The sequence below is a fragment of the Zingiber officinale genome, chromosome 6A, assembly GCF_018446385.1.
Source record: "Zingiber officinale cultivar Zhangliang chromosome 6A, Zo_v1.1, whole genome shotgun sequence".
NCBI lineage: Eukaryota > Viridiplantae > Streptophyta > Magnoliopsida > Zingiberales > Zingiberaceae > Zingiber > Zingiber officinale.
The window spans coordinates 71,118,416-71,190,504 of record NC_055997.1 but is presented as its reverse complement, the minus strand read 5'-3'; the positions used below and the strand labels follow the sequence as shown (position 1 = coordinate 71,190,504).

The window sequence follows — 72,089 nt, the reverse complement described above, 5'->3', positions numbered from 1 at the left end:
GTTGCCAATTTTTGTGTAAAAACGTTGAAAATAGGAAACGACGTCAAGTCGATCCCAATCCGGCTAGACTCCTATCAACCGACCTCAGATTCCCAACTGACCAACTTAGGGCTACATTTGCTAACTTCAAATTTAACCTTATCAAACCTAGATACGTAAATAGGCCCTTTTTTAATCAGTACTGTCACCCATCGGTCCAGATGATAGAATACTATCAGCTGGACAAATTGGTTTACTGTAGTAATGCAGTAAATCATGATTTATGTGCATAGTTCTATCACAACCTTGAAAGGGTTGATGATCGCACATACTCCTCTAGAGTCGGTAGCACTGACATCCAGCTTACCCCCACTTTGTTACCTACCGCCTTAGGGCTTAGAGCGTCAGAGTGTACTTTCCTGTGCTACCCCGGTAGGGATCTGCCATTTGGCGATCCCTACTCTCATATTACGGTAGACACTATCTATACGTACTTTTGGGGGGGGGGGGGAGAGACCACTCGGCTTGACTGAGTTCAGGTCAGTTTTTCTTAGAGTCCAGGACTATGTTATGTATAGGGTCCTGACAGCCTGCATACTGTCGATCTCATCTCGGGATGTCCCGAAGATGCGATCCTCACATTCATTCTTTCTATATGCCCTGAGTCACCGTTTGGACATTGATATAGTCTTACACATGTTCCAGAACATTATCTCAGCATCTAGTACAGTCACATCTCGTATAGTACATATGCCCTACTGCCATATTTTGACTTCCATCTTTTCGACCATCGAGGGCATAGATGTGACCAGAAGGACAGTTATCCCCTTAACCATATACGACGAACTAGGGTCACGCAGTTGTAGACTAGCCCATGCTGAGGTCAACGCTGATGGAGTTCTAGCCTGGACAGGTCGACCACAGCCAGCCGCTGCCCCTATCGCTCCAGAGGCCGAGGACATACCAGGCGAGGGAGAGGAGTGGGACGACTTCTTAGCCGAGGATTTTTTCACAGATCCTTCTTCCTCTGCCGGGCCCTCCACATCAGCCTGGCTTTCATCTTCGGCATCACTTTCTGTAGAGGATAGATTCACTCGGCTCGAGATCGAGTCCTCTCAGACGCGACGAGCTGTGCTAGATAGTCATCGCTTCCTTCGATCTATGCGATCCGAGATAGCTACTGGGTTCGAGTCTCTCCGAGGCGAGATACGGCGTCAGGGACAGCCTCAGCCGGCCCCCGAGCAGCCTCTAGCTGATCCTCCAGCTAACGATCCACCTGCTTGACTCTATCTTTTTAGATTGTCTGGATATGTCACTTACTTTTTGGACCTGGATATCTTACTCATCTTTGGTTGTATCATGAAGTTGGTCATCTTATGTTTAGATGACTTATGTTTTAATTCAGTACTTATTTGTTCCTTTTTTTTTCAAAATTGTGAGTATAATTTCAAAACCACTGTTAAATTGTTCTTAAAAAACTCTAGGAAAAATAATGATTTCAAATCCCCTTTTCTTAGAATTTTCAAAAATTGGACTTAGTTTAGGCTTTACCCTAGAAATCATGTTCCCCTAAATTTAAGCCAGAGCATCTCACAAACACCTAGGTATACCTTGCTTGTGCTTGAAAAACATAGAATGGTGTGAAATGCATAGGGTATAGCCTGGACTCAAGAATGCTTATTTCTGTGCATCAATATGAGTCTGGGCGTTAAATACTTTATTAATGGCAATCAAGTCAAGTCTTCCAGACTTAGTCAAATCTAACTGGACTAAATGACTTTACTTGACTAACCAAGTGAAAGCTGCTGCCCTCTAGGCAATCAGCAAGTAGCTAAAGGTTAGATAGTTGGTGAAGGAAATAGAAATATTAAGCTTAAGCATGCTTGTAATTTAAGGCTCTGATCAAGACAAGTTAAATAAGTTAACTCATGCTTGGACTTAAGGACCAACTGAATAAATAACTTAAATTTTTAGCTACTCTCTCTTCATCCTAAAAATTAACAAGTTCTTACTCCTAATTGTTCAAAAAATAAGTATTATTCAAAATTAAGATAAGACCCTTTTTCCACTTAAGCTATATTTTCAAAATTCAATGCTTGCAAAAGGCTTAGCTAAGTGATTCATAGAGCAAATTTCAAACTTTTTCAAACTTAGCCAACCTTGAAACCTAACTTTAAAAATTCTTGCTAAGATATTTTTCTAAGTCACCTTTCAGATAGTTTTGCAAAATTTTAACCTAGTTCTTTCAAAATTTTAGGTGAAAATTTATTTTTCAACTTAGCACTTATCCTGTTTTCTTTTCATAGCCTAATTTACTTTTCAAAAAGAAAAATTGAAAATTGTTTAAAACTGGCTTATTTTTGATAAATGGCAAAGGGGGAGAGTAGGAAATTCAAAATTAAAAATTCAAAAAGGAAGCCTTGTATTAAGGGGGAGCTTCACAAAAGTTTAAGTGTTAGCTTAAGTTATGCTTTTATTTGAATTTATATACTTAAGCTTGCTCACTTAAAACCTTTTAATATACTTATGCATTTGTTTTACTTAACTTTGAATTTGGGTTGCCATAATCAAAAAGGGGGAGATTGTTGGTGCGGGAAGCATCCGACGATCGAACCTAAGTTTTGATAATGGCAAAGGATTCAAAGTTAAGATGTGTGGTGATCTAACGGTCTGAATGAGATTGCAGGAAAGTCCTAAGTGTACTTAGGCAAAAGCCCTAGCTGCGGTTAGGCAAGGTGAAACCCCTAGGGGGTGGTAACACTAGGTCATAGGGGTGGTAACCCTAGGTCATAGGGGGTGGTAACCCTATGCGGAAAGTCTTGGTGGGTCGAGTGCTTCAGGCAAAAGTCCTAGGGGGAGGTAACACTAGGTCATAGGGGTGGTAACCCTAGGTCATAGGGGGTGGTAACCCTATGCGGAAAGTCTTGGTGGGTCGAGTGCTTCAGGCAAAAGTCCTAGGGGGAGGTAACCCTAGGTGGAAAGTCCTGGTGTCGTGAACCAGGTGAAAGACTGGACCAGCCGGGAAGCAGAAGTCTAGCAGAAAGTTCGGAAGCATCGAGCACTGAGCAAAAGTCCAGTCGATCTGGAGGATCGCACTGGCATCAGGTAAATCTCCTGAGTGAAGTAGGTGAGGACGCGTTCCCCGTAAAGGGAACAGTAGGCGTCGGGTCGACCTAGGATTTCCGGTTGAAAACTGAAGTCAGACCCGGACAGTCCAGAGACTGCCATTATATTCTGTTATCATATTTACTGTTGTTTTGTGCTAACTTTGTGTTGAAGGGTATGTGTTTAGGACTAACACTTTTGCAGGAGCAAAGGAGCACAAGTTTACCTCGGATGAACAGTGTCCGAGGCGCCTCCATGGAGCTTGGAGGCGCCTCGAGTGCAAAAGATGAGCTAGCTGCGAAGCAGGCTTGGAGGCGCCTTAAAGGAGGCTCAAGGCGCCTTGGACTGGAGGATGAAGGCGCCTTGAACTTGATAAGGTTCGACCAGTTCAGCCCGTATATCAGTGTATGACTCGGCTAGCATAGAGGCGCCTTGGATGGCTTTCAAGGCGCCTTGAACACCCTTTATAAGAGGGTTTCGACCAGCAGCTCAGAACAACTCATTCCAAGTGATCCTCTTACTGTGTGCTGCTAAATCAACGACCCGGAAGTGCTGCGACTCGACACCGATGACCCGGAGCTTCGCTTTTTCATCCATTGTTGTCGGTATAAGATTTCTGGTTTAAATTCAGCTGTAAATTGTTATACTTGTAAACCTTATCGAGCTTATAGTTGTTGCCCACGGAAAGTGATCAAGGATCGTGGGCCTTCGAGTAGGAGTCGATCTAGACTCCGAACGAAGTAAATTCTTGTGTTCTTTCTGTTTGCTTTTATTTATTCCGCTGCGTGTTTTAACTCCGATAGTTTTATGATTCCGAACTGAGTGAAAGTCACGAGCGCTATTCACCCCCCCCCCCTCTAGAATGTCTCGATCCAACATAGAGGAGCCATGGAGTGTTCTAAATAGTTTGGAGACGGACTTGAGTCTCAAACCTAGGGATTTGGCTCACATGAAATATGTTTCATGCAAGGAAATATGACATTAGGGTCATATTCCATGATAATTAGTTTTGGATGTATAGATGTCGTATAAACCAATGCTAGGGATGCATTGTGGGTTGATATCGACAAATACATCAAGAGGAAGTCAAAACTAAGACTGTAGGTCAAGTGTCACCGGAGGTGCACCAATGTAGCCTAGCAATTGTGGATGAGTCATATAGGGAGGTGGCTAAGACTAAGAGCTCTAGGGGGAGCTCAAAGATTCAATTTAGGACCCATGACAAATGGATCTCAAGTGGATTTTACTTGGGAGTCTAGAGGAGCCATGGAGTGTGCCAAATGGTTTGGAGACGGACTTGAGTCTCAAACCTAGGGATTTGGCTCACATGAAATATGTTTCATGCAAGGAAATATGACATTAGGGTCATATTGCATGATAATTAGTTTTGGATGTATAGATGTCGTATAAACCAATGCTAGGGATGCATTGTGGGTTAGTATGAGCAAATACATCAAGAGGAAGCCAAAACTAGGACTTTAGGTTAAGGTTCAATTGAACCATTTAGCTAGTTTTGGATTTTGTGTCAATCTTGGAATTGGTGATAGATACATTTTGTAATGTATTTTTTTCAAGTAGACAAGGGTAAAATAGACCTCTCTACAAAATTTGGAAATTTTTGAAGGCTATGAAATTTCTGGTGCATTTCTGAAGTTAGCTAGAAAAGGTTGATTTATATAGAAATAGGGTACCAGTCGACTGGTGCAGATATCAGTCGATTGGTAACAGTGTTTTTGAGTACAAAATGTGTCTGTAAGCTCATTTTGATGAGGACAGTCGACTAGTGCCAATACCAGTCGACTGGTAACAGTATTTTTCAACCACGGAATGCTTCTGTAAGTTTATGTCAAGGGGATCAATCGACTAGTACCAAGGGACAGTCGACTGATACCAGCCTGAAAATGTTTTTCACTGCTGATTATGACCGTCTCAACTCGTTTAGTCCTATGAAGTCCATGGGGGATAAATACATGAGTTTAAGGTTAGTTTGGATGACAAGTTTTCAACAATTGGAATATTATTGGAGAACATTTTGGATGTTAGGCAAATGGGGAGAAGTAAGGTTTAGTTGGAAAAACCTTAAGTGTCTTTGCTTAGAGGGAGTCTTGTGATAGGTTCTTAAAAAATCCCTGTGGGGAAATCCTAGCTCATTGGGGAGCTTAGGTGTAGGGGGAGCCTTGTGATAGGTTTCAGTACATGTTTGCATTTTGCATTCGGCGGTGTAAGTCCAAGTGTGTAGCCTTGGCAACATAAATCTATTCAGCGGTGTAAGTCCAAGTGTGTAACATTGGCAATGTAAGGTCATTCGGCGGTGTAAGTCTAAGTGTGTAGCCTTGGCAACATAAGTCTATTTGTTATCAACATTGTTATTTGCTATTTGTTTTTCCTAATTTAAATGTATTGCCAAACATCAAAAAGGGGGAGATTGTTGGAGCAATCTCAATGGTCCGTGTGATCATATGTTTTGGTGTTTGGGCAAAGGGTTTAAGTTAGGATTACCCTCGTTATTTGATATGTGTATGTGAGTGTGCAGGTTTGCAGGATACACATATGACTCAGCTTGATGATTTTGGGTCCGGTGAAGGATGGAGCATCCGAGGGACCATGGACAAGACAGCAAGGACAAGGGTCGAGGGAATCGACTTCGAGGCATACGCGAAGGATGGCATTGAGGGCGAGCCGCGGGCTTGGATGCATTCGAGGGACGAGAACCAAAGGAAGTAGGCTTGAAGGCAAGAGGTTAGCCTGCAAAGAAGAGTCAAGTGGGTCATGAGGGTATGAGTGCATGGGAGATTGTACTCAAGGAAAAATCCGGGGGGGGGGGGGGTTACTGTAGCAGTCAACGAGTAGTGTAGCAGTTAATGACACTGTAGCAGTTACTGTAGCATTCGACTAGTGCACTGTAGCAGTCAACTGATAGAGAGTCATTGAGAGAGCTGTTGGGTTGACACCAATCTACTGGTAATGGTAAAATAGCAGGGTTGTTTTCTTCCAAACTCTATAAGAAGGAGCTTGGAATGGCCAGCCAAGGTGTCGAAATTAGACTTGGTTAAAGCCTAATTAGCAGTCACTAAGTGCTCAAGGTTTCCCTTGTGTCCAAGTGTTTTTTGGTGAGTGTTGTGGTGAGGTTTCTCCACCACCCACAAGGAGGTTTGAGCTAGCCAGAGTTTCCGGGGACTAATCCACCAACGGATTGAGGAATCATCCACCTTACGGACAACCGTGGAGTAGGAGCAAGTTATCTCCGAGCCACGTTATATCGACGTGTATTGGTTTGCATTCCTTTCTTAGTCTTTGTCATTAGCATTCGTATTTGTGTTTGTATTATTATATTTTTGCTTGCGCACTAACAAATACGTAGGAAGCTATCGAATTAGGGGTGTCGTCCATTCAACCCCCTTCTAGCCAGCCGCAAGATCCCCATCAATTAGTATCAGAGCGAGGCCGCTCTCCGTCGGACTAACCGTCGAGGAAGCTAAGAAGATGACCGACTTGATAGAATCGTCGAAGTTCAAAGGAGGAGACTTATGGGACATCACCTTTTGGATGGTGAAGATGCAGAACTTCTTCGAGACTGATTGGGACACAATGATGGTGGTAGAAGAGCCATTTGAAGTCTCGAAGGATAAGAAAGGGAAGAAGCTCTGACCACGACATTTGATCGAAGAGCAACCCACATGGTCAAAGGCAAACGATAAGGTAATATCAATTTTGGTAGATATTTTGCCTTCTAACATATTAAGTGATGTAGATGAATACGAGAATGCCCACGAATTGTGGAGCAAAGTGAAAAAAGTTCTAGGGAAAGAACTCATACCTACACAAGAGGAGAAAAGATTCGCAGAAAATGATGAAGTGGTCCAAGTGGAGAAGAAGGACCAATCAGATGAGGAGTCATCATCAACATTCTCAAGGGTTGAAGAAGAGTCCAAGCTATATATGTGGAGTACCATCGGGTATCAACCGGCAATAAATGGATATATGTAGGAAACAATGCAAGAATTGAAGTCAAAGGAATTGACACTTGTAAGCTCAACCTACGTGGTGGGCATACCTTGTTTCAATATAATGTCCTGTATGCTCCTAAGATTCAACGGAATCTAGTTTTTGTCACTTGTCTTCTTAATTTAGATTATTGTGTAAATTTTTATAGCCGTTGTGTAGAACTTCGAATTAACTCTGTGTTAATTGGGTATGGTTATATAACAAATGATTTTATGGTTCTTGATGTAAAACCAAATAATAATGATGGTTATTTTTCAAACATTGCTCTTACTAGTAATACTGATGTTAATGATGAAATTTGGCATGCTAGACTAGGACATATAGGACAAGAACGAATGAATAGATTAGCTAAGGAGGGTCTTTTAGGCACTTATGCTAAAATTAACTTGTCTATATGTGAGCATTGTCTTGCTGGAAAGGCAACTAGGAAACCATTTGATAAAGCTATTAGGGCTGAATCACCATTGCAATTAATTCATTCGAATATTTGTGATCCAACGAATGTGAAGGCTAGAAATGGAAGTTCTTATTTCATTACATTTATTGATGACTTCACACGTTTTGATCATGTGTATTTGATTTCTCACAAATCTAATGCATTAGATTGCTTCATTCGTTACTTGTAAGGATGACAATGGGGCGGGGCGGGGGCGGGTTTGTCATCCCCATCCCCGCCCCATTCTCAATTTTTCGGGTTCAAGGATTCTCCGAACCTGAACCCACGGGGATCAAATCTCCATCCCTCCTCATTCCCAAATTTTATTATTATTATTATTATTATTATTATTATTTAATAATTATTATGATTTAATAATTTTTATTAATTATAATATTAATATCAATATTATTATTATTATTATTATTATTTTTAAAGATTTTAATATTAATATTAACACTATTATTAATATTTTTTTAAATCATATTATTATTTATTAATAATAATAATATTCGACGCGGGTTCAGGGATGGGGATAGTATTGGCCCATCCCCGAAAAAATCGGGGATCCCCATCCCCATTTCGGATTTTTCCCGCGGTGCCCCGAACCCACAAAGAAAATTGTCATCCCTAGTTACTTGAACGAAGTTGAGAATCAATTGGAACGTAAGATTAAAACCTTACGCACTGACCGTGAATGTGAATATTTGTCTGATTAGTTCAAGACAATGTGTAATGAGAAAGAAATTATTAGACATCTAACTATCCCTAGAACTCCACAGCAAAATGGGGTTGTTGAAAGAAGAAATATGACTCTTCTTGAAATGGTTAGGTCTATGATGGCACGGCCTAATTTGTCAATCTCCTATTGGGGAGATGCATTATTAGTTGCGGCCTATATACTTAACAAAGTGTCTTCAAAGTCAGTTCCATCTACCTCACATGAATGTTAAACAGGCAGAAAACCAGATTTGAATAATCTGAAACCTTGGGGGTCAGCTGCCTACGTTCATGATAAAACTTACGAACATGGAAAATTAGGACCTAGAGGTAAGAAGTGTATCTTTATAAGGTATTCTAAGACTTCTAAGGGTTATGTTTTTATTGATGAGCGACAAGATGGAACCATCTCTAAAATAGAGTCGAGATGCTACTTTTCTTAAAACTGAGTTCCCAACACGAGGTGAAGTTGATAAAACAATTCCTCTATATAAGATAGAGGAAGAGGATAATGTTCCTTTATCAACAAATCAGGAGATGTCAGAATCTAGTCAACCTAATAGGAGTAATTTGTCACTGAATGAGTCAGTTTCTCAACAGTCTAACTTACGAAGAAGTAGTCGTTAGATTATTCCTTAGAGAAGGTCTGATATTGAGATTGAGGCATTGATGATTCTCCCAGTTGAAGATAATGAACCTCGAATAGTTGAGGAAGTTTTAAGATGCTTAGTTAGAAAAGAATGGAAAGTCGCAATGGATGAAGAAATGGAGTCAATGAGAAAAGAATCAAGTTTAGAATTTAGTTGATCTTCCTCCGGGCCGAAGGGCTTTTGGTAATAAGTGGATTCTCAAAATAAAGAGGAAAGCAGATGGATCAATTAATCAATACAAAGCTCGATTAGTTGCAAAAGGATATACCCAAATGGAGGGAATTGACTTTGAAGAGGCATTCTCCCCAGTTGTGAAGTTGTGTCAATACGTATCATCCTAGCTATAGTAGCACAATTTGACATGGAATTACATCAAATAGATGTAAAAATAACTTTCCTTAATGGTAATTTTGACGAAGAAATCTATATGGTACAACCAGAAGGTTACGTTGCTGAAGGCCAAGAGAATAAAGTATGTAGACTTAAGAAGTCTATATATGGGCTAAAGCAAGCGTCAAGATAATGGAACATAAGATTTAATGAAGTCATTTTGTCTTATAGTTTCGAAATGATCAATGAGGATCATTGTATTTACCTTAGAAAGGAAAAAAGAAAAGTTTGTCATTTTATCATTATATGTTGATGATATGCTAGTAGTTAGAAGTGATATAAAGTGTGTGATAGAAGTCAAATCTTAACTTTTATCACAATTTGACATAATAGATATGGGAGAAGCAGTATACATCTTAGGAGTGAAGATCATTAAAGATTGATCAAAAAGGCTTTTGGGTTTGTCTCAAGAAGCTTATATCACTAAGATGTTATAACACTTCAATATGTCAGATTACAACATTGAATAGACGTCTATAGCGAGATCGTACTATCTTGAGCAAAAGTATGTATCCCAAGACTCCTGAGGAAATAACCGATATGAAGAAAAAAGCATATGTCAGTGTTATTGGTAGTTTGATGTACACTATGCTGTGTACTCATCCTGATATAAGCTATATTGTTGGCTTAGTTAGTCGTTTCCAGTCAAACCCAGGATCGAGACACTGGAAAGCGGTGAAAAGGATATTCAGATATCTCAAAAGAACAGCAGATTATTACCTCTGTTTCTAAGGATCGGATATGAGCCAAAGTGACTACACAGATACATATTGGATAGGGGACCTTGATGACAGAAAATCCACATCTGCATTAGTTGCAACGTTAGGAATACAAAGGGGTGTCCATTCACCTTCATCTTCCTCAATTGAATGCTAACAAAGCATCGGTTTGTAACCGATGCTTGCTTCCTATTTATACTAGCGTCCAAGAGCAATCGGAAAAAAGGGTGAGTGCGATGGTGATAAGTGCGACGATGGGCAAAAGAGAACGTCCTGTGGTCGGGATTTGGTTCGTTAAAAATTTGAGGAGGTTCCAAAACGGTGATCTTCTTGGCGACAGCAGCAGCGTCTTCGTCGGCTTCAATTTCTTCTCGGGAGATCACTGTGAGTGTTTATAGTTTTATTTCTTATTTATTTCATGCATATAATAGGCTACAATGCCTATTATTAAAACAAATTTTAACAAACAAATCAAGAGACCTATTAATACAAACAAGGAGTCTATGACTACTCAGGATTTAGATTGATCTACATATGATCATCTTAGTGATGTTGATTTCTTTGTAACGAAACTTTAAACATAGACACTTAAATAATATCTGGGTCTTGTCCTATATAATTATATTATATAAAATGCTTCTACATAGTGTCACTACATTAACTATCCGAATAAGACTATCACATTCATTGATCCTGTCGGGAATCTGAGAAGATGGAACTGTCGGAACGACGTGTCTAGAATGTTGACCGCATCTCCATGACCCGGATGGTGAGCTGTCTTCTGTGTTGACCAAGTCATTGGAAGACCTCCGGTCAACTCTACCTGCAACCTGTGACCGGGTTGCTCCGGCCTTTGGTACCCCGATGCTCGAGGCGGGTCCCACGAACATATAAGCAGCCGAATAATGGTAAAACAACTAAATAAATACAAGATGAGTATCGGGACGTACCCTAGCCCCGGGGGCGCCCTCGAATGGATCGGTGAGCTGGTCGCGATGCGGATCGAGTCATCGCGACCTTGAAGAGTAGATGGATGTGAGGCAGCTGAGGAGCCGGATCTGGGGGTGACGACATGGAATCAGGTGCAGCATGGATCCATGAGGCGGCATGTCACCCATGTTGGTTAGTCCTAGGAAGATCGTACTGATTCCACTGTACAAAAATTTTGTACAAGTGTCGAACCTTTCCTAAATAACCTATTGTGTTCTTTAAAAATTAAATTAGGAATCGCAAACGGAACTTAACATTATTGATTCCAAATTTAACTTATCTGTTCTTAATGGTTTAGACTTGGATCGCAAGCAGAACTTAACACTATTGATCCAAATCCACCTATGTTATAAATTCAATTAAATATTAATTTCCAAAATTAGCTTCCAGGACTACATGGCGAGGCACATGACCTTCTTGGGTATGGGAGCATCCACCACTGCCTAGACAAAGCCTTTTAAGGAAAGCTAATATTTAATTTCCTTATATAACTCTAGGTTTAACCAAAAAGAACAATCGAATCACAAATTTGAAAAACAAAGAAAAACACAAACACGAATTACTAATTCATAAAACTAGATCTAATGCCTCTTGTGTTTGGAATTCTAACAAAGAAAAATAACTAGCATGATGCAGAAGAAAATTACTAGTTATACATTTTCTTTGCAAGCTAATGACCTCAAGATCTTCTGTCGTATTCCTCGTCTCGCCTTGGACGTCGTGTGGGCGATGATCCTCCAAGATGAACACCACCCAAAACTCCTCCTCCTTTTCAAACTTTCGGCCACCACCACCACAAAAAAAAAAGATAGCAAAGGGAGAAGAGAGGGAGAGAGAGCCGACCACCAAGAGAGTCTCCACCAAGAGAATAAGAGTTGTATTCTCATGAGGCCTCCTCACCACTTCTTTTATATTACTTGCCCAAGGCAAATAAGGGAAGAATTTTTACAAAAATTAAAATCTTCCTCTTATTTTTCCTTTTCCCTTTTTATTTTTCCTTTTCTTTCCTCTTGATTGAATCAATCACCAAATCAATGATTGGCTTGATTTAATCTTAGCCAGCCCCTTGCTTGGGCACCAAGCAAGGGTGGCCGACCACTATAAGGAAAGAAAAAATAATTTTTTTGTAAAAATTTTACAAGTCTTTATAAAATTTTACAAGCTCTCTTTTAATTTCTTAAAGTGGATGTTAAAAAAGGAAAGTTTTAAAAATTAAAACTTCTCTTCAACAAATTTCCTTTTTTAACCATGGTTACAAAATTAAAAGATTTAAAATTTAAAACTTCTCTTCCTTTTTCTAAAACCATGAGGATGGTTAAAAAAAAGAAAGTTTTAAAACTTTTAAACTTTCAATTAAACCATGTGGCATAATTCAAATAAGGAAAGTTTTATATTTTAAAAACTCTCTTTTAAAACTTGTAGTTTTCTACAAAGAGAAGATTTTAAAAATTCAAAACACCCCTCCTATTTGAACTAATCATGGTCGGCCCCTACTTGCTTGGTCACCAAGCAATAGGGTCGGCCCCCATAGAGGAGGATGTGGCCGGCCCTTGCTTGGTCACCAAGCATTGGACCGGCCCCCTTCTTGGACACCAAGATAGGCTTATATTTGGATGGACTTGAGGCTTTAATGAAGCTACGACAGGGACCTAGAGGAGAAATTGGTTTTGGCCTTCCGATGAGCTTGAGTATCCCGTGTTCACCCCGAACACACAACTCAGGTTTATCAACAATAACTCATTCCACTAGAGAGTTATTGTTGCACTACCATACCAATCCCAAATTACATTTATGGGCTCCTTCTTATCATGAGTGTGTTAGTCTCCCTATGTTTAAGATAATGAATGCCTACTAATTAAGTAAGTTACTGACAACTCACTTAATTAATATCTAAGTCCAAGAGTAGTACCACTCAACCTCATTGTCATGTCGGACTAAGTCCACCTGCAGGGTTTAACATGACAATCCATATGAGCTCCTCTTGGGGACATTCTCAACCTAGATTACTAGGACATAGTTTTCTTCTATAATCAACAACACACAATACAAGTAATATCATTTCCCAACTTATCGGGCCTATTGATTTATCAAGCTAAATCTCACCCTTTGATAAGTTAAAGAAATAGATACTAAATATATATGATTGTTATTATATTAGGATTAAGAGTACATACTTCCATAATAACTAAGGTCTAATTCTTTTATTAAGTCAGTATAAAAATAATTTACCTAAAATGGTCCTACTCAATACACTTAGAGTGTACTAGTGTAATTTATTAGTCAAGATAAACTAATACCAAATTATACTACGACTATACCAATGGTTTGTTCCTTTCCATCTTAGTCGTGAGCAACTGTTTATAATTTATAAAGAGATGATAACATGATCTTCTGTGTGACACCACACACCATGTTATCTATTTTATAAATTAATTAAACAACTATATTTAACAAATAAATATAGATATTTGACCAATGTGATTCTTTTATTTCAAAAATAAATGTTTACAAAAGCTAGGCTTTTAGTATACACTCTAACAATCTCCCACTTATACTAAAAGACTAAGCTGTCATATCTGTTGCCATACATATATCTGATTCTCATCCCCTCCATATGCCGATCAAAAGCATTCACTGGAAGGGCCTTAGTGAAAGAATCTGCCAGGTTATCTGCTGATGCAATCTTGGCGACGACAACTTCTCCTCGCTTGACGATGTCTCGTATCAGGTGGTACTTGCGCTCTATATGTTTACTCGCCTTATGGGCTCATGGTTCCTTCAAGTTTGTAACTGCACCATTATTATCACAATAAATTGTGATGATTTTGAGCAAACCAGGAATCACATCTAAGTCCATTAGAAAGTTCCTGAGTCATACAACTTCTTTGGCTGCCTCAGAGGCGACCACATACTCAGCTTCCATGGTTGAGTTTGAAACGCATCTCTGCTTAACACTCCTCCATGCAATGACTCCACCTCCTAAAGTAAACACATAGCCTGATGTAGACTTACTGTTGTCCCTATCTGATTGGAAATCCGAATCCGTGTAACCCACAGGGAGCAAATCGTCTGCTTGGTAAACTAGCATATAATCTCTAGTCCTTCTCAGGTACTTCAATATATGTTTTACAGCAGTCCAATGTCCTTGTCTAGGGTTACTCTGATATCTGCTAACCATGCCCACGGCAAAATAGATATCAGGTCTCGTACACAGCATTGCATACATAAGGCTTCCTACAGCCGAAGCATAAGGAACTGCCTTCATATCCTCTATCTCCTTTGATGTCTTCGGAGACATCTCTTTGGATAAGGCTACTCCATGCCTAAAAGGTAAGAAACTTTTCTTGGAGTTTTGCATGCTAAAACGAGCAAGGATTGTATCTATATATGAAGCTTGAGATAGGCACAACATTCTTTTCTTGCGATCCCTTATAACTTTGATCCCAAGAATGTGTACACATTCTCCTAAGTCCTTCATATCAAATTGTTTGGACAACCATACCCTTACGTCCGATAATACCTTGACATTGTTGCCAATTAACAAAATATCATCTACGTATAGTACAAGAAATACCACCACGTTTCTATTACACTTCTTGTATACATAAGACTCATATGAACATTGAATAAATACATATGACTGGATTACTTTATTAAACCGGATGTTCCAAGATCTTGAAGCTTGCTTCAGTCCATAAATGGATCGATTCAGCTTGCATACTAGATGTTCTTTGCCCTTTTCAATGAACCCCTCTGGTTGCTTCATATTGATGTTTTCTTCAAGACTTCCATTAAGGAAAGATGTCTAGACATCCATTTGCTAAATCTCATAATCCATATGAGCAGCAATGGATAAGAGTATCCGGATAGACTTTAGCATAGCTACCAGCGAAAAAGTTTCCTCATAATCGATTCTCTCTTTCTGAGTTTACTCTTTCGCAACAAGCCTTACCTTGAAGGTTTCTACCTTCCCGTCTGTCCCTCTTTTCTTTTTGTAGATCCACTTGCATCCAACGGCTTTTACACCATCAGGTGGTTCTACAAGTTGCTAGACCTTATTAGAATACATAGATTCTATTTCAGAATTCATTGTCTTTTGCCAAGATACTACATCTTTATCTTGGAGTGCTTCGTCATATGACCGGGGATCAGGTTCATGTTTACCCGGGATCAAATCCGAAGATTCTCCCAAAAAAATGAATCTCTCAGGTTGTCTCACAACCCTCCCACTACGACGAGGCACTATCTGTGGTTGTGTATCATGTGTGACACGTGTTGTAGTCTCTTGTGGTACTTCATCTTGTACTGTTAGTACTGAAGTAGATGTGTCCTCTCTCATTTCTTCTAGAACAATTTTACTTTTGGGCTTGTGGTCCATTATATAGTCTTCTTCTAAAAACTAGGCATTAGTGCTAACAATGACCTTCTGGTTTTTAGGATTATAAAATAAACCACCTTTCGTTCCTCTAGGATAACCCACAAACACGTGAACTTCTGTACGAGATTCTAACTTATCAACATCAACTTTCAGCACATGTGTTGGACTACTCCAAATCCGAATATGTCTTAGACTGGGTTTTCACCCATTCCACAATGGGAGTAGAAGGTACTGATTTAGAAGGTACTAAGTTCAGAATGTGCATTGATGTTTCCAGAGCGTATCCCCAAAACGAATTTGGTAATTCTAAATAACTCATCATCGATCTAACCATCTCCATAAGAGCCATATTCCTTCGTTCTGCCACACCATTCTGTTGGGGTGTACCAGGTGCAGACAACTAGGATTGAATCTCGGCCTCTGATAAGTAATTCCTAAACTCTCCCAAGAGGTATTCGCCACCATGATCAGACCGTAGTGTTTTGATACTTTTACTAAGACGTTTCTGTTGGTTGCTACTCGGAAAACCTATAGGTTCCACTGTACAAAATTTTTGTACAAAGGTCTGAACCTTTTCCTAGCTACCATGTGTTCTTTTAAATTAAATTTTGGATCGCCTGCGGAACTTTACACGTTTGATCCAAAACTTAATCTATTTGTTCTTTTAGGTTTTGACTTGGATCTCCTGCGGAACTTAACACGTTTGACCCAAGTCTCCTTAAGTTATTAATTCCATTAAATATTAATTTCCATAAAAGGTTCCCAGTACTGACGTGGCGAGGCACATGGCCTTCTTGGATATGGGAGCAACCACCACCGACTAGACAAAACCTTTAATAGAAAGCTAATATTTAATTTCCTAAAATAACTTTAGGTTAACCAAAGAGAACAATCAAATCACAAGGAAAAGAAAGAAACAAAAGAACACAACTTCGAAAAACCATATTCGAAACACTAGAACGTAAGCCTCTTGTATTTAGTATTATTTCCAAAAATAACTAGTATGATGCGGAAAGAAAAATTACTAGTTATACCTTTTAGAAAAACCTCTTGATCTTCTACCGTATTCCTCTTCTTATTCCGGACGTCGTGTGGGCGACGATCTTCCGAGACGAGAACCACCACGCACCTTCTTCTTCTCCAAGCAAGGTTCGGCCACAAGAAGAACCACCTCCAAGGAAGAAGAACTTGATCACCACCAATACTCCAAGGGATCTTCAAGATGAGGCTTCCTCCTCTTCTTCTTCTCCTTCCTAGGTCCGGCCACCAACAAGAGCTCCAAGAGATGTATGGTTCGGCCACCAAAAGAGAAGAAAGGAGAAAGGCTAGGGCCGGCCACAAGAAGAAGAAAAGAGGGAGAGAAAAATAGAATAGATTCGTTAGCCATGAAGCCTCCTCTACCCCCTCTTTTATAATCCTTGATCTTGGCAAATAAGGAAATTTTAATAAAAACTTCCTTAATTCTTTTGCCATTGAAAAGGAAAATTTATTTAATTAAAAATAATTTCCTTTCTCAATTTTATAATGGTCGGCCACAAGAAAAAAACTCCAAGCAAATAAAATTTTAAACACCAATTAAAACTTCCTTATTTGCTTCCGGAATTTTATAAAAATTTCTCAATAATTTTATCCCTTCATGATTGGTTTATAAAAGGAAATTTAATAAATTAAAATCTTTCTTTTAAACATGTGAATAAAAAGAAAGTTATCTCTAAAAATTAAAATCTCTTTTAATCTACAAATAAGGAAAGATATCAAATCTTTTCTTAATCTCTTGTAGAAACTTATAAAGGAGAATATTTAATTTTTAAACTTTCTTTTAAATCATGAATATGTTTAAAAAGGAAAGTTTTCTTAAAATTTAAAATCCTCCTTTAATCAACAAATAAGGAAAGATTTCAAATTTTAAACTCTCTTTAAACATATAGATGATTTACAAATAAGGAAAGTTTTTACCAAAATTAAAACCATCCTTTTAAACTACAAATAAGGAAAGAGATTAATCTCTTCTCTTAATCTTTGTAGAAAGCTATAAAAGGAAATTTTAATTTTTAAACTCTCTTTAAAACATGATATCCACATGAGAAATAATTTTAATAAAATCCTTTTAATATTCTAGTGGTCGGCCACCTAAGCTTGGGACCCAAGCTTTGGCGGCCACCAACTTAACTCATCCACTTGGTCTTGGCAGCTAGCTTGGGTTCCAAGCTAGCTTGGCCGGCCCCATTAGATGGGTAAGAAGGTGGTATCGGTGGGTATAAATCTCTATATACTAGAGGCTACGATAGGGACCGAGAGGAGGAATTGGTTTTGGTCTCCGATAAAATTAAGCATCCCTGTTCGCCTGAACACACAACTTAATTTTATCAATAATAATTCATTCCACTAGAGAACTATTATTGAACTACCGCACCAATCCCAAATTACATTTTGGGCTCCTTCTTATTATGAGTGTGTTAGTCTCCTGTGTTTAAGATAACAATGTCCACTAATTAAGTAAGTTATTGACAACTCACTTAATTAATATCTAGCTCCAAGAGTAGTACCACTCAACTTCATCGTCATGTCGGACTAAGTCCACCTGCAGGGTTTAACATGACAATCCTTATGAGCTCCTCTTGGGGACATTCTCAACCTAGATTACTAGGACACGGTTTCCTTCTATAATCAACAACACACACTATAAGTGATATCATTTCCCAACTTATCGGGCTTATTGATTCATCGAACTAAATCTCACCCATTGATAAATTAAAGAAATAAATATCAAATATATGTGCTTGTTATTATATTAGGATTAAGAGCACACACTTCCATAATAACTGAGGTCTTTGTTCCTTTATAAAGTCAGTATAAAAGGAACGACCTCAAATGGTCCTACTCAATACACTCTAAGTGTACTAGTGTAATTATATAGTTAAGATATACTAATACCTAATTACACTACGACCTTCCAATGGTTTGTTCCTTTCCATCTTGGTCGTGAGCTACTGTTTATAATTTATAAGGAACCAATAACATGATCTTCTGTGTGTGACACCACACACCATGTTATCTACAATATAAATTAATTGAGCAACTACATTTATCATAAATGTAGACTTTTGACCAATGTGATTCTTATTTCTAGATAAATATTTATACCAAAAGCTAGGCTTTTAGTATACACTCTAACAGTTTCTCCACATCAGCCTTGTACTCTTTGAACTTATCAAAGCACTCAGACTTGCGGCACATCAAGTAAATGTATCCATATCTCGAATAATCGTCTATAAAAGAGACAAAGTATTCGAAATCACCTCTTGCCTAGATAGACATAGGACCACACAAATCAGAATGAACCAGTTCTAACACATCTTTGGCTCTATACCCCTTGGCCTTAAAAGGTCTCTTGGTCATTTTACCTTCCAAGCAAGATTCACAGGTTGGAAAATTTTCCAACTCTAATGTACCCAAGAGTCCATCGGCTATAAGCATTTGAATCATACTTAAGTTAATATGACCAAGCCTTAGATGCCAAAGATATGTTTGGTTCATCTCCAAGGTTCTTTTCTCTTATTAGAGTTAGAAGATGTGTTATTAATTTCCATTTGTTGCTTTATGGAAGAAATTTGATTTAATGTATATAAATTGTCAACCAATGCACCAGAACAGATAATAACTCTATTTCTCTTTATAACTACATTGTTACTGAAAGAAATAGAATATCCATCCAAATACAGTTTAGAAACTGAAATTAAATTCTTTCTAAAATTGGGTACATAAAGATAATTTCTTAAAATCAAATTTCTATTCATATCAAAAGATAAATAGGCGTCTCCCATTGTAACAGCCGTCACCTTAGTAGCATTGCCCATGTAGACGGTTATCTCTCCTTCAAATAGTCGTCGGGTTTCCTGGAACCCCTGCAAAGAATTACAGACATGATCAGTGGCTCCCGTATCTACACACCAAGCGCTGGTAGATAACACCGCTAAACATGTTTCAACTACTAGAGCATGAGATATACCTTTATTGTTCTGATTCCTACAAGAACAGTCCGCCTTCTAATGTCCTGACTGCTTGCAGATGAAGCACTTGCCCTTCGGCTTCTTCATTCCAGCTTTTTGTCCTATACCCTGAGGTTTATTCATCTTATTTGCTGAAAAGACATGTTTCTTCTTCTTCTTGCCTTTCGACTTAGAAGTAGAACCATTTTCAGCATAGTGAATATGAGAATTGTGATGAAATATTCCTTCTGCTGCCTGTAGTTCTGTCAAAAGTTCCGCCAACATATACTCTCTTTTGTTAATGTTATAGTTCAGGTGGAACTGCTCAAAACTTTTGGGTAGCGTTTGGAGAATTATATCGACCTGGGTTTCCCCATCGATTTCTCTTCCAAGGACTTGTATTTCATTCAGATAAGCCATCATTTTGAGGATATGATCCTTATGGGTGTCCCCTCAGATATGGTGGCTGTCATTAACTTTCTTATTGCCTCTTGCCTAGCAGTCCGACTCTAGTGCACAAAGAGTTCTTTGAGATTGTTCATTATATCATAAGCAGTTGGTAAATCTTGATGCTGATGTTGCAATACATTTGACATTGAAGCCAAAATGTAACACCGCGCCATCTCATCTGCTTTTACCCATTTATTATGATACTCAATCTCCTCTGGGGTAGAGTCACCATTAGGTGTATCTGGGCATACCTCTGACAGTACAAACTTATAGCTTTCGGTAGTTAAGACAATATCCAGGTTTCTTTTCCAATCTATATAGTTGGGACCAGTAAGTTTATTCTCTTTCAGAATAATGGCCAGTGGGTTGAAAGTTATCCTAAGAATCACAAAAATAAACTTTGGTCAAGACTCTAAATTTAGAATAATATTGATTCCTCAAACAATACTATTTAAATTTACCAACACCTCAAAACACCGTGAATATTGCATGTCATGTTAGTGTGGACGTATACAAATTCAACATTTGTAAGAGGAGGGTGTAACCCATTAATTTTATTATCTTATCATCCTAACTTTATGACAAATAAAATTAATAGTTGGTTTTCCTTTGGTCACACAAAACAATAGCAGTGATTCCATTGGGGAGGATACTATTGAATGCGTCTAAGTGTATACCATTACTTGATACTTAGTCCATTAAATAGGATTGTGCTCCTTCAGTTGGAGAAGATCACACGCTCCTAAATAATTTCCTATAACCATCTATAAAGGAAGTTTGATCTAGTGATCCGCAACAAACCCATCCGTTGTGGAGGGAGGCACTCAGAGCCAACACGCAAGCTTGTTGCATCACTTACAAACCAGTAATGGAGACCGAGAATTTATTAAAATCCCTCTCCCACTTAGTTATTTAAAAATGAGGATTTTAACCTATGCTAGCATACATCACATGCACATATACATCACAGTAAATAAAAGCAATAAATTTGAAAATTAATTTTCCAGCTATTATGGCTTTTTTCATCACTGTCTTCAGTATGCTCCAACCTAGCTGCTGCCATCTTTAGCCACCGCCATCGGGTCGAGTTGTTGCATCTATCTTGCTTCTTATTCCGCTGCGTCTCTGGTCCTCCAATAGCACCACGCCTCGCAAAGATACGATCCGCGACAAATATAGAATTTTACATATATCGATCCTATATTCCATAAAGGAATGTACATGTATTCTAAATCGAACAAAAATAAAATTCTAAAAATAATACAGCTCCTGCTATATTTGATACATACAATCATGCACACAAAATAATGCCCTTGACATGTCCAAGGGTCCAATCACACACAATATCTATATGTCATAATAGTTGGAGCCTACAACCACAAAGTTAGCATATCCTACTATTATCCTGCCTAAATTATGTATGACATGTGCGTAATTAATTTGAAAACCAAAACACACAGAGGCAAACCCTAGCTCTGATACCAATTGTTGGTTAGTCCTAGGAAGATCGTACCGGTTTCACTGTACAAAAATTTTGTACAAGTGTCGAACCTTTCCTAAATAACCTATTGTGTTCTTTAGAAATTAAATTAGGAATCGCAAACGGAACTTAACATTATTGATTCTAAATTTAACTTATCTGTTCTTAATGGTTTAGACTTGGATTGCAAGCGGAACTTAACACTATTGATCTAAATCCACCTATGTTATAAATACAATTAAATATTAATTTCCAAAATTAGCTTCCAGGACTGCATGGCGAGGTACATGGCCTTCTTGGGTATGGGAGCATCCACCACCGCCTAGACAAAGCCTTTTAAGAAAAGCTAATATTTAATTTTCTTATATAACTCAAGGTTTAACCAAAAAGAACAATCGAATCACAAATTCGAAAAATAAAGAAAAACACAAACACGAATTACTAATTCGTAAAACTAGATCTAATGCCTCTTGTGTTTGAAATTCTAACAAAGAAAAATAACTAGCATGATGCGGAAGAAAATTACTGGTTATACATTTTCTTTGCAAGCTAATGACCTCAAGATCTTCTGCCGTATTCCTCGCCTCGCCTTGGACGTCGTGTGGGCGACGATCCTCCAAGATGAACAGCACCCAAAAACTTCTCCTCCTTCTCAAACTTTCGGCCACCACCACCACAAAAGAAAAAGAGAGCAAAGGGAGAAGAGAGGGAGAGAGAGCCGACCACCAAGAGAGTCTCCACCAAGAGAATAAAAGTTGTATTTGTTGGTTAATCCTAGGAAAATGTACCGGTTCCACTATACAAAAATTTTTATACAAGTGTCGAACCTTTCCTTAAATAACCTATTGTGTTTTTTAGAAGTTAAATTAGGAATTACAGACGGAACTTAACATCATTGATTCCAAATTTACTTATCTGTTCTTAATGGTTTAGATTTGAATCACAAGCGGAACTTAAACTATTGATTCAAATCCACCTATGTTATTAATTCCATTAAATATTAATTTCCAAAATTAACTTCCAGGACTACATGGTGAGGCATATGGTCTTCTTGGATATGGGAGCAACCACCACCGCTTAGTCAAAGCCTTTTAAGGAAAGCTAATATTTAATTTCCTTAAATAACTCTAGGTTAACCAAAAAGAACAGTCGAATCACAAATTCGAAAAAGAAGAAACACAAACTCGAAAAACTTATTCGAAAAACTAGATCTAATTGCCTCTTGTATTTAGAATTTTTACAAAGAAAATAACTAGTATGATGCGGAAGAAAATTACTAGTTATACCTTCTCTTTGTAATCTAATGATCTCGAGATCTTCTGTCGTATTCCTCGTCTCGCCTTGTACGTCGTGTGGACGACGATCCTCCAAGATGAACACCACCCAAAAGAGCTTCTCCTCCTTGTAATATTCGGCCACCACCACCACAATAGAAAAGAGAGCAAAGGGAGAAGAGAGGGAGAGAGGGGTCGGCCATCAAGAGAGTCTCCAAGCCAAAGAATAAGAGTTGTGTCTCATGAAGCCCCCTCACCCCTTCTTTTATATTATTTGCCCAAGGCAAATAAGGAAAAACTTTTTACAAAAAATAAAATCATCCAAGAGTTTTTCCTTTTCCCTTTTTATTTTTCCTTTTCTTTCCTCTTGATTGAATCAATCACCAATTTTAATTTTGTGATGATTTTAATTAATTTAATATGGCCGGCCACTTGCTTGGGCACCAAGCAAGGGGGTCGGCCACCTCATCAAGGGGAAAAATAAAATATATTTTTATAAAATTTTACAAGAAAAACTCTTATAAAATTTTACAAACTCTCTTTCCTAAAGTAGGAGTTAAAAAAGGAAAGTTCTAAAAATTAAAACCATATTTTAAAATTTAAACCTTCTCTTATAAAATTTCCTTTTTTAATATGATGATAGAAAATTTTAATTTTAAAACTTATCTTCCTTTTTTTCTTAAACCATGAGGATGATTAAAAAGGGAAAGTTTTAAAACATTTAAAACTCTCTATTAAAACATGTGGCCAAATTCAAATAAGGAAAGTTTTTAAAATTAAAATCTCTCTTTTAAAACTTATAGTTTTCTACAAAGAGAAGATTTTAAAAATTCAAAAACAACCCTCCTTGTTTGAATATTGTGGTCAGTCCCTTCATGCTTGGTCGCCAAGCAAAGGGTCGGCCCCTATAAAGAGGATGTGGCCAACCCTTGCTTGGTCATCAAGCATTGGACCGACCCACTTCTTGGACACCAAGAAGAGCCTTACATTTGAATAAACTTGAGGCTATAATGAGGCTACGACAGGGACCTAGAGGAGAAATTGGTTTTGACCTTCCAATGAGCTTGAGTATCCCGTGCTCGCCCCGAACACACAAAGCAAGTTCATTGATAATAACTCATTCCACTAGAGAATTATTACCGCATTACCGCACCAATCCCAAATTACATTATGGGCTCCTTCTTATTATGAGTGTGTTAGTCTCCCTGTGTTTAAGATTACGAATGTCCACTAATTAAGTAAGTTACTGACAACTCACTTAATTAATATCTAGCTCCAAGAGTAGTACCACTCAACTTCATTGTCATGTCGGACTAAGTCCACCTGCAGGGTTTAACATGACAATCCTTATGAGCTCCTCTTGGGGACATTCTCAACCTAGATAACTAGGTCACAGATTCCTTCTATAATCAACAACACACACTATAAGTAATATCATTTCCCAACTTATCGGGCATTTTGATTTATCGAGCTAAACCTCACCCTTTGATAAGTCAAAAAAATAAATATTAAATATATGTGCTTGTTATTATATTAGGATTAAGAGCACACACTTCCATAATAACTAAGGTCTAGTTCTTTTACTAAGTCAGTACAAAAAGAACTTACCTAAATGGTCCTACTCAATATACTTAAATTGTATCAGTGTAATTTATTAGTTAAGATAAACTAATACTTAATTATAGTACGACTATTCTGATGGTTTGTTCCTTTCCATCTTAGTCGTGAGCAACTGTTTATAATTTATAGAGAACCGACAATATGATCTTCTGAGTGTGACACCACACTCCATGTTATCTACTATATAAATTAATTGAACAATTACATTTAACAAATAAATGCTGATATTGACCAATGTGATTCTTTTATTTCAAAAATAAATGTTTACAAAAACTAGGCTTTTAGTATACACTCCAACAATCTCCCACTTATACTAAAAGACTAAGCTGTCATATCTATTGCCATACATCTGATTCTTATCCCCTCCACATGCCGATCAAAAGCTTTCACCGGAAGGGCCTTAATGAAAGGATCTGCCAGGTTATCCACTGATGCAATCTTGGCGACGACAACTTCTCCTCGCTTGATGATGTCTCGTATCAGGTGGTACTTGCGCTCTATATGCTTACTTACCTTATGGGCTCGTGGTTCCTTCGAGTTTGCAACTGTACCGCTATTATCACAATAAATTGTGATGATCTTGGGCAAACCAGGAATCACATCTAAGTCCATTAGAAAGTTCCTGAGTCATACAGCTTCTTTGGCTGCCTCAGAAGCTGTCACATACTCAGCTTCCATGGTTGAGTCCGAGACGCATTTCTGCTTAACACTCCTCCATGCAATGGCTCCATCTCCTAGAGTAAACACATAGCCTGATGTAGACTTACTGTTGTCCCTATCTGATTGGAAGTCCGAATCCGTGTAAACCACAGGGAGCAAATCATCTGCTTGGTAAACTAGCATATAGTCTCTAGTCCTTCTCAGGTACTTTAATATATGATTTACCGCAGTCCAATATCCTTGTCCAGGGTTACTCTGATATCTGCTAACCATACCCACGGGAAAACAGATATCATGTCTCGTACACAGCATTGCATACATAAGGCTTCCTTCAGCCGAAGCATAAGGAACTGCCTTCATGTCCTTTATCTACTTTGATGTCTTCGAAGACATCTCTTTAGATAAAGCTACTCCATGCCTAAAAGGTAAGAAACCTTTCTTGGAGTTTTGCATGCTAAAACGAGCAAGGATTGTATCTATATATAAAGCTTGGGATAGGCACAACAGTCTTTTCTTGCGATTCCTTATAACTTTGATCCCAAGAATGTGTGCACATTCTCCTAAGTCCTTCATATCAAATTGTTTGGACAACCATATCCTTACGTCCGATAAGACCTTTACATTGTTGCCAATTAACAAAATATTATCTACGTATAATACAAGAAATACCATCACGTTTCCGTTACACTTCTTGTATACATAAGACTCATCCGGACACTGAATAAAATCATATGACTGGATTACTTCATTAAACCGGATGTTCCAAGATCTTGAAGGTTGCTTCAATCCATAAATGGACCGATTAAACTTACACACTAGATGTTCTTTGCCCTTTTCAATGAACCCTTCTAGTTGCTTCATATGGATGTTTTCTTCAAGACTTCCATTAAGGAAAGCTGTCTTGACATCCATTTGCCAAATCTCATAATCCATATGAGCGATAATGGATAAGAGTATCCGGATAGACTTAAGCATGGCTACCGGTGAAAAAGTCTCCTCATAATCGATTCCCTCTTTTTGAGTATACCCTTTCGCAATAAGCCTTGCTTTGAAGGTTTCTACCTTCCCATCTATCCCTCTTTTCCTTTTGTAGATCCACTTGCATCCAATGGCTTTTACACCATCAGGTGGTTCTACAAGCTCCCAGACCTTATTAGAATACATAGATTCTATTTTGGAATTCATTGCCTTTTGCCAAGATACTACATCTATATCTTGGAGTGTTTCATCATATGTTCGGGGATCAGGTTCATGTTTACCTGGGATCAAGTCCGAAGACTCTCCCAAAAACATGAATCTCTCAGGTTGCCTCACAACCCTCCCACTACGATGAGGCACTGTCTGTGGTTGTGTATCACGTGTTGCAATTTCTTGTGGTACTTCGTCTTGTACTGTTGGTATTAAAGTAGACGTGTCCTCTCTTATTTCTTCTAAAACTATTTCACTCATGGGTTTATGGTTCATTACATAATCTTCTTCTAAAAATCGAGCATTAGTGCTAACAATGATCTTCTGATTTTTAGGATTATAAAATAAACCACCTTTCGTTCCTTTAAGACATCCCACAAACAGACAAACTTCTGTACGTGATTCCAACTTGTTAGTATCTCCCTTCAGCATATGTGCTGAGCTACCCCATATCCGGATATGATTCAGACTAGGCTTACGCTCATTCCATAATTCCATGGGAGTAGAAGGAACTGTTTTAGAAGGTACCATATTCAGAATGTACACTGCTGTTTCCAGAGCATATCCCCAAAACGAATTTGGTAATTCTGAATAACTCATCATCGATCTAACCATTTCCATAAGAGTCATATTCCTTCATTCTGTCACACCATTCTATTGGGGTGTACCAGGTGCAGACAATTATGATTGAATCCCGACTTCTGATAAGTAATTCCTAAACTCTCCAAAGAGGTATTCGCCACCACGGTCAGACCGTAGTGTCTTGATACTTTTACCAAGACGTTTCTCCACATCAGCCCTATATTTTTTGAACTTGTCAAAGTATTCAGACTGCGGCGCATCAGGTAAATGTATCAGTATCTTGAATAATCGTCTATAAAGGAGACGAAGTATTCATAACCACTTCTTGCCTAGATAGACATAGGATCACACAAATCAGAATGAACCAATTCTAACGTATCTTTGGCTCTATACCCCTTGGCCTTAAAAGGTCTCTTGGTCATTTTACCTTCCAAGTAGGATTCACATGTTGGAAAGTTTTCCAACTCTAATGAACCCAAGAATCTATCGGCTACAAGCCTTTGAATCCTATTTAAGTTAATTTATTTTTATTTTTTATTTTAAATTCCTTTAACTTAGAATATTATAATAATCCCAAAGACTAAACTCTAAATTTTAAACCTAAGCTCTAAAAAAAATATAAAGAAATTTTCTTTGCTTACGGTGCACACAAGATGATAAGTATGAAACATTTCACTTATTTTGAAATACGTAATGCTCAAATCTGTATATTTATTTTTGAAAGAGAAGCTCAATTTGGTGGGATTAAAATATCCTGCTTTACTACATAAATAACAATATATTTTTGAATTATTATTCTTAAAATTATTTCCCTTTGAATTATTACTCTTTATGTAACTCATTAGATAATCAATTGTTTCCTTATAAAAAGATTTTCAAACTCCAAACTCAAACTATAAACTCGTATATAGGGGCGTAATCGAGTCGAACTGAGTTGAACTCTTGAATATTTGAGTTTGACTTGTTTATAATCGAACTGAGCTCGAGCTTTATTTAACGAATATATTCATGGCTCACGAGGTTATTCGAGCTTTTATCGAACCTAAACGAGCTTAATAAATATAAATCATAAATTTAAATATTCATTAAAAACTAAATTATATATTTAAAGAAAATTATAATATTATTATTAAAATTTATAATTTTATTCTAATAAATAAATTTAATATATTTGTGTATATTTTTCATAAGTAGAGTGTAAAATCTATAAATTCAATATCAAATTTTTTTTTTATTTAAAAGTTACTTAATGAGCTTAACGAACATGTTCACGAGATAACGAGCCGAATATTGCGAAGCTTGAGCTTGGTTTGTTTATCTCAACGATGCTCATTAAACGATCTCAAACGAGTTTTTATCGAATCGAGATTTGAATAGCTCGCGAACGACTTAGTTCATTTACATCCCTACTACACTCTAACACAATTTACTTTAGAAATGTTTCTTATTATTATTATCAAGTTTAACACTAATAATAAATACACCAATCTAATCTAGGGGTGAGCATTCGGTTAATTCGGTTCATAAATTAATCGAATTAACCGAAAACTGATTTAGTATTAGCTAACCGAATCAGATCAAAATTTTATTAAAATTGAATTGATCGAATTAGTTATTTCAATTAACACCGAATTAACTAAATTTGTTTAAAATAATAATAAAAAAAATTTATATAAAATTAATATCAAATTAACTGAATAAATCAAATTAACCGAATGTTCCCCCAAATTAACGATACTCGTTGTCCCCATCGTAATGGCGGTGGTGGCCTTCAAGGTCAGTAACGCATATAGCAAATATTGGGAATGATTTAATTGAAGAACCAATGAGAGTTAGGCACGCAGTCCAACATTTAAGAATAATTTAATAGGATAGAGATGGGTCAATTATTCGATGAAAAGGGTCAAAACGTGCGGTAAATCGATTATAATTCTATTGGCCAAAGTCTAAAAACGTGCAACCATTGCACACGGCAATTGACTTATTATTTCATCAATCCATCCAACATTTAGACAAGTGGAACGATATTTATTTAGTTTCCACCTTTATTATTTCGAAAATATAATTAAAGTAAATATTTGCTTTCTGGCCCCTGCGGAGTCAGTTCTGCCACGCATTCCAGGCTGCAATTAATAAAGAAAAAAAACAGTAAGGAAATACTAAAATAATTGGAGTTTTTTTAAAATAAATAAATATATATATTCTTTTTCAAAATTTATTACTTGATAATTCTTTAATCGACTAGTCCAGTACCTGCAGTGGTTACGGTCCACGCGGCGTCATCTTGGCCGATAGACCAGAAGAAGTAGCCGCCGATCCCCGCCCCGCGCGCGTACTCCACCTTCCTCTCCGCCGTCCACGCGTCGTCGTAACCCACCCAGCTCGTGCCGGCGTAAGAGTACGCCTCTCCCCAGTTCACGTCGTGTATCACCGTCGCCCCGTTGTCCCGGTTGAACTGCACCACCTCCGAGTACCTCAGCACCCCGTCCGTTCCCGGCCCCGTTCCCGCCGCCGGCGCTCCCACACCATTCTGGTTCGAGTCCGTCAACCGCCACGTACGGCCGTAGAGCGGCATCCCCAGCACCACCTTGGCTGCAGGCATCCCGGCGTTGACCCACGCAGTCACCCCGTCGCTCCCGCTGACTCCTGCCCCGGTGGGATCGTACAGCGCCGCGTGGAGCCCGGTGGTGTTTGGTTCCCACGGACCGTGGAGGTCGTAGGCCATCGAGTTGATCCAGTCCAACGCGGACGCCATCTCCGCCACCGGGTATGACCGCGGCACCTCCCACTGGAAGCTCGGCTCGAACCGGACCGCGGCTGTGAGGAGGAGCCGCGGCTGGCCGGAGTCCGCCTCCACGGCAGCTCGCCACTCGGTGACGAGCCGTCCGAAGTTGGCCATCTCATCCGTGTCAATGGGATGCTCCCAGTCTAGGTCGAGTCCGTCAAGGTCGTACTGTCGAGCCACCGCGATAGTTGACTGGATGAAGGCGGCGCGTGAGGCGGGGTCAGCGGCGAGCGCAGCGAAGGCGGACGTGCTGTCGCCTCCGCCTATGGAGAGGAAGGCCTGAACGCGGGGAGAGTGTCCATGGGCAGCTTCCGAGAAGGCGCGCAGCATGCGATCGTCGTCGTCGGTGACGATAAGCTGGAAAGTGGAGGGGTCGACTTGGAGGAAGGCATAAAAGAGGTGGGTGAAGAGGGCGAGGTTGATGGAGGAGGGAGGGAGTTCGGAATTTATCCATGTCGGCCAGTAGCCTCCTCGAATCGATGAGGACGCCATCGATAACGAGCAATCGAGGAGCTGATGAATTGGGGATGAAGAACTGCGACTTCTTTATAGAAGAAATATTAAGTTTTCTTGCCCCGGGCCTACGGCAATGGTAAGGCGGCGCAATGATACGGTGTTTCCACGGTTAATCAAACCTTGGTCGACTCTCAATTCAATTACGACATATTAGGACATCTCGGGATTAAATTGTTGGATTTAAAAAATAAACCTTTATTTTTAAACCTAGGGTCACTTGTGTGTTTTTTATTTAAATAAAAAACTTAGTTCGAGAATTAAGAACTAGATTTTTACAAAAATTTTATGGCCTATATTTATATTATATAGGCTAAAATAGTGGAGCTAATAAACTTACTTTTTAGGTTCATCATTGAAGAAGTTGGGAAGGAAGAGTGTTGGAATTAGATTTAGATGAGTTCAATTTCAAATGATTGAATTATCACCCAAGTGAGCACAAGGAAAAGAATAGTCAATATTGTAATTGACCATTTAGATGAACAGTACTTGAAACACCTCAAATAACTTTGGAGGCACCTCAAGCACTGACAACGAGTCTACCAAATTCAGGACTCGAGGTGCCTCCGATGGACCTGAGGCGCCTCCAATGAACAGTGTCCGAGACGCCTCAGTTGTCTAGAGACGTCTCGTATGAATAGTAGTCGAGGCACCTCCAATGAATCGAGGCGTCTTCATTCACGCAAAGCCATTTTCTACAATTGAACATTGGATAAAATCTTATCTATTGGTGCAATCAACCTCTAAGATTTTAATATCCGACAAATATGTTTAATGGAGCTTGACCAAGGGAAGTTCTCGTCGGAGTTAGGTAAGGGTGAGAAGTCAACCGAGTGACTTGTCCTAATTGTGATTAGGCAAGGGAAGTCCTAATTGCGACTAGGCAAGGAAAATCTCAGTAGATCGTGGAAGCCAGGTAGAAGGATTTGATAGCTCTGGAGGACCCGATATCGAATTTCTGGTGGGTCGATCAAATGCTAAGTCTTGGTGAGTGAAGCTAGGTGGAGAAACCCCCAGAGGGAGGTAACCTTAGTTCTGGTAAATGAAGTCATATGGAGGTAATCTTAGGTAACAGAAAGTCTTGAAGGAGTAAACTCCAAGCAAAGTTGTTTGGATGATTTCCGGTCGACCACGCGCGATCGACCGGAAGTGCGGTCGATAGGACCACTGGATCTTGGTAATTTAAATTTAATTTTATCATAGTGTTATGCGTTACTATTATTATTGTTAGCTAATGTAGTATTGCAGGAAAAGCCTTTGTGGATCAGGGATCAGACACTGAGCAGAGAAAGTCCAAACAGGTCTAAAGGACCATGCTTGGCAGGTAGCTTGAGGTAAGCAACTGGAGAAGAGCAACGGTGAGATCATGTTCCAGAAAGGAGCAAACCCTAAGTCGCTGATCCAACTAAAGAAACCGAGAAGGTTTTCAAGTTGAGATTAAGACAGTTCTATTGTCAAATACTACTCGTGCATCTTACTATTCATAGATTATATTGTGCTAACTTTATTTTACAGGGATATTCTGTTTAATATTATTTTGCAGGAACTGGACTTATCAGTCGATCGAATCAGCAGATCGGTCAACCGAACCTAGATGACATGGCAGAGATCCGATCGAGCCAAAGTAAAGATGGAAGTATAGCTAATCGGTCGACCGAACTTAGGGATCGGTCGACCAAACGATCACCTCATTAATGATGAATTAAGTGCGAATCTCGGTGAACAGGGAAAGTTCACTATTCGGTAGACCGAATAAGGTGATCGGTCGGCCGAATCATTAAAGCTCATAAATGCACATGGATTGGATCTCAACAAAGAAGGAAAGCACATGGTTCAATCGGCCAATAGGAGGTTTGGTCGACCGATGGATTTATCAGTCAATCGAACCATGCTTATAAAAGGGAGCTCGAGGTCCAAAGCAGCAACAAAGTTTTTTGTACACCTCTGTTCAAAGGCTATGTTAGTTTTACTGTTCTACAACACATCTTCAAGCAAGCAACTATTTTGACAAGGCGCCGACGATCTTCATCTATACTCTTTTTCGGTGTACTTTAATTTAGCTTACATTGTACTTAAATTCAAATAAGATAGTAGACTGTTACTATCTTATACTTTCCATCTGTATGAATTGCTTCTTTCCGAAGGTTTCAAAAAAAAAAAGAATTTTAGTGGATTGTCTAACGATGCAATCAAGAGATTGTGAGTCTTAGAGTATGAGTCGATCTAGGCTCTGAATCAAGTAATCGAAACGAGTTATTTATTTTCCGCTTCACTACTCTTATTTCAATGCTTCAAAAGAAAAAAAATTTAACATGTGATATTCATCCCCCCTTCTATCGCATCTTTCGATCCTTCATTATCTAGTTGGAGGCACCTCCAATGTCACGTCAACAAACTGTAACTTTTTCCAGAATGCTATAAATAGCACCCTGGAGTTAACAGTTGAATAACAATTATTGTAATCATCTTCTTAGTTGTTTCTGAACTTTCAAAGAATGTAAGAGACTATTCTACCTTGACAAAGGAGTTGTTTTCAGTGGATTTTTCATTGCCTCGGATTAACAACCACCTAGCTAGGTTGTAATCAAGTAAAAAATCTTTAGTCCTCTTACTTTATTTCTTTTATTTTATGCATTTAATTTTGATTATCTAATTGTGCATCATTGCTAAGTTTGATAATAAGAGAAAGTCCTAATTTTAATTGAGAGAACATTCATCCCCCTTTAGTCAGTCCACGTCGGTCCTTCAATTGGTATCAGAGTCAGGTCACTTTAGAAGGACTAACAACCAACTAAAGTAAGAAGACGATGGCTAAACCAAACATTTACCCACCAAAGTTCGAGGAAGAGTTCATGTTATGGAAGTGTCGTATGGAAGTATTTTTCAAAGTCGACTTCGATAATCTTTTAATAATTAAATATGATTTTGTAATACCTAAAGATCAAAATGGAGATGAAAAGAAAGAACATATCTGGAACAAGGAGCATAATGACTTCATAGCCAACAGGAGAGCAAAATTCTACCTGCTGAGTGTACTGCTGCCTCAAGAAATCAACCAAATCAGCGACTACGAATCTGCCAAAGAACTTTGGGAGAAGTTCTTGGAGCTCTATGAAGGAACCTCGGAGGTGAAGAATCTGCCAAAGAACTTTGGAAGAAGTTCTTGGAGTTCTATGAAGGAACCTCTCAGGTGAAGCTAGAAAGACGAGACCTGTTCCGAAATCAACTGACAAATCTGCGATTGGAAAAGGGAGAGATAGTATCTCAACTATATGTAAGATCAATGAGATGATCACCAGACTAACAAATCTCAGAGAAATGATAACGAATTGAGATTCGTTAAGGTATACTTTAAATACGTTCTTGAGAACACCAGAATGGATGTCTATAGTAGACTCCTATTACATCTCCAAGGATTTCGAGGTAAGTAGTTTAGAAAGTTTATTTTCCACTTTTGAATTACACAAATCGAGATGTACAAGTATAAGTAAAGAGGAGAAAATGATCTAGAACCTAGCATTCAAAGCTAAGAAGATCGAGACAGATTTAGAATTATTGCTCGGCGAAAATAAAGAAGCTTATATAGTAAGGAAATTTTTAAAGTTTTTTAAATTTAACAACTTTGATGAGAAACATGCAACAAAGCTACTTTGAAGCAAAAGGAAGGATCGATGCTACAACTGTCAAGAAGAAGGACATATCAAGGACAACTGTCCAAGATTGAAAAGCAAAGCAAAAGAAAAAGACAATGAGCCAAGATGATCGAAGCACAAGAACCTAAAAGCAACTTGAAGTGAATCATCATCAGAATTCAAGCTCGAAGAATATGCTGGATTTACACTGATGGCAAGTTACCAAGAAGAAGAAAACAAAAACTCGTCCAAAATAAGCATCAAGAGCACCGATAAAATGGGAGCTTCAAACTACGATTCCGACACAGTAGATGAGGTACGTCTCTTACCTCGTGACCAATTATATAATACTATTAAAATGTTGTCTAGGAACCTATGTAAAAATAAGACAAAGTATATAAATGCAAAGAATAATTATGCATGCTTAAATCAAGAATTTGATAAACTGAAGCATAAAAATATAAAATTAAAAGAACAAATAGAATTATTAGAAAAAGGTCCCACGTGCTTAAATCCAAAATTTTTACAAGATTCAAAGTTTAGATATAATTAAGGATGTAAATGAGCCGAATCGAGCTGAATAATAATAAGCTCGAGCTTGGCTTGCTTAAGTCATATTCGGGCTCAAGCTTAGCTTGAGCTCAGCTCGAGCTCGAATCAAACTTTTATCACAAGGCTCGTTTTGGAATTACTAAGCTCGCGAATAGTTCGAGTTTGACTCGTTATTAGCTTGATTATCATAGTTAACGAGCTTAACTCGTTAAGCGAGCTCGAGCTCATTTTAGAACTCGTTTTTGGGCTCGTTTAAGACTCATTTTGCAGGCTTGTTAAGAGAGCTCGAAAACTTATTTGAATAAATATTCAACAAACCTAACAACTAAAATAATATAAATTCAATACATCATTGAATATCCCAAGCTACTACATTAAACTTCTAAACTTAACACAGCATTGAACATGTTTGCGAGCTCTTTAATCGAGTTGAGCTCGAGCTCGAGTTCATGAGCTTATAAACGAATGTGTTCTCGAGCCTTTTAAATGAGCAAAGCTTGAGTCTAAGTTCACGAGTCTATAAACGAACATGTTCTCAAGCCCTTTAAACGAGTCAAACTCGGGCCGTTTAAACGAGCCGAGTTCAAGCCCGAGCTCGTGAGCCTATAAACACATGTTCGTGGGCTCACGAGTTGAATATCCTTAAGCTCGAGCTCAGCTCGATAAAACTATCGAGCTCGAAATCAAGCTAGATCTCGGCTCGATAAGTTAAATGAACGAACTACGAATCGAACTCCGAATAGCTCGCTCATTTACATCCCTAGATATAGTGGAGGATTTAATTGGTATATCATAAATTATAGGGATCAAATTATAAAAATGTCTAATTGGTATATCAAAAATTATAGAGGTCAAATTGTAAAAATGTCAAGAAATAATAGCCCTAGAAAATACCTGATTAATCTAATAGTTAGAAATTAATTTGGATTCCGAAATATGTTCTAACATAGTTTCTTTTAAATTACTAGAAATTTAACTTGTTTGAATTTTTTTAGAAAAATTAATTATTTTGAAAAATTACTGTTCAATTTTATGTTTAAATTCTTTTTCTCTAGTAGATAAAAGTGTTATCTGTTAAAAAAATTATCAAAAAATTTTTTGACCGTTATATAATTTGTTATGAATTTTATAACAAAATTAGAATTTTTAAATTAAAAATATTTTAGAGATAGATTTTTAAGAAAACTTAATTTTTCTATGATAAAAAATTATGTTTTTTTGTTACTAGAAAAAATTTTGAGATTTTTTGACGGATAAATAATTTTTTATATAGTGGAGAATTTAATTGGTATATCAGAAATTATAGGGATCAAATTATAAAAATATCTAATTGGTATATTAAAAATTATAGAAGTTAAATTGTAAAAATATCAAGAAATAATATCCCTAAACCCTAAATCCTAAACCCTAAAATACCTGATTAATCTAATAGTTAGAAATTAATTTGGATTCAGAAATGTGTTCTAACATAGTTTCTTTTAAATTACTAGAAATTTAACTTGTTTGAATTTTTTTAGAAAAATTAATTATTTCTGAAAAATTACTGTTCAATTTTATGTTTAAATTTTTTTCTCTAGATAAAAGTGTTATCTGTTATAAAAATTATTAAAACAATTTTTGACCGTTATATAATTTGTTATGAATTTTATAACAAAATTAGAATTTTTAAATTAAAAATATTTTAAAGATAGATTTTTAAGAAAACTTAATTTTTCTATGATAAAAAATTATGTTTTTTGTTACTAGAAAAAATTTTGAGATTTTTCAACGGATAAATAATTTTTGATGAATTTTCTATAAAAAAATAAAATTTTAATATTTAAAATTTCCAACTATAAATTTTTAAAATATTTAAATTTTTCCTAAACTAACAGCTAGATTTCTGATATTTAAAAAAAATCAAGAATTTTAGGAGTTAAAAGCTTTTTTTTATCATTGAATTTCAAAAATACATATTTTGTTTAAAAATATTTACTCTGGTTATAAAGAAAATAAATTTTCATAAAAATTTTTATCATTATCCAAATTCTTATAATTGACTTTGACAAAAAAAATTTAGTATATTTAAAAACTTAAAAATTATTTTTAAATTATTTTTGGCACAAATGAGATTTATTCTTAAAAATAAATTTACTTGTAAAATAATTTCGATAAAATTACAAATTATTAGTTAATATGTGGACAATCCCTAAGAAATTTTCTAGAATTTTTAACTTTTTTTTAATAATTTTCCCCATAATTTTGATGTGATATAAGGGGAGAATATTTATTTGTTAAGTTTAGAGGAGGTTTTTACTGCAAATTTATGTTTGCTTAATTTTTGTACTTAAATGCAATATTTAAGTTATACTTGTTTTATACAAACTTTATTTGTTTGTTCCATAATCTCAACTCGGGTTGATGCATATCAAAAAAAAAAAGACATTGTAAGTCTTCGGGATAATTTTGATGTGATCAACTGAGTTAAGTTAAGTCCTATATATTTGATGCTTTGTATCAGTGTATACAGAGACTTAGAAATACAAGAAGTCGAGCAGAAAATACAGCGAGCGAGAAAGATGACATGAGAAGCGAGTCGACGAGCTTGGTGCATCGGAAGGACGAGCAACTGAGGAAGAGTACACCAATGGATGAGAAGGACGCACGCAAGGCATCCGAGGGATGAAAAATCGGGAAGGAAACAAATTCAAAGAGAAGGTCGGAGTTGAGTTTAGGTGGGCTCAACTCTGGACGACTGGAGCATCACCTAAGTGAGAACGAGGAAAAGAATGATCAATGTTGCAATTGACTTTTTAGATGAAGAGTGCTCGAGGCGTCTCAAATGACTTTGGAGGTGCCTCAAGCACCGACAGCGAGTCTGCCAAATTTGGGACCTGAGGTCCTCCGATTGACTTAAGGTGCTTCGGATGAATAGTGCTCGAAACATCATCCGAAGGGCCTCTGTTGTCTGGATACACCTCATATGAACAGTAACAGAGGCACCTCGTATGAACCGAGGTGCCTCCATTTGTGCAGAGCCATTTTCTATCATTGAGCATTTGATAAAGTCTTATCCAGTTGGAGGCGCCTCTAAGTGATCCGAGGTGCCTCCAATGCCACATCAGCAAATGGTAACTGTTGGTTTCGGTGTGGCCGGCTAGAGGGGAGATGAATAGCTCTGAAACCAAAGTTAGAATTTGTTAGTATTAGCCGTAGTACTAATTATGAGATGATTGAAAATGACTCCTTTTATATCATATTTCATTATTAATAAAAGGCAAAGTTGGTTATTATATTTATTTCAATTCAGTGTCGAATGAATAAGTATAATAATGTCCTAGAGTAGGAAGTTCAACGTACAACATATCAATTGGTTGAATTGATAGTGAGATATTGTAGATATACATAGAACATTACTCTTAATTATTCCTAGTCAAGCATTAATATACAAGGACAATATTAATGTGTTGAGACTAGAATGTAGGTCAACGGATGACTTAATCTCATAAGTCATGGATGAATATGAGATATCAGGTTGACACATGAGTATATATTAGATAATATATACTGAATGACTTGTCATGAGAATGTTTCATGGATCGTTATATAAGTGTCATAAACATTCTCATGTGGCTATTGGTATGAATAGTCCTTAGACTTGAAGTCACTATGGTTCCCTACATAAGGTGTTGTATACTTTGGTATCGGCAAACGTCACCTGTAATAGGGTGGACTATAAAGTCGATCATTGGGTATGCAATGAGTTATCCGGAGGGATGTGAGTGATGTAGATGGGATATATTCCTTCCATATGACGGAAATGATATCTGTGAGCCCCTTGATTAGTAGGACATAAGAATACATGATCATACTCAAATGAGTCAATATGTGATATTGAGCTTAATTGTTTAAGATCAAGAAACATAAAGATTGATAAGAGGATGACATGATATATGTCTCCTTGATCAATGTAGATATCAAGGATAGAAGGACCAAGTCATACAAGATAATAGCTAGGGAAAGGTTAAGTCGGATCTCGATATTCTCATCACTTGGGTAGCAATGATGCCTTGCTAGATGTCACTCATTATTTATGTATCTAAATGTTGGTTTGGATATATTGCCAACATTACGAGAATCTATTGGGTCACACACAAAGAACAAGTTGATTTGAAGATGAGTTCATATGATGGATCATTGGATTAAATCTAATCCGAATTAGACTCATTGAGTTAGACTCAATTGGATCCAATTATTGGATTGAGTCTAATTCAAATTAGATTCATGGAGCTAATTTGGATTGATATGGTTCAATGAGTTAGATTCATTGGGTGATGGTTCAATGAGTTAGACTCATTGGGTGAACTTGAATTCAACTAGGAAGATGAATGGTCAATTTTGAACCATTGGATTGGAAGATCAAAGGGTAAAACCCTTTAGTATTCATGAGATGGATATAAATATGATTTATGGATAAAATTTTCATGAGATGAAAAACTTTTAGTCTTCTTCTCTCACCTTCTTCCTTCTCTTGGCCGAAACCTCCTATCTTGGTTGCTAGCACAACCTTAGGTGGTTGCCTTCTCCGCTTTGTGAGTTTGTAAGACAAACGAAGGCTTGTTCGTGTGGATACCGTTAGAGGCATGGACTCATGATCGTGCTAAGATCCTAACTGTCGGGAGATCGTGTGCGCATACATAACAAAGATATAACTCCCTACTTCATGTAGAAACTTAGTATATAGTTTCCTTTCACATGGATCATCTGGAAAGGAACTAGATGTTTCCCACTGCGTTTTCGCGTGTTTAGCATCCTAGTTCCCTAAAGAATTTTCTCTTGCTTGAACTTAGCAAGGATACAAGTTAGTTAAGCATAAATAATTAGTATTAAAAGAAATAACAACTTAAAGAAATAGGTAAGAGACACCAGAAATTACTTGGTTACAACCTAGGTGGTAGTTAATCCTGTTGGAATCCTTCGTACTCGGCTAGAGAGGGGGGGTGTGAATAGCCGACCCCAAACTTTCTCGTTTCTTCCTATGATTAGGGTTAGCGCAGCGGAAAATACAACAAAGAAACGAAAGAGAAGAAAACCAAACCTTAACACAAGGATGTAACGAGGTTCGGAGATTAGGGCTCCTACTCCTTGGCGTGTCCGTAAGGTGGACGAGCCCTGTCAATCCGTCGGTGGATGAATCCCCGGAAACCCGGCTAATAAATACTCCTTATGGGTGGAGAAACCTCGCCACAGTCTTTTGCAACAGCAAACAAAGGAGTACAACAATAGAGACAACAAACAAGAACAACAGAAATTGTAAAACACTTGCTTGCCTCTTGTTGTCGATCGAACCTTGATGAAGCAACACTGATCGCACTCAGCTAGAACACCAGCAGGAAACTCACGCAGAGCTTCAGCACGATGAGAGCTCAACAAAGCTCAAGAGCACACCAGCAGAGCAGAAGAGAAGAGGAAGGAGAGTTGTTATCTTCTTCGCCTCGTAGAGGTCTTATACCGCACTGCGAAGAAGACAGAATCTAGCCGCTGTGTCGCAACGGCAGGTGGACCGATCGCATCACCGATCGGTGCTGGTCCGATCGGCCGTGGGGACCGATCAGTTTATGCTGATCGGTCCCGGATCGATCAGAATACGCAGAGTTGCCCAACTCTGCAGTCGATCGGTCCCGTGACCGATCAGGAGCTGCCGATCGGTCATGGGGACCGATCAGTTCCCATCGATCGGTCCTCGGACGATCCCACCTCTGCGAGAGGTGGCGTGTTCTCGCCAACTCTTCGATCGGTCTCCGCACCGGTCAGATGTCTTACAGAACCCTTCTGTTTGTTATCTGATCGGTCACCAGATCGATCAGATACACAAACGTATCGCTGGATCGATCTGCAAACCGATCCAGAGCTTGGTTTTTGCCCAAACCAAGTCCCAAGTCTCCCAAACCAACATCCGGTCAACCTTGACCTGTTGGTACATCATGCTTAGCATCCGGTCAGTCCCTTGACCTGCTAAGACTCTCCACCAAGTGTCCGGTCAATCCCTTTGACCCACTTGGACTTTTCTCTACACCAGATGTCCGATCATCCCTGATCCATCTGGATTTTCCCTTGCCTGGCTTCACTCACCAGGATTTCCACACTGCCTAACATCCCAGTTAGGACTTTCTCACTGCCTGGCTTCACTCACCAGGACTTTCCAACTGCCTAACATCCCAGTTAGGACTTTCTCACTGCCTAGCTTCACTCACCAGGACTTTCCAACTGCCTAACATCCCAGTTAGGACTTTCCCACTGCCTGGCTTCGCTCACCAGGACTTTTCCAGTGCCAAGTCTCCATACTTGGACTTTTCCCGTGCCAAGTCTCCATACTTGGACTTTTCGCGTGCCAAGCTCCCTGCTTGGACTTTTCCAGTGCCAAGTCTCCATACTTGGACTTTTCCAGTGCCAAGCTCCCTGCTTGGACTTTTCAGGTCAACCAGATCAACCTTGACCTATGGTTGCACCAACAATCTCCCAAGTTTGTATTCTTGTCAACACATCAGAATACAACTTTTCTACTCTCGTCAAACATTGTCAAACATCAAAATACAACTCGAGTCAGGTCAACCAAGTCAACCTTGACCTAAGGTTGCACCAACAATCTCCCCCTTTTTGATGTTTGACAAAATCCAAAATCAAGTTAGGTTAACCCGATAACCTAACGTAGGTTTTCCAACCATCTTCCAATGTCCAATGTTCTTTCCTTGAACATTCTCTGGACATTCTCCCCTTAGGTTAACCCGATAACCTAACTTGGGTTCTCCAATAATTCTCCCCCTTTTTGACACACATCAAAAAGAATTCCAATGTTCTTCCTTGAACATTCCTTGACATTCTTCCCCTAGCTTAGGTTAACCCGATAACCTAACTTGGGTTCTCCAATAATTCTCCAATGAACGCTCTCCCCTTTTTGACACACATCAAAAAGAAAAGGAGGGTATCAAGGTCAAGAGTTTCTTCCTAATGAAAGTCTCATACCTTTCATTGAAACTCTTAATTTCCCCCTTGATACTAAACTCAACAATCAACTTAGTGATAATCCCATATCACTAATCCTCAAAAGTATTTTGGAGTAAAAACTCCCCCTAAAAGTCAACTCCCCCTTGACAATTAGGTAAAACTCCCCCTTGACCATTGCACCAACAATGTCTTGGAGAGTTTCAAAACTTTAGAAATCCACAAAACCCAACTTCCAGCTGAAATTTCAGACCAACAATGAAAATCGAATCAGACGCACCGATCGGTCCCCGACCGATCCACGCTTCTAGATCTCATCGATCGGTCCGCAGACCGATCCATGCTTCAATGGATCGGTCCACGGACCGATCAGATTCCTGGATCGGTCCCCGCACCGACTCTGATAGGCAGATTTCTGAAATTTCCTTCCCGAAATTCAGAAACTCCTAGAAAATTCCAGAAAATTCGAAAAATTATGAAATTTTGAGGTTACATTCCTCATAACATATACTATCATGGAAAAATAGTTTTCTATGAAAATAACTTCCATTTTTCAATCTTGATACAAAGTTCAAAAACTTTGAAATAGTTCAAGTTTAGCTCAACTTTGTATCACTTTGGTCAATGATGAATGCTATCACTAGGAAAGCTTCATCAAGGTTTTCCAAATCAATTTCAAAATGATTTTAAACCTTTTAATTTAGGACCATAATCTTAGGGCTAAATGTACATGACTTGTACACTAGCTTTCCCTATGATCCTCCATTTCTTGAATTAGGCTCATCTAGGTACAAAAACTATGCACCTTGATCCTAACTCATGATCCTAATATCTCACATACATCTAAAGTGTATCAAACACATCCAAGTCAATGTTGATGTGAGATATGGGTTTAGGTATCTTAGACTAAGGTCTCATGCATTTTCTAAACACAAATTTGATCTCAATATCAAAATGTGTTTTTCATCCTTAAATCAATTTCATTGATTATTAATGCAAGAGATGATGACATGGCATAAAATGATATCATAAGTAAAAACATGTGCCAATGTCATGATGTCATGGCATAAAGTTTGAAAACTTAAATAAACATGACATATAGATAACCTAAGCATTATCATGACATTTCAAATGATAATAAAATAAATATGATGTCATGGCATGGCATATGGCAACCAATCATGGCAAGTTAGCACAAATAAAATACCTAAATTCCCTATCTAAGTATCCTTAGCCTTTGCTAACTTAAAATCTAACCCTAAATTGCCCATATATTCCTAAGAGAAAACCAAAATCCCAATTATGGTATTTCTCTAGGTTTTCTTAAATTGTGCCAAATAAGATTAAAAATGAAATTTCCAATCTTTAGGCACATTTAACTCTTCAAAGGAGTAAATGATAATTCCATTTCATTTTCAAAAGTTCTCAAAACCTTGAAAATGCTCCTTGAGTGTCAATTTCCTCAAAGTTGGGTTAACTACCCTTCTTATTGGAGTTGACACTCTCTAACCCATTTATGGGGTAGAGAAGATGCTCCTAGGAACCCAATACCTATTTGAGCTCATTGGGTTCACTAAATATTCACTAGGGATGACTTCCCTAGCAACCCTCCTAATGACCCTCTTAGGCTTTGAAGCCTTGGTCATTTGGGTCTCGTCAAGGTCAACTATAGGGGTGACTCCCCTTGTAACCTTGGTAATGGTCTTCCTAGCCCTAGGTTTTGTTCCATAATCGAATGGAACATTGTGGTAAGTGGGCTCGACCATTTGGGACTTAGGTTTGTGACCCAAACCTTTCTTGTCCTTGGACTTGAGTTTTTGACTCTTAAACCCTAGAGATGACTTCTCCATGTTTTTAAGAGCCTTTTCTAAATTATCAAGTCTTGACCTCAAGACTTGATTTTCTCTCTCTAATACCTCAAGTTTTAATTTGTCATTTTCTCTTGAGATATTCCTAGGCATGTGTCTAGTCTTCTTGGGATTTCTACCTAGGTTTTCCTTAACTTTAGAAGCGTTAATCCTAGGGTTGGTATTTCTAGTGTTATCCTTACCTAGGCTAACATGTTTAGCTCCTAAGCACATGTATTGGTTCCTAAAGTTAGCATGCTTATCATTATTAACAATTGCAACAAAACTACTAGCATGAGTTTTATTAGAATTGCAATAATGAACCTTAGAGGTTACCTTAGGGTTTGCCTTAGCTCCCCCTATCGATGTGCCCGGTCTCTTGCCCTTGTGAGGTTGCCTCCCCCTCGGACAATGGCTCCTATAGTGTCCCCTTTGCTTGCATTGGAAGCACACGATGTGCTCCTTGCCCTTGCGTTTCGGGACTCCGGCTTCCTTGACCTTTGGCGCCGGTGGAGTCTTTCTTACCCTCTTTGGACACTTACTCTTGTAATGTCCATGTTCCCTACACTCAAAGCACATAATGTGTAATTTAATTGAACTTAAATTGCTTGAGTTACCTAGGGTTGAGGGTGGAGATGAGCTTTCTTCTTCAACCCTTCCGGAGGTGGAAACTTCTTCTTCTTGCTCCGAACTTGAACAAGAGGAACTCTCCTCCTCTTCTTCCTTGGATGTTGAGTAGCCCTCAACTCTCAATTCGCTCCCTCCATGATGTGAGCTACTTGGCTCACTAGGCTCCTCTTCATGGCTTGAAGTGGAGCTCTCCTCATGAAACTTGGCCAAGTTGTTCCACAATTCCTTGGCGTTGTTGTACCTATCTATCTTGCACAAAACGTTATTAGGTAACGCAAATTCAATAATTTTTGTTACCTCGTCATTGATTTCGGATTGTCGGATTTGCTCTTTCGTCCACTCCTTCTTCTTGATAGGTTTTCCTTCCTCATCCATCGGAGGGGAAAACCCTTCTTGTACGCAAAACCAATTTAACATATTAGTCCTAAGAAAATACATCATCCTTACCCTCCAATACGTGAAGTTGTCGTGAGACTCGTAGAAGGGTTGAATCGTGATATCTTCTCCATAGAGATCCATCTCTAGCCCGTGCTCCCCCGGATGTTGATCCGTCGAAGAGCGGCCTCGCTCTGATACCACTTGTTGGAATCCTTCGTACTCGGCTAGAGAGGGGGGGTGTGAATAGCCGACCCCAAACTTTCTCGTTTCTTCCTACGATTAGGGTTAGCGCAGCGGAAAATACAACAAAGAAACGAAAGAGAAGAAAACCAAACCTTAACACAAGGATGTAACGAGGTTCGGAGATTATGGCTCCTACTCCTCGGCGTGTCCGTAAGGTGGACGAGCCCTGTCAATCCGTCGGTGGATGAATCCACGGAAACCCGGCTAATAAATACTCCTTATGGGTGGAGAAACCTCGCCACAGTCTTTTGCAACAGCAAACAAAGGAGTACAACAATAGAGACAACAAACAAGAACAACAGAAATTGTAAAACACTTGCTTGCCTCTTGTTGTCGACTGGAACCTTGATGAAGCAACAGCTTCTCAGATCCAGCAGCTAGAACACCAGCAGGAAACTCACGCAGAGCTTCAGCAGCGATGAGAGCTCAGCAAAGCTCAAGAGCACACCAGCAGCTCAGTAGCAGAAGAGAAGAGGAAGGAGAGTTGTTATCTTCTTCGTCTCCTGTAGAGGTCTTATACCTGCACCTGCGAAGAAGACACAGAATCTAGCCGTTGTGTCGCAACGGCTAGTGTGTGGACCGATCAGGCATCACCCTGATCGGTCTGGGGCTGGTCTGATCGGTCGTGGGGACCGATCAGGCTCTATGCTGATCGGTCCCCAGACCGATCAGAATAGAGCACAGAGAGTTGCCCAACTCTCTGTGCGTACCCTGATCGGTCCCGTGGACCGATCAGATCGTTCAGACTGGGGCCTGATCGGTCCCCGGACCGATCCCACCTCTCTGTACGAGAGGTGGCTGTGTCTCTGCTCAACTCTTTTGATCAGTCTCCAGACCGATCAGATGTCTTACAGAACCCTTCTGTTTGTTATCTGATCGGTCACCAGATCGATCAGATACACAAACGTATCGCTGGATCGATTTGCAGACCGATCCAGAGCTTGGTTTTTGCCCAAACCAAGTCCCAAGTCTCCCAAACCAACATCCGGTCAACCTTGACCTGTTGGTACATCATGCTTAGCATCCGGTCAGTCCCTTGACCTGCTAAGACTCTCCACCAAGTGTCCGGTCAATCCCTTTGACCCACTTGGACTTTTCTCTACACCAGATGTCCGATCATCCCTGATCCATCTGGATTTTCCCTTGCCTGGCTTCACTCACCAGGACTTTCACCTGGCTTCACTCACCAGGATTTCCACACTGCCTAACATCCCAGTTAGGACTTTCTCACTGCCTGGCTTCACTCACCAGGACTTTCCAACTGCCTAACATCCCAGTTAGGACTTTCTCACTGCCTGGCTTCACTCACCAGGACTTTCCAACTGCCTAACATCCCAGTTAGGACTTTCCCACTGCCTGGCTTCGCTCACCAGGACTTTTCCAGTGCCAAGTCTCCATACTTGGACTTTTCCCGTGCCAAGTCTCCATACTTGGACTTTTCGCGTGCCAAGCTCCCTGCTTGGACTTTTCCAGTGCCAAGTCTCCATACTTGGACTTTTCCAGTGCCAAGCTCCCTGCTTGGACTTTTCAGGTCAACCAGATCAACCTTGACCTATGGTTGCACCAACAATCTCCCAAGTTTGTATTCTTGTCAACACATCATAATACAACTTTTCTACTCTCGTCAAACATTGTCAAACATCAAAATACAACTCGAGTCAGGTCAACCAAGTCAACCTTGACCTAAGGTTGCACCAACAAATCCAAGGCAGATGAAAGTACAAGAAAAATCTCCTTCGTTGAAGGCAAATAAGTCTCTTATACTCTTTAAAAAGCTCAGAAAATAGTTATAAATCGAATACAGAAGTTGTCGTTAAATTTCTAGCTCCAGGGGTTTTTTATAGCCTCTAGAAAAATGTTACTATTGGCTGGAGGCATCTCCAAGAGAGTCCAAGGGCGCCTCCAAATGGATAAAACTTTATCCCTTCACAACGGTTACAACAACAGTCATTCCGTCAGAGGCGTGAGGGCGCCTTCAACTTCATTAGAGGCGCTTCCAATGGAGGCACGAGGGCACCTCCAATAGCATTGGAGGCGCCTTCTCCTTGGGGCGCAAGCCAAAGCCTCTTAGAGGCGCCTTCCAGCAGACAGATTAACCTTCAAGCTGATTTTCTTCACGGGGTGATACTTCGATCAACCGGAATTAAGTTCACCCGAACCTAACTCTGACCTTTTCCTCAAGTAGATTCCCTTCCCGGCTTCTCGTCACTTGGATAGGCCGCACGGATCCTTCTCATAAGACGAGCAACAATGGGGTTTTAGAAGGTTCAATGGTTCTATGATGTAGGATTTTGTCGTGAGGTCATCTTTTATTCACACATGGGACAATTAATAAATTTGTGGTATTAGGTTGAGATCTCACTAGATGCTCTCAATCTGTTAGTTATTGGTGGTTGATCTTGAGATTTCTTTTGGGTTGGTTTCGGATAGAATCTTCATCTATTTGTTCCATCGGTGGATGCTCTCAATTGCTTTCTATGAATCCTTCCACTAATTTTGCAGCATGGATGATGACTGAAATATCCGCATTGTGTTGTAGCATAATTATCCACCATACCTGCCACATCCACGAAATACTAATCATCCATCAAGTTGTTCATGCGGTTATTAATAATAGGATAGTATGCTAATTAGGGATGGTGACTAGTAGGTACCTAAAACCGAATGACAGTCTATCAAGCAGTAAAATGAAATTTTCCCCAAAATAATGTGAAATACTATATATGAAAAAACAATACCGCCCTTATTGTTTTGGCTGATGTTATCCAGGTCGTTGGTTCTTTCTAGTACTTGGTGTCGGTTGAGCGAGAAGATTATTGTTGGCAGGCAGCTTGTCAGCAACGCAGCGATGTGTGCGTCACAAATTATTTGTACTGTGGCAATGAGTATCTTGATGGTTAAGAAGTGGAAGAATGCCAGTGCTCAGGTTCTTGGTCAATGTACACCTGATGATAACAATATTTTCTTCCAATTCGGAATCTATGGCCAGTCCTGTGGCATCTAAAAATTTCATTTCCAAGACCGCTTGGTTTTTCTGGTGGGGATTGCAGAACGTGAGGTAATGGTCCTGTTACTTGACACTGTTTGAGTAGATAATATGTATCATTTTATTTTGCTCATGATTCTGGTCAGAAGTATTACACCGTTCATTTGATGCAGGTATTTCACTATTTTGATCTTCATATTCAACCCATCTTGCTGACTTGGGAGAATTAAAAATGTTGTTACATTATTCCAGCATTATGATTTTTATACAGATTCTGTATCTGAAACTTATCAAGAAAGTTGTCGGACTGATTAATAACATTTCCAAATTATGTGGAACAAGACTCTTGGCCAAGGGCAGCAGACGAGCACTTACCTTGGGAGGTCATTCGTAGTCGCTGTTCTTGGACTTGTACTCTTCGCCCTCATCATCAGTAATGATATGGGATGTTAAAGATGGATCGGATATGACGTGATAGTTAAAATCAAAATGACGTAATAGTTAAGATCAAGAGGAGATGACAGTCAACGTGTCACACTCAATAAGACTTTACTTTTCGCTCAGCGTTAAAGCTTTCATAATGAGGATGACCGACCTAGAAGCCAGCCAAATTTAGTGAAGCTAACATTCCATTCTTATATTGAGACATCTATCATATATTTGAGCAGTCTATAGTCGACCGAGTTTAAGGGGCATCTGACTTGTCACAGATCCGACCGGTCATAAGCCTTCCCGGAATAAGGGGACAGAGCTTCCCACCCAATACGAGCCTTTCAGCATATGACCGGTCGACCCTATGGGCTTTCTCATATGTCAGTCCTTCTTCACATAGCCGGTCGGCAATAACTCCAGTCAGATTTACACAGCTCAGCAGACCCGTCTCTTATACATACATAAAAGCGATTCTTCTTATACACTCGGCTGGACTTCCAGATCTCAGGTTCTCGCTTCAAAGGCAAGTTTTCTCTTATATGGACGATCTGCTTAAAGTACTTATCAAATCTTCAGGGACTTAGTTCCCCATTTCTTAAAGGTAAATATCCCAGTATATGGTCGGTTGGCTAAAGAACTGACTGGACTTAGGGGATTTAGCTTCATATTACTTCCAGAACAGATCTCCGACACCACTCAGTACATAACCGACCAACTGAAGTGAAAAATGGATTTATAGTCGACCGGTTTAAAGACCTGGCCGGTAATATACAACATGGTTAGAGAATCACAACAATCTATCAGAATAATAACTATTTGTCATAGAATATTTCACTATTATAATGTGAGAATTCACTTGAACCTTCTTTGAAGGTGATTGCACTTTCATCAGCCAACAACTTATGACAGTATATTTCTTCAACTACCTTATTAATGTCATAAGTTGCGAAAGATAAAAGAGGTGCACATATATATGGGTAACAGAGATTCCTCGGATGGTTACTATATATTGCCCAGGTCGTATGACTTTCTTTACTCGACAACCTTTGACATTATTTTCCACCTCATGATTGCTGTTGTTATGAGATATGATATATAAAAGGGGTCCTCTCCATTGGCAAGGTACACAAAGATGCAAAAACACACACACATACGCACGTCTTACGACATTCTTACTTACGCACACGCATTCTACTATTCTTTTCTCCATTCATCCACTTGAACATCATACTGATTTATGCATCAGAGGATCTTTGTAAAATATCGAAAATGGGCGAATAGCCATAAGGGAATTTTCCAGAATTTTTAGAAATTTTTCGGGAATTTACGGGGATAAAATTTGGCATCGGGAAAACCTGTTTAGACTACCCCGTTTTAGCGAGGAAAAGTCCTTTTTCTTTTCCTTTTTAATTTCTTTTTCTTTTCTTTTATTTATTTTGTTTTCTTCTTTTTTTTTCCCCCGACGTCGTTCCTTGCCTTTTCTTTCTTCTCCTCTCACGCCAATCTCCCCAAAACCGCCGTGCGACGGTTTCTTCGCCTCCTCCGCGTACAAAACCCCTCGGCCAAGCTCTCTTCCTCTTCTTCCTGCCCGAGCCCCTCTCTGCCTCATCGTTTCAGTGTCGTTTCCTTCCTCTCTTCTCTTCCATCTTTGCCCAAGCGCCGACGACGCTCGAGTCACCGCCGACCGTGCCCTTCCTCCGATCGTCGAGCAAAGCCGACACAACTCACAGCCGCACCTGAGCACCACCCGTCGGCAAATCTCTGTGGCCCTAACCTCTGCTCTGCCGCCCCGATCGCCGCAGTGCCCTATAAATCTGCCGACGCCCTCTCCACAGTCCTTCTCTGCCATCGTTGACCTAGGGTTTCACCGGCCAGTATTAAGGTAGGCTCTTCTCCTAAATCTGGATTTAGGTTTGGGTGTGTTCTGATAAGGTGGCTAACCAAAACAGATTAGGCAACGAGGTGGTTTCCGGGCGCTAATCCTTTCCGGCAGCAAACTTCCTTGGTTGTGGATCAACAACTGTGGCTGTGAGAATTTAGGTAAGGTGTAGTGCAATTGTTTCTTTTGTTGTAGCGTGCATCGATTTGAAGGAAAGGTTAGGAATGAAATTGGACTTGAATTTATTTAAGTTTAGGTTGACCAGGTTAGTAGCAAATTCTAATTGGAAGGTGAAATGGTTAGGATTTGTTTAATTCAAGGATTTTAAATATAAAGGAAGGATAAGATTATTGAATAGGTTTGGAGATTTTATTAGCTATATGTATTAGCTAAAATTAAATATTTGATATTACAGGACATTGATTCGAGACGGTGTCTCAACGAGCGATCTATTTCGGATACGATCCTTTTATTGGAGGCGGGTATTTTGACTTATCGTTTTAGATTTGTCATTTGATATGCATAGTAATATTTTTAACAAGTAGTAATGATTATGTTTTATATCTGCATTGGTATGTCATTATTCATTACCTGTGCATGCTTTGATTGTTTCCTGTTTGCATTCATGTTTATACCTTTCAGATTACTTATGATCATAAAGGTAATGACATACCATGCCATAGGATATACTGGACTTATTTGATACTATATCTGACCTATGTACCTAGATTTTCTGATTTGATCCATGGTACATATTTTATGGATGTGGATATGGTCAAGATCAAGATATTTCTATGCTTAGTGTCATGCATCATCTCGTATGATTGCATGTTGTGCAATAGTCGGCTTCATTATTGTTGAGCACATCGCCAATTACATGGATCTACACACACAACCACTCATGGGTTAGCGGTTTTTATCAATCAGGGTGTGTTGCAGCAGGTTGCTCTGTCAAGGGCTCCGTTGGTCCACTCATGGGTAGTGTGACGCAGCATTGTAACAGGACAGGAATCCCTCCTCTGGACTTGCTGAGGGAGATGAGAGCATTGAGCTCCCCCCACTTATGATTTGGGGTAGGAGGATAGGTGTACTCCGACAACATCCCGTCCACTCGGTCACTCATCAGGAGCAGTGATGGCAGAGTGCACGGTTGTCATAGCCCTACTCACTCGGTCTCACCATCGTATGTGAGACGGCTGACTGGAGAGTAGGGGTGACCAAGACATGTCATTGGCATCATACGCATTGATGCATTTATTGCTTGTGTTTGCTGCACTTGTATGCTGCATATTGGTTGGATGCATATGATTGACATGCATACAGGATGTTGATACCTCTCGGTCTGATGACCTTGTTATACTTATACATCAGGTCTTAGTTAGTACAGTTTTCTCCTGTTTATTTCAGTTTACATTTATCTTTCTTATATCAGGAGACTGTACGCATGATTAGTGCTAGTTGTTATTTTCTTATTATGCATGTCAATATTACTCGCTGAGGAGTTGACTCACCCCGTGGTTATTATTATATTTCAGGTTGAGGCTGTCCTGAGGAGTTCCAGTTGCTAGTCCACTGCAGGTCGCGAGGATATGTTGTTTCGATCTTTTAGATTTCTTATGTTGATATCTAAATGATGTTGTAGACTTGTTCTGGTTTTGACACTTGGATACTGTATGGTTTTGCTTTATTGTCGTTGAGTTTTATTTGGATGTGTTTTTACTACATGCCTGCCTGGATGGCAAAAGAGGTGAGATCATTGTGATTTGTGTTTTATGGGTGTAGTGGAGTAGGATATCGGTTTTGAGCTTTATGGGTGTAGTTGAGTAGGATTTCTTGAGAGTTTTCTTTATCATTGCATTAGTTTAGTTTTTATTATTAAACTACGTGGATGTTGGTTATATATATATATATAGTTCCGGCTGTGTTGCCCGAAGTATCTGGATGTTGTAGGAAGTTTCAAATTGTCACCCGTACAGGGGAGATGCTACCGAAATTTCTTCTGGCAGAGACTCCTCTAGGGCGTGACAACCTTTGTCAAGGACACTTTGTCTGGTTTTTTAGCAATGACGTTCTGTTTGCTCTCTTGAGTGTGTGCAAAGAAGAGAAAGACATTCGGAGTTCTTTTCCATTAACTTTTTCTCCTACGTAAAGTCTTCTGTCAATCAACCATATCACTATCTGCCCAACACGCCATCTTTCTAGTTTTCAGACCGGATCAAGTAACATGCAGGTAAGCCGATGGCTTGTCATCGTAATCTACTAGCTCCTAACTTGCTTAGGTTGCTTATAAAATACCGTTTGTTTTTATTCGAGCAGACATATCTCACAATTCATCTCGAAGAGATGCGAGTTAAGAGACGTGACTCGGAAGAGTAGATGCATCACCTTATGTTACCACTGGAACTCAGAGAACGGGTTCGCCGATATGATCAGTACAAGTGGTTGGAGACTCGAGGAGTGGACGAAGAAGGTTTCGTTCAGAGCCTTCCAAAGTATCTTCGACGGAATATCAAGCGTCAGCTTTGTTTAATAAATTTGAAAGTATTATTTTTTTTTATTGAAATCAAATTAAGATTATTTTATTATTATCATTAGATTTTTCTGTATACTCGCTCGCTGTCAGATAATCAACATGGCTAGCTTCCGACTCATTGATCGTGCAGGTCCCTCTATCATTCGCGGTCGCTTGGAGAGCATAACCACTGACGGAGGAAGAAGCGGGTTCTTCAATCAGACTCTCCTGCAAGAGCGTGATTTCTACGGTGAGGAGCTCTTGACCTAGGCATTGGATCCAAAGGCCAGTGGCAACCTACCCACATCCTTAGGACAGTGAAGGCGTTGAACGAAGTCAAACCGCTCGCACTGAACGCCGACGAGCTCAAGTTCGTGGCGAGCCAGTTCAGGCGCCTCCACAGCCGAGGCAGGTTCAACACACGTTTCGGTTCTACTCACAGCAATGGAGGACATGGGCGGCATGCTTCATTCAAGCCGCGTGGAGGTGCTACGTCAGGAGGAAGATGGCCGAATTGCTACAAAAGGAGGAAGAAGAAAGACGCAGAAATAACTTGGCGAAAGGTACAACGTAACCAGCCTCGGTGTAGCGATATACACGTCAAGATTCATTGCCAATGCGATGCGAGGCATTCATGGGCTCCGGAACCAGAGAGTGATCAGATCGGTGAGGTTGCAAAAACCACCAGAGCCTGATTTCACTGCAGAGGAAGTTGATTGATTCTAACTCCCTGGCGCGGGAAGTATGCATGAGGTGTGTTATCTCCACTTAGGTTGAGAGATTAAATGTTGTGGTTACAGATGTGACGACTGATTCAGTAGCTTCAGCTAAAATTGTAACTTATTTATTAATATTTGAAGGCCTTGCTTTCTCATCTGGTCTAGCCAGGCCTCCTCTGGTCAAGGGATCTTGGATTAGAGACCTTGTGATCTAATGAGCAGAGGTTTTCTAGTCCATAATCTCCCGATCCTTACTCTCTTATAAGTGGGATGGGCTACATCCTACTTGTTGGATAGGTGAGGTTGTCATTTCACTCTATTGAGAGAACAACACCTTCTCTGATTTAGGAGATGATCCCGCCTGATCTAATTAGTAAATATTCTCTGGTCCATGCTCCCTAGATCACTCTTGGACTCCTACTCTCACATAGGTGTGATGGACTGGATCCTCTTTGTTAGAGAGGTGAGGTCCAGCCATTCCACTCTATTAGAGAGCAAGGCCTCCTTTGGTCTAGGGGATTCTTGGACTAGAGCCTAGAGGACCCCACCTAATCTAATAAGCAAGGATTTTCCGATCCAAAATCCTTAAATCATTCCTAGACCACTACTCTCATAGATGGGATGGACTGGATCCTAGTTGTTAGACAAGTGAGGTCTAACCATCCCATCCTATGAAAGAGTAGGGCCTCCTCTAATCCAAGGGATTTTAGAGCAAAGGATCCTACCTAATCTAATGAAAAAGAATCTTCTAGTACAAGATCCCTAAACCATTCTTGGACCTTTACTCTCTCATAAGTGAGAGGGACTGGTCCAACCATCCTATTCTATGAGAGAGCAGCACCTCATGTCCAAGAGACACTGGATCAAGGATCCCACCTGCGATCTAATATGATGTTTACTCATTGTTTTTTAAATAATTCTGTAACTTTTAATTTTAAAAACCAATAAAATATTTTATTGTAGTTTTTTCCTTTCTCTCTCATTTTGGGCCGTTTTTCCTTCATGGCTTTCCTTTCCGAATTCAAAAGCCCGCCCTTTTCCCCTACAAAAATGGCTAAAAAGCTAGCCCGCATCACTACTCCATCGCGCAGTCTCCCAAAACGATCGGCGAGAAGGTCAGTAGGGTTCTTATTCGATGTTCATTTGTTATGTCCTGCTTTTCTTTATTCACTCTCTGATGCTTGCTGAATCTTTTCCCTGCCAGTTTTTGTTGCTCTCCCCGTGGTCATTCTCGGAAAGACTGATCTTGGTGGGGTTTTGGTCATTATTTCTACTCTGAACTTTGTTACGGGAGTTGCAATGGGAAATCTTGCGTTTCTCTCATGTTTGGCGGCTCAGTAATTGGGGGAAGATTTCTCCTTTCGCTGCTGATAGTAGAAATTTCCAGGTTTTGAGAACCTGCATTGACAATTTCTGCAAGGGGTGGAGAAGGGTGAAAGTGGCGGATGCAAACAAGAAGCTGATGCTAGAAGATGTTTTTTGGGCGATATAACTAACCTGGGGAAAAGAGGGCTTCTTTTAGATCCAAAAAAGGCTTTTTTTTTCAGGACAAAAGATTGACAAAAGCATGGAAGAAACTATCGAGGATAGTTTTGGAGGAGAATTAGATGGAAAGGAAAGAGCTTCTATGGAATGGAAGAAAAACATGGATGATAAACATGGTTCTTTGCTCAACATAAATCGGAGAGGCTGTTTCCCTTTCTATGCTAAGCAGACATGCCAACCTATGCCTTCCAATATCATAGGTAACTATGTCCATGGAAATATGACATCTGATTCCATTTCCTTGCAAAAGAGTTCTGATTCATTAGCAAATGAAGCTACTAACAAGTTAAAACTAGGCTTTATATCCACCAGGTCTGTGCCTCCACAATTTGATAACTTGTTTGTAACTGATCCAGAAGAAGACTATTTAGATGGTCATAACTCCGATAGTGCTGGTTCCACTAGATACTTTTTCCAGACAAAAGATATTGAAAATAATTCTACTGCATCAAAATCTACTGGCACAGATTGTACAATATTGAAGGAAGGCAATCTTGATAGCTGTGATAACCCCTTGAAGTGCCAAAAACCATCTGGCTCATTGAAAGGCAGTATGGATACTGGTATAAATGATCCCAGTTGTGGCAAAGTTAGAATGCCGGAAGAATCTTGTAAATGCTCTTTTTGTCTCAAAGGCAAGTGATAATTCCTCTCTCCATTGGATTATGGTGATATTGTGTAGCATACAGTATGAGGATGGAATTCTATGGTAGTTCATTTTTTGTATTATTCACATGTCTTATTGTGGATTTATTGTGCATATGACATGTAAACCAGCTGCTTACATATGGGCAGACCTGCATTATCAGGATACTAGAGCCAAACTCGCTCGTAAGCTTGTTATAGATATCTTCATATTTAGAATATTGCTGATTCTTAGATACATATCTATATCTCACATTAAGGAACGCACAATTTATTTTATTTCATATTATGTTTATAATTTATAGAATTGAAGAAAAGTAAAAGGCTTGCAAGGTCTTTAAAAGCACGAAGTTGCAGCAACAAAAGTAGTATCAAGACTGCTCAAAGCATCTCAAATAGATCCCCCTCACTGGAGTCTCAATTAACTCAAGAATGGCAACCACTTTTCCTTTTCACAGAGAATATCATTGTGCGTGAAACTGCTGAGCTTGTAAGTTCTTCCATATGAGTTCCTCTCTCTTTATTTTAATTTTCATTTCCATTATCGATTTGTCAGAAATCTGAGATCATTCATAAAACCTTTTGTTAACTTTTTTGCAGTGTTGAAATATGACATCAACATTCCTTTAAGGTTTCTACATTTAAATGATTCTCTTATTTATTTTTCACTAAATTGATCTTTTGTCTATCTTAGGTGGTTTTCATTTGATTGGAAATCTTTTCTTTTATGATATGAGGATTTGCATTTTATGGTTCACAGATGGAATTTTATCAAAAGGTGAATACTCACACACAAGCGCACACATTATATATCTGTATTCTATCAACTTAATCTAGTTACCTAATTGCATATGAGAGAGTAATATCTTTTTGGAAAAAGCATCAATCGTGGACTTTTGGAGGAAGTTATTATGGGCTAATGAAAATGCTTGTTAGAGGTGATTTGACACCTTGCAAACTATTCCTAAGGGTTTTGAGTGGTTGTGTTTGAGAATCAGGCATGGCATATGCCCTCTGAACACAACCAATTTGAACCAAAACTTAGGCCTAGAACAAGCTCGGCCACAGATTGTGCTTAGGCTGAAATACTAAGGCATTTAATTTAGTATGAAAGAAATGGAAGATAAAGTACCAAATTACCAACATGGCATAATTATGTATAATTTCTTGTGTTCCACATTAGTAGATTTTTTTTAATCTTCCACTTATACTATTAACACAGTTTTGACCTGATGTTGCTCTCTACCGTTTTTTTATCTGGGTTCTAGAATCTAGATCTTCATTGTCAGTCACCATGTTCATTTCATTTATCATTCATGTTTGTTGCTTAGATGCATGCTATTGCTAACAGCTGGATGTTTTGTAGCTGTAACCATAAGAACAAAGAGGATGACTGGATAAGTAATTTTACATTAGCAAAGGGAATTCTGACAAGGTAAGCATCATGGAGCTTGAAGATAGTGGTGGAAGGTGGATCCTATTTTCAAAGGCCATCTGAAATTATACTCCCAAATGAATATGAGCTAGTATACCCCAGTAGGAATTCGATATAATCCACATGTTTGTGAGCTTAACTGATATTAACATGGTTGTGGAAATCAGATTGGACCAGTTATGACCAGAGAAATAGGAAAGTAGGTTTCAATCCTATCCGGTTCTCCAAATGGATCAGTTAATGGAGTAGGTTGAGAATAGGTTGAACTGCTAGTTTATCAAACTGTGAAAACCATCTGGTTTAGTATGAAGTGAATCAGTTTTGTTTTTCTTCCAAACATTCACAAAATATCCATGTATCTACTATAAGATCAAATGAGTAAAGATATCTTCCTACAATTTTTACATAACAATAACCAATAGCATAAACAACGTTAAAGACTTCAAATAACTAGAGGAAGGATGTTTTTTTACCAATATTTATATTTTAGCTTCTAGTAAATTAGATATTTTTGTATTGATTAATATATAAAAACTTACAAAAATATCTAATTTACTAGAACCTAAAATATAAATATTGGTAAAAATGCATCCTTCTTCTAGTTATTTAAAGTCTTTAAAGTTGTTTTTTTTATTGATTAATATATAAAAATTTAGCTGTTCCCATTTAGTGGGATAAGACTTGTTGTTCATGATTAATATATAAAAACTAATTTTATAGCTAGAATTTTAATATTGTTTTTATAGTTATGCAATCAGGTTGATTAATTAAGGCCAATCCGACCAATTTAGCTTCTTCAGATTAGTTCGATTTGACCAGTGAACCATGTCGGCTTTCCAGTTTGATTTAAATCCAATATTAGCAACTATGGATATTATATAGAACTCTCTTTTCATGTTCAGTCTAAGATTAGTAGTGCATGAAATTTAGTTTGGGACTTCCCTATCCATGTGCCTACAATTTGCTTTGCAGAGTAGTCATCAACTTAGTTCTACAATTATATTACAGTGTTAGTATATTACTCAGTTCATCTTTTGTGCCATTGCAGCATGACAAATTCCTCAGGCTGAAAGAGTTGAAGGAGAATTGCAAGAGAGATTTGGAGAAAATTAGCTGGATTCCTTCATAGATATGATATCATAAATCATTTCCAATTTTTTTGATTCAGCTGTTAGCATTATAGATATTTTGGAATATATGGATATCTTGGAATATATGGTGCATAAATATTAGGATATCTTTTGTATATGTTTTCTTATTTTTATATATGTTTCCATATCTTTATTTTTTTATGATATATATAAATATACTTTGTATCATTATTCTTAATTAGTGAACATTTTCTTTCAATACCTCTCTTCATAGTATCAGAGCTTCGGGTCTATGCTACAAATCGTAACTCTATTCAAGCTTAGTATTAGTTATTGTTGTTGTTGTCTTTGTTGTTGTCGCCTACTCTCTCAAGCAATTGCTCTTATGGTTGCATTTGCGATCGTCTCGATCTCCTTCAATGTTGTTGCTCATGTGCCTTTGAAGTTGACTTCATCCAATTATCTTTCATGGTGTCTACAGTTCACAACCCTCTTCATTGGTCATGATCTACTCGGCTTTGCTGATGCTTTTCACCCTTGTCCAGACAAATTATGTATTTTTGATGGTATTTAGACTCCTAATCTTGCATATCATGTTTGGATTCGTCATGATTAACTCATATTAAATGTTATTATTGGATCTTTTCTCCATCCTTAATTTCGTTCATTGCTATTGCTCGCACATCTTGTGATGTTTGGAACACTCTTGCTCTCACTTATGACATGCCCTCTTGTGGTCGTATTACACAACTCAAAACACAACTTTGCAATAAGGCTCTCAATCTATCATTGGATTTATGCAGTTCATCAAATCTAAGTATGATGAACTGGCGCTCATGAATGCTCCTCTTGACATTGAAGATCTCACCATTAAAGTTCTTCATGGTCTTGATGATGACTATAAGGAACTCACACATGCCATTCAAACCCAAGACACTACAATCTCATTTGAGGAACTTCATGAGAAGCTCCTCAATCATGAAGCTCATCTTGTTACTCGTAGGGATATGCAAATCACTCTTTCGGCAATTGCTCACCTTGTTTCTTGATATGTTGCCTCTTCATATAGACAACTTATCCACTTGTTGCGGTTCATCCACCCAACGGTGCTCGTCCCATTGGTCTGTGGTTCTCTCGACCTCGGCAGCAGCCGCACTCTCCAACACAGGGCGTTGGTCAACGCGTCTCACGCCCCTATCTTGGACATTGTCAGTTGTGCAGTCGTCAAGGTCATTTTGATCGGCACTGCCCTACTTTTTCGTATCAGCCCGCTCCTACCCCTATGCCTCCCATTGCCTCATCTCGTGTTGTTTATGGACCGCCTACTTTATTGGTTGTTGCATACATTATGTCATCACCTTCTTCATCTGATTGGATCATTGACTCTAGCACCACCCATCATGTGACTTTTGACCTCTCAAATCTCTCTCTGCATGCTCCATATGCTGGTTTTGATGGTGTTGTTGTTAGTGATGGCATTGGACTTCCCATTACTGATACAGGTTGTCTCTTACCGCCCTGTACCCCCTTCTTCTTTGAAATTTCTCAATGCCCTTTGTGTTCCATCAATTAATAAGAACCTTTTGTCCGTCTCCCAACTCTGTAAAACTAATGATGTCATTGTTATTTTCTCTTTCTGTGATTTTCAGGTGAAGGATCTTTGCATGGGGGCTATTCTCCATCAAGGTCAACTTAACGGCGGTGTCTATTCTTGGTTTGCGTCCATTTCTTCTCCACCACTGGTGCTTTCTTCTTCTGTCGTTTTTCTTCCTATTTGGCATAGTCGTTTGGGTCACCCGTCTGCTTGAGTCTTATGTTAGTTAGCCATGTCTAAATCGTTGTCTTGCTTTGCTTCTTCAGTTCATCCTTTTTATTGTAATTCTTGTCAATGCAATAAAAGTCATAAATTACCTTTTCCTGACTCATCACTCTCTTCACAATTTCCACTTGATCTAATATTTTATGATGTTTGGACTTCTCTGGTTCTCTCATGTGATGGATATAAATATTATGTTATATTTGTTGATCATCACAATAAATATATTTGGTTATATCCCTTAAAACGTAAATCAGATGTCCTTTTATATTCTGATGTTTTAAGTCTCTTGTTGAGAAACAGTTTAATCGTCCTATCCTCACCATATATACTGATAATGGTGGAGTTTCTTGCACTCAAAGAATTTCTTAGTTTGCATGGAATCTCTCACCTGACCACTCCTCCTCATACTCCTGAACACAATGGTTTCTCTGACCACCGTCATCGCTATATTGTTGAAATCGGTCTTGCGCTTCTTCATCAGGCATCTGTTCCTACTCAGTTCTGGCCCTTTGCCTTTGCCACTGCCACCTATCTTATTAATCGATTACCTAAACGCAACCTTTCCTACAAATCTTCCTTTAAATGTCTCTTTGCCTCCTTGCTAAATCTCTCTAAACTTCTCATTTTTGGTTGTCTTTGCTATCCCTGGCTTCGTCCCTATGTTTCTCATAAACTTGCACACCGTTCTTCATCCTGTGTCTTCCTTGGTTACTCTCTTACGCAAAGTGCCTACTTGTGCTATGAGTCCTCTTCCAGAAAAAGTTTTGTATCTTGTCATGTGATTTTTGTCGAGTCTGAGTTTCCTTTTGCTAGTGGTGGTTCTAGTGTTAGACTGTTTCCTGAAGCACTGTGTATTATACCTCTGGAGGATTCTTGTGTTGTTGACTCTTCACCTATTTGCTCCTTTAACCCATGTCCCGTACCACTAGTTGTTCACCAGCTAGTCCTTGTCGAATCTCCACCTGTTGAACCTCTCCTTGCTGAACCTTCACCTGCTGTGCCAACCGCAGCAATAGCTCCACCCGTACTTGCTCCTCTAGTTCAGCCTGCCCCTAGAAGCAACACCCATCCTATGGTAGCACATTCCAAAAACAATGTCTTCAAGCCTCATCCTCGCTTTGGTCTCACCACTATCACTGACGCTACTCCATTTGAACCTACAACACATACTGTGGCTTTCAAGGATCCCCGCTGGCGTGCGGCCATGTCTAAGGAGTTCGATGCTCTCTTTCGTAATGGAACTTGGGATCTTGTCCCGTCTGATACCTCTCAGAATGTTATTGGTTGTAAGTGGGTGTTTCGGCTTAAGCGAAAGTCGAATGGCTCTGTTGACTGCTACAAGGCTCGTCTATTGCTAAGGGATTTCATCAGCGCCTAGGTCTTGACTACACTGACACTCTCAGTCCTGTGGCAAAGCCCACTACTGTCTGTCTTCTCTTGTCCCTTGCTGTTTCTAAAGGGTGATCTCTTCGTTAGATGGATATGAATAATGTATTTCTTCAGGGTCACTTGGATGACTGTGTTTATATGGCTCAGACGCCCCAGTTTGTTGACTCTGATTTTCCATCTTATGTTTGCAAATTGAACAAAGTAATTTATGGTCTTAAGCAGGCGCCACACACTTGGTACACTGCGCTTTATCATTTTTTTAATTAGTATTGGCTTCATGGCCTCTCTTGCTAATACGACGTTATTTATTTTCTGCTCTGGAGGTATCACTATGTATCTACTTGTCTATGTCGATGATCTGATTCTTACAGGAAGTAATGTTGATGCCTTTCAGGGATTCATTAAATAGTTGGGTGCTTGGTTCTCTATTAAAGATCTGGGAACTTTATTTTATTTTCTAGGTGTTGAAGTTGTTTTTTCTCCAAGAGGCCTTTGTCTCTCTCAGAAGAAATATCTGCTTGATATTCTTACCAAAACCAACATGGCGAACTCGAAACATGTTCAAATGCCTATGGCCACGTCCGCATCTCTGCATCTCTCTTGATGACTCCCCTCCTGTGGACGCTACTTTATATTGCCAAACAGTTGGTAGTGTGCAATATCTCTCTTTTACTCGACCAGATATTGTCTTTGTTGTTAATAAATTGTCTGTGTTTATACATGCTCCCTCATCTCTTCACTGGGGGTTGTTAAGCGCCTGCTGCGCTATCTTAATGGTATACACTCTTATAATCTGATTCTCCAACGATACTTCTCTCTCTCTTTGCATGTCTACTGTGATCCAGATTGAGCTGGTGATATTGATGATTGCACGTCCACTGGTGCTTATATTGTGTTCCTAGGTTCCAACCCAATTTCTTGGAGCTCCAAAAAGTAGGGTTATGTTGCTCGGTTGTCTACTGAGGCTGAATATCGTGCAATTATCTCTACTGCTGTAGAACTACAATGGGTTCAATCTCTTCTTAGTGAACTGGGTGTGGACACTATGGCCTCTGCAGCCTCTATCTATTGCGATAACATTGGAGCTACATATCTCTGTGCAGATCCAGTGTTTCACTCACGCATGAAGCACATTACTTTGAATTATCATTTTGTTCATGAACTAGTTCAGAGTGGTAAAGTTCGTGTCTCTCATGTCTCGTCGTCTGACCAATAAGCTAATGCGTTGATGAAACCACTTCCTAGTACTCGATTTCGTCTTCTTTGTTCCAAGATTGGTGTCTCTACGAGCCCACCATCTTAAGGGGGCCTATTATGGATATCTTAGAATATATGGATATCTTAAAATACATGGTGCATAAATATTAGGATATCTTTTATATATGTTTCCTTATCTTTATATATGTTTCTTTATTTTTATATCTTTATGATATATATAAAATATATTCTTTCAATACTTGTCTATCGTTTCACAAGGAAGATTCCTGACATGGAGTATCAAGTGAAATTTATTACTCAGAAAATTCTGAAAGACCGTTTAAATAGTTAAAATTATTGTTCATAAATTACTTGGTGGCGCTACTATTTATCATATGATACAATATGCAATTATTGTATGTGCCTAGTGATCAGAAAGGAATAACCACAATACCATGAATGTTTCAGTTTCAAATATCGGTTTGCCCTTGGAGCTGGTTCATCACTTTAATCTCGTGATTCATTCTGTTTGATTAAAATCCAGCAAACACATGGAGCCATTGCATAAACTTGATTTGTTTCAATGACAAAAGGTCACTGCTCTTCACACTGAACAATGATTATTTATAAGTTGGTTGAATTCAATTTTCCTTGTATTCTCATATTGATGACAATATTTTATTTGTGTACTTTTGTTATCTGGAACTTAGGTTTAACAAGTGAGTCATGTTAGACAGCAGTAATAGATGCATTGAGATAAGCTTTGAATGCATTGAGATAGAGAGAAAATTTTCTTATTTTTTTTATGCCGGGTAGGATAGCGATTATCTGCGAGTTATTCAGAAGGGAAGATTAAGGAGAAAATAAGAAGAGGATTCTCTAAAACAAAGAGAAATACGTCATCTTAGGTTTTAGCACAATAAGAAATTTTATTATGAATAGAGGATGATTCTTTAACATCTAAATATGATTCTTATATAGACCATAATCTAATACCCAAATAATGGAAAGAAATTACAATTACAAATTTTAATTTCAATCTTATAAAGAAAAGAAATAGATCTTTTATTGGAAAATAAAAATATTTAATTAAATAATATTAATTCAAAATAGGACGTGAATTAAGACAAATTCTCTCTTATAAATATCAAGAATATAAAAATTATTCTAAATACCCTAAAAATAAAAATTACTAAAAATAATAAAAAAGTTCTGAAAAGGGTTTAAATGGTGGAATTTGGGGCACAAAGTTGGAGGTTATGGTTTTATAGAATAAAAGTAGGTTTTCAAATTCTACACACGTAACCATCAACAGAGCGTAATTCCGAATTCCGAGTCAAAAGTTATGTCATTTTGAAGTTTAAAATGTCATATTGGGCTTCATGATGGGTTGGGTCTGCATCAGTCTCTCCGGGTTGAAAATAACTCGCCCTTGAGTTTATATAAGTTTCATCAACATCTGTAGAAGGAGTTAAGTGCTTTACATTGAAGACATTAGAGGTCTTCAAATGACTAGGAAGATGCAACTTGTAGACATTATGGTCAATCTTCTACACTATCTCACATGGTCCGATTTTTCGATCCTTTAGCTTATTATACTTTCAAATAGGAAAAGAGTCACAAGTTAATACAACTCAGACAAAATCTCTCCAATCTCAAAATGTATCTATTGGCGATGCATATCGACTTGTACTTAGTATCAATTGCAAGGTTCACCTACTCATGAATACCTCGAAGATGTTCTGCCATCTCATCCGCTTTAGAACTAATACGTTCTACATGTGGAATAGGGGCTAAGTCTAGAACCCCTGATGGATTACGCCCATAGACAATCTCAAAAGGACTCAATCCTGTAGTTCTGTTTCTTGATCGATTGTAGGCAAACTTTGCTTGAAGTAATGCTCTCAGTGCTTTGGTTTAGTTTCGGTAAAAAATCTCAAAAGATTGCCCATACTCCAATTCACCACCTCGATTTGTCTATCTATCTGAGGTTGGTAAGCACTGCTAAAATTCAATTGTGTACTTAATTTTCCCCACAAGCTCTTCCAAAAGTGACTAATGAACTTAATATCTCGATTTGAAGTCATGGACCGAGGAACGTCGTGTAAACACACGATTTCTTTGAAGGAAATATGGGTAATCCGAGCAACATTCATAGTCTTTCTACAAGCTACAAAATGTGCCATCTTTGAGAATATGTTAACCACAACAAGAATTGAATTTGAGGTTCGTTGGGTGTTGGGTAATTCCAATACGAAATCCATGCTTATATTGAACTAATGAGTTTCAGGAACAGGTAGGGGAGTCTATAAGCCTACATTTGTGAAAACCCTTTTAGACTGCTAGCACATCGATCAACAAAGTGAGCCACATCGCCGGTCAACTTGGGTCAATAGAAATTGACAGAGATGAGGGTCAACGTCTTATCATGTTCAAAGTGCCTCTCATTATGAAGCTCGTTTATAATCTAGTGCTTTAGAGAGTAGTCTCGAACGCACAACAACAACCCATAAAACAAATAACAATTATGTAAAATAAAATCATGTCGGTGACCATCATGTACCTCCTAGAATATCCTTTCAAATGATGGGTCAACTATATACATATCTAGAAAAACCTTAAAGCATGCAACACTGGTACTCATGGTGGTGAGTAATGAAGAACGTCGACTCAAACCCACTTGGCATGCCTCCTGCTCAGCTTGTGATGATCATTGATATACTTTAATGCTTCATGATTAGTAAATAGGATGAACTCCTTCTATATTAGGTAGTGTCACAAATGCTTCAAGGACTGCACAATGACATATTACTCTAAGTCGTAGGCAGAATAATTTTTTTAAGACTTGGAGAGCCGCCCTCCCACTAGCTATGAAGGACGGGGTTACTTACTTACTTACACATGTGCATTCATAAATATAAAATCATGGCAGCGGAAGTATATATAAGAAAACTAACTACTGATCATGCTATCATAAAAGCATACTAATGAAACATGGCATGTGATCTATATAATCATGTAACATAATAAACGTGTCAACATGCTAGTGCATATAACTTGATTCAATATTTACTACTTGCAACATGATCATCTTACTAAAGCATAAAACATGAAACATAAGTTCACATCAAGTATAAACCATCCAAAAGTATCTAGTAGGAAAAATAGTTCATATGCAAAACTTAGAGAATGAATAAGTCTTGAAATATAAAATAGATCTTTTTTCCACCATGCCACTTCCACACACATCCTTGCCATTCCTGCTGCTCCCTTTAGTTTAGCCATTCTTTTCCTTTTTCTGCAATACAAGGGAAATTAAACTATAAGCACATAGGCTTAGTAAAATCCATTCCTACTCACAAAACCATAAATCATGCATTAATTATAAAGTGGTAACATGCTCATTCAACTCACATCTAGGTATGAAAAAAAAACTTACATGCTAGCATAAAGTAGTGTCATACTCATCTTAAGCAAATCATAACATAACATGTGAGAGCATAAGCATAAAGTAGTAGCATAATCATCTAAGCATCATAGACATATCTTCAATAGAATCTTACCAAAGCATAGAGGAAACTATATAGCATGAACATGTAGATGCAAGATGTTCTTTTGAAAACATGTATCATGAAATGAGTATATGCCAAATGCCCTTTTGAAAACATATATTACATAAATACTTAAACATAATCTCAACATGAGGGCCTGGCTTTGTACCACATACATACATGAATGCACGCATCCTAAGTAGATCCAAGGTAGCTAATCTTGAACCTACTAGGAACTAGACCCGTTTCATTGACCATCGACCTAGGGGCAACTTAGGAGCCCATCCCTTTTACTAGGCCCGTTTCATTGACCATCGACCTAGGGGCGCTTAGGAGCCCATCCCTGGCACAAGCCATACAAAAGTAAAATAGCATACATGTTTCTTGTCATAGCATAGCATATCATGTTTCTTGTCATATCATGAAGAGTGCTCTTAGTCCCAACTTAAGGGAAGCATCTCTTAAGCTATCATGAAGAGTGCTCTTAATCCCAACTTAAGGGAAGTATCTCTTAGGCTTTTCCTCATACATAAGCCTTGCATAAACATAACATGATGGCAATGAGTGCCCATAACATATAGCATATCATAGGAATCATATCATGGTGGCATAATGTGCACATAACATGTAGCATATCATAGAAATCATAAAATGATGGCATAAAGTGCATATAGCATATCATAGGAATCATACATGATGGCATGAAGTGCAAATAACATATCATAGGGATCGTAACATGATGGCATGAGTATACATATCAAATAACATGGTGACATAAATTCATATTCTATCATAGAAACCTTAAGTAGCTCCTTGTCCTCATTTTTCTTATCTTGGTTGAAACGTGTAGACATGAAAGCATGGATTTTCAAGCAACATAAAAACATGGAAATCACTAACATAAGTTCTCATGGTACTAACATAACATATGAGACCTTAGAAACCCTAGGTAGCTCCTTAACCTCCTTTTTCTTGTCTTAGCCGAAGCATGAAGGCATGATTCTAGGTTTCTTTCAACAACTTAAAGCATGAAATCTTAAACTAACATCATATAGTGGGTTACATATAATGAAGAATCATAAACAAGTATTGTTAGGTTTTTAAACTTCCTCTAAACCCTTTTATCTTTACTTGGCCGAAACCCTAGAAGCATGGGTCTAGCTTTTTATGCAACCTAAAGCATGAAAACCCTAAATGAATATCATATAGTGGGTTACATATCATGAGGAAACATAAGCAAGCATAGTTAGGTTTTTTTTTTTTTTAAACTTCCTCTAAGTCCTTTAATTCTTCTTGGCCGAAACCCTAGGTGTATAAGCAAGCATGGTTTTAGGTCTAAAGCTTTCTCTAAACCTTTTTCTTCCTTTTGACCGAAATCTAAAGGTAAGCCTCTAGGTTTTTAATGCAACATAAGACATGAAAACTTAAACTATCATTATGTAGGAGATCATATATCATGGGAGAGCATAAACAAGCATGGTTAGGTTTTAAAACTTCCTCCAATGCTTTTATTTCTTCTTGGCCGAAACCCTAGAAGCATGATTCTAAGTTCTTATGCAACCTAAAACATGAAATCTTTAAATTAACATCATATGGTGAGTTACATATCATGAGGAATAGTAAACAAGTATTGTTAGGTTTTTAAACTTCTTCTAAACCTTTTTATCTTTACTTGGCCGAAACCTATAGAACATGGTTCTAACTTTTGAGTAACATAAGGCATGAAATACCTAAACTAACATCATATAGAAGATCATACATCATGAGGAATCATATACAAGCATAGTTAGGTTTCAAAACTTTTCTCTAAACCTTTTATCACTTCATGGCCGAAACCTATAGAAGGTGTGATTGCAAATTTTTAAACCACATGAAGCATGAAAACTTTTAGTAACAATAGATAACCTCTTAACCTTACCTTGGCCGAACTTAAAAGGCAAGATCCTAGGTTTTCAAGAAACTTTTAAGCGTAGAAACGTATGAAAGCTGCTTGTACTGCAGGTGAGGGGATTACTTACTTCCTTTCGCTTGGTTTACTAATGAAAAGTACCCTTGCTTTTGTGAAGCTTCCCTAGGAGAAATCCTTTGGATTGGTTTTGGCAATGGTGAAGGTGAGGTCTTAGGTTTTTAGTGCAGAGAAGGAGGGAGGAAGAAGAGAGAAGAAAAAATGAAGTTCTCTTTCCCTTTCTCTCATTTATGCTAAATAAAGGAAGAAGGCAAATCCATCTTTTCATTAGGGAGGTAGAAGGCAACTCAAACCTTTCCTTCTAAGTGAAGGGAACCTTTCCTTACCTTTAACTACAATGTTCCTTCCCTTCCTAACATCACACCTCTGCTGGGGCTACTGGTTAACACATACATGCATCTAACAAGAGGTCCAAGGTTCAAACCTTGGTCATGTCTCTTTTTAGTTCTCCTTTTTTTTTTTGAAAAGTCTATATATAGCTCATTCTAATTATGCTAAAATTCATATGAAATCATTAGGGATCCTATGGGTGTTACAACTGGTCGCCCAGATTGACCCAGAACACCCCTTATACTTATGTCGGATTCATCACAGTTGTGTAGGATCGTAAAGCGCTAGAGGAGGGGGGGGGGTGAATAGCGCTCGTGGCTATTTCGTTCATTTTGAAAAACTCAAAGTGAATACGTAACGGAAAAAATAAAGACACGGAAGCAATGCTAACACTGTTTCTTTTACTTGGTTTGGAGCCTGTGTCGACTCCTACTCTAAGGCCCACACATGAGAGTGTTTTTTGATGGGCAATCCACTATCAGTTTCGAATAAGTACAGGAATGAACTTACAATATTAAAACAATTATAAAATAAAGAATACCGACAACTACAGATATGAAGATTCTTGTTCTAGGTTATCGGAGCAGCGTTAGGGAATGGAGAAGGCGATTTTTGAGCAGCTCAAAGAAGCGAAAATCGTTCGTTACGTTGTTCTGAAACTCCTGGTCAAAGCTACTTTTATAGGCCGTTTCGAGCGCCCGAAACCCCTCCGGGCGCTTGGACCATGTGGCTCAGCCACTCCGCGTGTACCACATCAGCTTGGCGATAACTTTTGAGTTTCGGGCACCTGGACTGACTCCGGGCACTCGGACCAGCTCGGGGTGCCTAGACCAGATCCGGGCACCTAAACTCCTGGCGCTTGGACCAGCTTTTTCTAGCCTTTATTTTCTGTAAAATAAAGTTAGTCCAGACATAAAATAATATATATAATATAAGAATTGATAGCCTCTGACTGTCTGGTTCTGACTTTAAGTTTTGTCAAAACTCTAGGTCGAACCGATGCCTACTGTTTCCTATTCGGGGAACACATCATCATCTACTCCTCTCAGGAGAGTTTACCTGTTGCCAAATCAGTCCTTCAGACCGACTGGACTTTTGCCTAAGGTTACCATCCTCTGGGACCTAGGGTTACCACCCTCTAGGATTTTCCTCAGCGTAGGGTTACCACCTTCTAGGACCTAGGGTTACCACCCCCTAGGGTTTTCCTCAGCCTAGGGTTACCACCCCCTAGGGTTTTCCTTAGTCTAGGATTACCACCTCCTAGCACCTATGATTATCACCCCCTAAGGGTTTCCACCTATCTAACCGCAGTTAGGACTTTCCTTCACCTGGAGTTACCGGCCCCTAAGATCTAGGGTTACCACCCCCTAGGATTTTCCTCTGCCTAGAATCCACTAGGACTTTTGCCTAAGACAACTTAGGACTTTCCTGCAATCTCAATGATCCTTGTTAGCTAACAAATAACCTTAACTTTAAACCCTTTGCCATTATCAAAACTCAGGTTCCATCGTCGGATGCTTCCCGCACCAGCAATCTCCTCTTTTTTGATTATGGCAATAAGATTCAAAGTTAAGTAAAACATAATTCTATTATAAGAACATAAATGTGTACAAGTTAAAAAGATGCAATATCAAAATTCAATATCAAGTGCAAAAAAGATGCAATATTTATAACAACTTAGAACACTTGTTGTAGCTCCCCCTTGATCACTTATTCGCTTTTTAATTACTTAACTTTCACTTTTCTCTCTCCCTTTGCCATATATCAAAAATACTAAATAGAGAGAAGAAAATTTTTAGCTCCCCCTGAAAGGTAGTTCTTACTTGAAAATATTGGCAAGGTTGTAGTTTTGAAAGTAGACTTTAAGTAAGAAGAGGGAAAAACTTAGTAAATTTTTAAGCTTTGAAAGTGATTTAAGGTTTACCAAAAACTTAGTTAGATTTAAGCTTTGAAAAGAATTGTTTTGTCAAATACTTAGCTTTCAAAAAAAGTTGATAAAAACTTAGCTTTAATACTTAGCTTTATAAAGGTTTTGAAAAAGACTTAGTTAAATTTATTGATTTGTTAATTAAGATTTTAATGATTTGTTAATTAAGATTTATTAAAATTTATTGATTTGTTAATTAAGACTTATTAAATGATTAATTAAGATTTTATTGATTTGTTAATTAAGATTTATTAAATGATTAATTAAGATTTTATTAAATTATATTTATTAGATTAGATTTATTAAATTAAATTTATTAATATTTATAGATTAATTAAAATTTATTAAGATTTATTGATACATTAATTAATTCTAAATTTTACCTAAGTCCATCTCACCCTTTTCTAAATTGTCAATCAGAGAATCTTATAAGTTTTTGTGAGATGGTTAATTTTATCTTTGATTTAGATTATCATCTAAGAATTGATTTACATTTGAGTTAGACTCAGGTTTTACAATTAATCAATTAAATATTCATTTCAAAAATTGACTTCTAAACTGTGGCGAGGCACTAGGCCTTCTTGGGTATGAGATCATCCACCACTTCTAGACAAAGCCTTTCAAAAAAATTGGATATTTAATTTTCTTTTTGAAACCCTTAGGTCTAACTAGTCAAGTGTAAATCACGCCTAGGTCCTTATCTAGCCTAGTCTAAGTATGTATAATAAAGCAGTAAAAACAAGCATTAAACAAATTTATTTATCGATAAAGATGGTCTTTTTATTGGCTCCCCCTGGATCATAGCCTCGAAAGTATCTATCAAGGTAATGGATCTAATCCTTGTGGATCCAATATTGATCAAGTCCAACTTGATTAACCAAGTTCGACTTGGGGACCCATGCTTGGACATTTTTCTATTAGTTCTATTTATAAGTGATAAGTAAGACTTGTATTTTCATTTAGCCTTAAATTCAATTCCGGATCTGTTGTATGTGACTCTTTGTTTTCCAAAAATCAGATCTAGATTCTTGGAACCCAAGGTAAACCATTCCAACGTGTCCTTAAGTTCTTTAACTTAAGTTTTCAAATTGAAATTTTCATCCTTAAGTTGTTGGACTTGAGTTGAACTTCCATTTTGAACTGGCTCAGTCAAATGACTTAGTTTAGTCTCCTCAAGGAGTGTTACCTCCTTTTGGAGTGACTTGACCCAGACGTTGGATTTGACTAACTTACGCATAAGATAATTAACTAAGTTATGCAGTTTAGTTATCTGAGAGGTACTTACAGTGGGGTTAGGCCCTTCAAAAACGGATATGGATCTGTAGTTTCTCTCGGACTTTGTTTCCGACTCGCTCTTGGTTTCTGATTCGTCGACTTGTTCTCGGGTCATAAGCACGAGGAAGCTCATCTGTTCGAGCTCTTCGTCAAAATCTTTGGAGGAAGACTCATCCCACGCCGCCTGCAATTCTTTCTTCTTCTTTTGCTTCTTCGCTTCCTTTTGATTCGGACAGTTGTGTTTGATGTGTCCCTTCTTATTGCATCTGTAGTAGGTTACCTCGGACTTCATTTTTGGACTTGCATGCACCGTCTTGGATTAAATCACCTTCTTGATGTCTTTCTTGGTGAATCTTTTCTTCTTCTTGTAGAGTTTTCATACCAGATTCACCAGCTCAGTTGTGATTTCATCGTCGTCGTCATCTGAGTCCGGTTCTTCTTTGGACTCTGGTTCAGTTTTGCACTTTGCTTTTGCTTCCCACGTTTTGCTCGTACTTGCAATCAAAGCAATACATTTCTCAGCCATAGGTGTATTAGTTTGTTCATGTAATTCAAACTCTGAGAATAATTCATCTAATCTAATGGAGGAAAGGTCCTCAAAGACCTTGTAAGTATCTACCATTGATGCCCACAAGGTGTTCCTAGGGAATGCATTTAATGCATACCTGATAACGTCGCGATTTTCCACCTTTTGTCGGATTGTGTGGAGACTATTGAGAAGGTCTTAGATGCATGCGTGTAGTTGATTTGCAGATTCGCCATCCTGCATTTTTTATGTTCTATAACTTATTTAAAATTAAATCTCTTTTACTTACCTTCGTGTCAGAAGTTCCCTCGTGGAGCTCATTAGCTTCTCCCATAGTTTTTTCGCACTTGAGAATCAGCCTACTCAGTTTAGCTCCTCCTTTGTCAAACTACATTGAAGAGTACATGTCGCTTTAGCGTTGGCCTTGACGTTCTTCATCAGACCTGCATCCCAGTTCTCACAAGATACTAGTTTTCCAGTGCCGTCGAGTGGGAGTGAGATGCCGGTTTTGATGATCATCCACATCTCAAGTTGGGTTTGAAGGTAGTACTTCAGTCGGCCCTTCTAGTAGCCAAAATCTTCGTCGGAGAAGAGAGGCGTGCGAGCAGTGCTGTAGTCTTCTTGGTGGGCCATTTAAAAATCTAGCACGATATAAAAAACAAGAAAACTTGTTCCAAGACTTGGTCTTG

The 72,089-nt window shown here is 38.5% G+C and overlaps 2 protein-coding genes and 1 pseudogene across 5 annotated transcripts; 2 read left to right on the top strand and 1 right to left on the bottom strand.

Annotated features, from left to right (window-relative positions):
• Positions 1-28,562: 28,562 nt before the first annotated feature.
• On the bottom strand, positions 28,563-30,016 carry LOC121996527 (class V chitinase CHIT5-like). Its single transcript, XM_042550516.1, has 2 exons — positions 28,869-30,016; positions 28,563-28,738 (listed from the first exon to the last, which is right to left on the bottom strand). Exons 1-2 carry the CDS (start codon positions 29,890-29,892, stop codon positions 28,716-28,718), a joined length of 1,047 nt encoding a protein of 348 aa, XP_042406450.1. The 5' UTR covers positions 29,893-30,016; the 3' UTR covers positions 28,563-28,715.
• Positions 30,017-51,697: 21,681 nt separating this feature from the next.
• Positions 51,698-52,705, top strand: LOC121994910 (annotated as a pseudogene).
• Positions 52,706-53,778: 1,073 nt separating this feature from the next.
• LOC121996525 lies at positions 53,779-57,577 on the top strand. Of its 4 annotated transcripts, none has more exons than XR_006116106.1 (6): positions 53,779-53,819; positions 53,909-54,884; positions 55,027-55,080; positions 55,200-55,384; positions 55,589-55,672; positions 57,378-57,577. XR_006116106.1 is itself a non-coding variant. In XM_042550515.1 (6 exons), the coding sequence occupies exons 2-6, from the start codon at positions 54,272-54,274 to the stop codon at positions 57,456-57,458; spliced, it is 666 nt and encodes a 221-aa protein (XP_042406449.1). In that variant the 5' UTR covers positions 53,779-53,819; positions 53,909-54,271; the 3' UTR covers positions 57,459-57,577. The 4 variants fall into 4 exon arrangements, 3 of the variants coding, with proteins under 3 accessions (XP_042406449.1, XP_042406448.1, XP_042406447.1); XM_042550515.1 differs by lacking the exon at positions 55,589-55,672 and having other exon boundaries at positions 53,909-54,449; positions 54,717-54,884; XM_042550514.1 differs by lacking the exon at positions 55,589-55,672 and having other exon boundaries at positions 53,909-54,449; positions 54,606-54,884.
• Positions 57,578-72,089: the final 14,512 nt, after the last annotated feature.

Excerpts from the sequence above, each read along its gene's own strand:
- LOC121996527 (XM_042550516.1), bottom strand. The coding sequence starts at position 29,892 with ATGGCGTCCTCATCGATTCGAGGAGGCTACTGGCCGACATGGATAAAT. Across the intron at positions 28,739-28,868 it reads GTGGACCGTAACCACTGCAG|CCTGGAATGCGTGGCAGAAC; the intron begins GTACTGGACTAG and ends TATTAATTGCAG.
- LOC121996525 (XM_042550513.1), top strand. The coding sequence starts at position 54,272 with ATGGAAGAAACTATCGAGGATAGTTTTGGAGGAGAATTAGATGGAAAG. Across the intron at positions 55,081-55,199 it reads TACTAGAGCCAAACTCGCTC|AATTGAAGAAAAGTAAAAGG; the intron begins GTAAGCTTGTTA and ends TATAATTTATAG. Across the intron at positions 55,385-57,377 it reads TGCGTGAAACTGCTGAGCTT|CATGACAAATTCCTCAGGCT; the intron begins GTAAGTTCTTCC and ends GTGCCATTGCAG.